The sequence below is a fragment of the Apium graveolens genome, chromosome 6 (assembly GCF_009905375.1).
Source record: "Apium graveolens cultivar Ventura chromosome 6, ASM990537v1, whole genome shotgun sequence".
NCBI classification, from domain to species: Eukaryota; Viridiplantae; Streptophyta; class Magnoliopsida; order Apiales; family Apiaceae; genus Apium; species Apium graveolens.
In genome coordinates this window covers 69025534-69097622 of record NC_133652.1, presented here as the reverse complement: position 1 = coordinate 69097622, position 72089 = coordinate 69025534, and the positions used below count along the sequence as shown (strand labels likewise).

The following is a 72089-nucleotide window of genomic DNA, read 5'->3' as shown; positions in this document are numbered from 1 at the left end:
ACATCCTTTTGGGAGGATACAGAGGTGGTTTGAGTGGTCAACTCAGTTTTCTTAGCCTTCTTTATTTTTCTGACTAAAGGTGACTCTGTTGGTGTTTGTTCCTCACCACTCTCATTCATGACAATAAGGGTTATCTCATTTCTCTTCTTGTTAATCACTTCATCCTTTTGAGAGGATGAAATGGTTGGTTTCCTAGCTACTATTTATTTTGAAAAAGTGGTTTCAGCTTGGGAAGGCCCCTGTTGATTTTCCTGTATTTGAACTTCCACAGGTTCAGGGACCATAGCTGTACTAGATTGGGCATTTGATCTCATAGCAGGCATAGGGTAAGGGTAAGTCTTAAACCTCTCCATCATAAATGGAGTGATTTTCAGACTCACATTTACCTTATTCTTTGTAGTAAGTGAACCAAGTATAATTTTAGACACTTGCTTACAATTGCCTATTTTAATGTTGTCTATACCATTCAACAAATATATGTCTGATACTTTATGATTTAAAGTAGACATAATAAATATAGGAAAGAAAATTTCCTCACCTTTAGCAGATTGGGGCATGGTCAGCCTGGTTGCAAGTTCTTCCAGGATCAATAGACCAACATTCAAGTGTCTGTTGTGGGCTATTGAGAACACCAACTTCTGCACCACACTTGAGATGTTGTCATATCCTGTCTTTCTGCATGTGAAAGCCCTTACTATAGAATCAAACACAGAGGACCATTCCTTCCTTAGGTTTGTTCTGTTCAAGCTTGACAGTTAATTCTTCTACCATAGTTGATGAGATCCATGAACTCATTTAGTTCATCATGTGTTGGCACCTCCATTAGATTTGAAGTTGGAAGACCCAAAGTTGCATTCACATCTTGCTCATTGAATTCTATCTGTTGGCCTCCAATTGAGCATGTCACCACCAAGGACACAGAGTTGTAAAGCATAACAGTTCTCACTACTGTTGTTATCCATAATTCATGTAGAACATCCAATTATAGGAATGGGTTAGCAGTCAAAGCACCTGCAAGATAGGATTCAGACAATAATTTCATAAAACCCTAGAAACTGTCAGGGGCTTGGTTAACATCAGTAAAAGCGATGTAGTTGGTTCCTTTCTCTGGGATTACAGCTCTAACATTCTTGAGTGCCATTGTTGTTGAGTAAGAGAGAATCGGTAAGAAAATTTAGTGAGAAGGAGTTTGAAACGAGAGAGAAATCGGTTAGGAATTGAAAAATTTAAGTCACTTAGAGTTCTCGAAGGCGTAAGTATATGTGTATCGAGATGTCTGGTTATTTATAGTAAAAGCATATGACTTATCGAGAAGTAAAAAATAGACGTTTGGAGTATACTTATCGAGAAGTCATTTTGAAGGTGAATTACATATCGAGAAGTCATTTTAGTTTACTCTTTTAGAGAACTAAAAATTATCTTATCGAGATGTCAAATAAATACCCATTTTGTCCAAAATGGACCGAATTATTTCCAATTTTTATTTGAATAAATCAAAATAAAATCAGAATAATTTTGCCAAAAATATTTTACCAAAATAATTTATTGAATTAAATTACTTCAGTTCTGAGTTATTTATAAGTCCAAAATGATACTTGTAGAGAACTCTGTGAGTTAACACTTATAGAACTATTTCTGTCAATCCTGCATTCAGCAAAATCTGCATTTGTGTATCCAACAGCTTCAAAACCATTTTCCTTAGGATACCATAATCCCAAGTTTGGAGTTCCCTTCAAGTATCTGAAAATTCTCTTCACAACTATCAAATGTGATTCTTTTGGATTGGCTTGAAATCTTGCACACATACATGTAGTAAACAAGATGTCTGGTCTATTTGCAGTTAAGTAAAGCAAAGATCCAATCATTCCTCTATAGCTTGAAATATCCACACTCTTGCCCTTTTTATCTTCATCCAACTTTTTTGCTGTAGACATAGGTGTAGAAGCAGGTGAACATTCAACCATACCAAAATTTTTCAATAAATCCTTAACATACTTAGTTTGGTTGATGAAGATCCCATCACTTCTTTGACTAACTTGAAGTCCAAGAAAGTAACTTAATTCCCCCATCATACTCATTTCATATTCACTCTGCATAAGCTTAGAGAATCTTTGACAAAGCTTCTCATTAGTAGAACCAAAAATGATATCATCCATATAAATTTGAACTAGGATCATATCATCATCATGCTGCTTGTAGAAGAGTGTCTTGTCTATTGTTCCTCTAGTGAAATGATGTTTAAGTAGAAAATATGTTAGTGTGTCATACCAAGCTCTAGGTTCCTGCTTTAGTCCATATAGAGCCTTGAGTAGCTTGTATATAAAATCTGGAAATTTTGGATCTTCAAAGCCAAGTGGTTGTTGCACATAAACTTCTTCTTCTAATTCACCATTTAGGAAGGCACTTTTGACATCCATTTGATATACTTTAAAATTTGAATGTGCAGCAAATGCTAGAAAATTTGTTATTGCTTCAAGTCTTGCAAATGGAGCAATAGTTTCATCATAATCAATTCCTTCTTCTTGTGAGTAGCCTTTTATAACCAACCTTGCCTTGTTTCTGGTAACTATACCATTTTCATCCATCTTGTTTCTGAACAACCATTTTGTTCCAATTACACTTCTGTTCTTTGGTGCAGGACCTGACTCCCAAACTTTGTTTCTTTCAAACTAATTAAGCTCTTCTTGCATGGCAGATATCCAATCAGGATCCATTAGAGATTCTTCAGTTTTTTTGGGCTCTACTTATGACAGAAAGCATGCATATAGGCACTCATTAGCAGTAGCACTTCTAGTCCTTATACCAGCATTGGGGTCACCAATTATTGCATTTGAATTGTGACTCATATCCCATTTCCTGGTGTGAGTTTGTTGACTGGTGCCTTCATCATTTTCTTCATTATTAGTATGATTAGTAGATCCTTCTTCTCTTTCTCCCCCTGAGTTTGTGCTATCAAATTCAAGTATTTGAGATGAGCTTCCATTTCCATGATTTTCCTATTCAGTAGACTGTTCATTCATCATCTGTTGTGCATTGACTTCATCTTTTTTATCAGAATCACTGTTAATGTTGAGGTTTTCAAATGCAAGGGCTTCAGCTTCATTATCATCACGTCATTCCAGACCTGGACACTTGTCATCATAAAAAATTACATATGTGCTCTCTATGATTTTCTTTTGATCAATTACATAGACCTTGTAGGCAGTTCTCTCCAATGAATATCCCAGAAAAATTGCTTCAAAAACCTTTGAGTCAAATTTTCCCACATATTCAGAGTTGTCTTTTAAAATATAACACTTGCTACCAAACACATGAAGATGCTTTACAATAGGCTTTCTCTTAGACATGATTGAGTAAGGTGATTTTCCATGAATCTTGTTAATGAGATATCTGTTTTGAGTGTAGCATGCAGTATTTACACCTTATTCCGAAAAAATAGTTGGCAGATTAACATCTTGTAGCATTGTTCTTGCATCTTCTACTAATGTTCTGTTCTTTCTCTCAACTACCCCATTTTGTTGAGGTGTTCTAGAAGCAAAAAACTCTTGAACAAAGCCTTTATTTTTGCAGAATTCACTTAATGTTGCACTTCTGAATTCTGTTCCATTATCACTTTTCAATCTCTTCACACAGTTTTAATCTTCAGCCTATTTCTCTATCTTCTCTATGTGCTCAATTATGATGCATGGAGTCTCATCTTTAGAATGCCTAAATTCTACCCATGTGTATCTTGAGTAGTCATCCACCATCATAAGTGTATATTTGTTTCTTGAAATTGATAAGACATTTACTGGGCCCAAATAAGTCCATGTGAATAAGTTGTAATGGTGCACTTATGGAATTCACAGTTTTTGACTTGTGACTTGATCTTTTCATTTTTCCTTTCTGACAGGCTTCACATAATTCAATTTGAGCAAACTCTAATTTTGGCATGTCTCTCACCAACTCTTTCTTGACCAGAGTGTTAATTGCCTTGCAGTTTAGATGTGCGAGTTTCTTATGCCATAACTTGTTTTGCTCTGTATGCCTTGGTGTAAAAGCAACAAATTCCATCCTCATTTGTTGAGTCCAAGTCTGCAAGAAACAAGCTTCCTTTTCTTACTCCTTTCAGAGCAACTTCATTGGTTTTCTTGCTGATGAAGATACATTCTTCTTTGTCAAATAGAACTTTAAAACCTTTGCCTCCAAATTGACTGACACTAAGAAGATTTACTTCAAGACCAGCTACCAATGCTACATCATCAATGACAATATTTCCAGAAACAATCTTTCCATATCCCATTGTGAATCCTTTGTTGTTGTCTCCAAAGGTCATTAAAGGGACAACCTTCTCCTCAAACTGTGATATCAGGGATTTATCACCTGTCATATGCCTGGAGCATTCACTATCTATGATCCATATGACCTTCTTCATTTTGTCATGTACATAATGAGTTTAAGTGTGTTTAGTAACCCAAACAATGTTGGGTACTTTCTTCTTGTTAATTGATTTAGCAGAAGTAGAGTTAGAAGTCTCAGAAAGAATAGCATTCATAGATGTTTATGCATTTTCCCTTGCATCTGTAGATCCAATACTGACTTATTTGAGATCTACTCTCAGCTTGTGGCAACTTTTTATTACTTTTAAGTTACAGGGAATGCAGTCAAACTTATCACAACATGAATAGAGATCATTTGCCTTGGCTTCATTATACTTTCAGGCTCCTTCAGTTGGCTTACTAACAACCATTTTACAAAGGTGAGTTAGGTGATTCACAAAGCCACACTTTTTACATTTCTTCCTTGGAGCATCTGCAATATAAGCAAAAGTGTTGCTTTTGTTTATCCCAATCTTCCCATTTATATTCTTCTTCTTCTTCTTCTTTCTTACATCTTCAGTTTTTATTTCCTTGACAAGTGTCTTGGAATATTGGTTGACCATGGGCTTCTTTTCAGTTTTGGAAGTTGGAGTTGTTTCTTCATTCTTCTTCTCATTATCTTCATCAGCAATTTCTTGCTTTATGATCAACTCTTCTTCACTAAAATTTACTTCACATGCTTTGAACATAGGTGAACTAACCTTTTTAAGCATAGTTAAAAAATCTTCATTTTCATTTGCTTTTCCTTTTTCACCTAGAATTTTCTTCTTGTTGTTCAAAGCATCATAATCAAGACCAATAGCAATATTAGCACATGACTTGTTCTTCTCATGGTATTGTCCAACCAACTCAGATGCATTCTTGAAATATTTCAACTTGACTTCATTATTTTCTAGCTTCTCCCTTAACATTACTTCAATCTCATTTGCACACTTGAGCTTGTTCTTCAGATATGCATTTTCTTGTTTCACAGCTTCAAGCTCTACCAGCAACAACTCAGTTTCTTGTCTTTCATTTTCAAGTTTCTTATTTATCTTTGTCAGTCTACTAACCTCTTCATTAGCAGCAACCATACTTGTATGAATGTGAAACATTTATGTGTTCGTCTTTTCAACAGTTTCCTTATATTGACTCACATTTAAATCAATGGTGGTAAGAGTTGGTACCTGTATTTTTGATGAGGATGACTCTCCTTGCTCCAAGACCATAATTGCATAATTTCAAACTTCCTCATCTTCATCATTATCAGAATCATCCTAACTATTTCTCTCTGCAATATAGGCTTTACTTTGTTATTTCTTCAACTTTTCTTCCAGTTCAAGATAAGCTTTGTCTTTCTTTTCTTTATTGGGTTTCCTGAATTTTGTAGCAAAATGGCCAAGATCATCACAGTTATAGCACCTTATCTTTGATTTGTCAACATATCCAGTTTTGTAACCATTTTTGCTATCAGATGTGTACTTCCCTTTTCCTTTCCAGCTGATGTCTTTGTTGAATGATTGTCCTTTACCCTTGAAGAATCTTGGCTTCTTTACTCTAATGTTAGAGAACTTTCTTTCCAGATAGGCCATTTACTGATCTAGCTCATCAAGTTCATCCAGTGTGTAGAACTCATCTTCTTCTAATTCCAGTATGACTTGTTCCTGTGAATCATTGTTTCTTTGCTCACTTGTTGAGGCAACTAGAGTCTGGGATCTTGGCTCATCATTAGAGGTCTAGCTTTCATTGACAATTAGAGCACTTGAACCATCTACAACATGCCCTTGACCAGCTCTTAATGATTTCCTTTGAATCATTTCCAATTCATATGTTTTTAAGATTCCATATAGAAATTCCAGAGTTATTCTGCTCAAGTCTCTCCCTTCTCTGATTGCTGAAATTTTCTATTCCAAATGATCAGGGAAAGTGAGAAAAAACTTCAAGTTCACTTCTTCAGCTTCATAATATTTATCATACAGCTGCAAGTCATTAATCAGCTTGTTAAACCTTTCAAACAAATCAGTAATACTTTCCTTTGACTTAGCCATGAAACCCTCATACAGTGAAATCAGTATTCTTCTTTGATTTGACCTAACTTCCTCTGTTCCTTCACAAAGTATTTCAATCTTCTCCCAGATCTGTTTAGCAGTGTCACAGTTGACAATGTTATTGTACATTACATTATCAAGTGACTCTATCAAGATCAGCTGCAAGTCACTGTCTAGGGATACTTTTTCTTTCTCAGGCTCAATATACTGTGAAGGATCTTTAGGAGCATAATGAGATGGAATGACCATATCTCCATCTGTAGATTCCTCAACTCTTACCATAGGAGTGAAAGACCCATTCTTGAGAATATGAATATATAATGGATTGGCCATCCTGATAAACAATAACATTTTCTTATTCCAAAGAGTTTAGTTAGTCTAATCAAAAGTAGGGATTTTGATGCTACTGATTTTCTTTGTATTCATTCTTCCAAGATCTTGAATCTGTTTACTTTCAGATTTTGCTCTGATACCAATTTTAGATAATGAATCACACAGGGGGATGAATGTGTTTTTGTGTTTTTCTGCTTTTCTTGAAGTGTTTATGGTGATGAACAAAGTAAATTAAAATCTTGTATTTAAATGTGTTAGTACTGAATTTAGACAGATAAAACAGTGAACATAAATCTTTCAAAACTCACTTAATTTTATATTAAAATTAAGAATGTTTTGCTACAAAATTTGTAGGCTCTTTGTTGATAAAGAGCTTAGATTCTTCCTTGAGAGAATACAAGATCTCTTTTTATAAATTATTACTAATAACAAAGCATCCAGTGTTTACTTTATTGAACAGTAAATACTGGTTACTATATAACATGCATTAGCAAGTACTAAACCCTATTTTTCGATAATCAAATCTTTCTATTTATGGCTTAGTGTATCTTTGCTAATCTTGCACGCCTGTGACTTTTCTTTGCCAGTTAATCTTGGCCTTTGATCTTGTACTCTTCAAGCTGCTTTTGTAGACTTGTCAATCCAACTGATTAGATTATTTGTTGATTGATAATCTTGGATATTGAACTGGTCTGTACTTTGTACTTTGAGTTTTACCTCTAGATCTCCAGTTTGGTATATAGAGAACTTGACATCTCGATAAGTATAATGGCTTATCGAGATCTCTAATCACTCTATAGTAGTTTTGACTTATCGAACTCTTTGAGTTCTCTATAAGAGAATTTGGCTTGTCGAGATCTCTCATCTTCATGTCTTCACTTTTGCTTATCGATAACTCAGAGTTCTCTAGTGACAACTTGGCTTATCGATAACTCTGAGTTTTCTAGTGACAAATTGGCTTATCGATAACTCATAGTTCTCTAGTGAAGCAATGACTTGTCGATATCTCCATTCTTCATGTCTTCAAATTGGCTTGTCGATATCATGGAAATGATTATATTGCATAAGGCAAGAGTTGGGATGATACAGATGAAGAGGATGACAACGAAAAATTTGGAAATTATGCTTTCATTCCTCTAGATTAAGGAGAATCATATGCATCTAAATCAGAGGTACTAACTCTAACCAAAATTGATTTAAATGCAAGTCAATATAAAGAAACTGTTGAGAAAAAGAGTGTAGAGATGTTTCACATCCACACAAGCATGATGGCAGCTACTGAGGAAGTAAGTAGGTTGTCAAAGATCAATGAGAAGCTTGAGATAGAGAAACACGAATTGGAGCTGCGGCTTGTTGGTCTTGAGACAGTTAAGCAAGAAAATAAAATATCTCAAGAACAAGCTTAAGCGTGCTAGTGAAATGTGTAGGATTTTATACATCACATAAGCATGGTATAACATTTTCTTGATATAAAATCCATATTAATCGCATACAAACCATGGATAAAATATATGGATCGATTATTAACCTTTAAAAGCGATCCAAGAATGATGAACGGAGATCCCTAGCAGCTGATCCTCAAGTGTGAAGCACTCCACCGGTATCCACCAAGAGATCAAAGTAATGGAGGGAGGAAGAGGTTGAGAGAATTAGGGTTTCCTCCTTTTATTTTCTTCTTTAGAATTAGGGTTTTGTTTTTTTGGGTTGAGGTAAATAGGGTTTATAATAGTATATTTATAGGCAAAAATTTCAGCTGAAAATTTTCCCATAAAATATTATTATTATTAACCCTTTAATTGATTATTCTCATTAACCAATTAACTAATAATTAAAACACCTTTTAATCATTAATCCTTTTTCTAAACACTTTAGAAAATAATTCTCTCACTTGATTTAATTTCCAAAAGTTAAATTCTTAATTAATAATATTAAGAACTTTTTCTTAATTAATTTATAATTAATTAAATCTCATTTAATCAATTATTAAATTTTCTAATTAATTATTTATTTCATAAATAAATAATTACCAGCCATTATTAATTAATTCCTCCACCATTAAATCATTTTCTATTATGGTGTGACCCTGTAGGTTCAATATTAAGTCAGTAGTAGAAATAAATAATAATAAAACTATTTTATCATTATTTATATAAATTCTCTAATTCATTAAATATGATTAATTAATATATTTATTCTACATCGTGAGGGATACTTCTCAGCATATCGCGACTATCCGGATAATACGAATTCACTACTTAGAATACCAAGAACCTATTCAGTGAATAGTTACCGTACAATCAATTCCTTCTACCCTGCAATATCATGATTAAATACAAGGCATGGAACTTGTGTCAAGCCTATCTTATTTAATCATATGTTTTTCCATTCACTATGCTTAGTTCTAATTAATGTGAATTAGAAACTCCCTTCTAATTTCATTCACTCTGGCCAGAGATTCCTGAACTAGCATAAGTGGATCAGCATTGAACATTCTCTTCCTTCACTAGAAGGGGTAGATCCTTTATTGATCATACACTATCTTTGTGTACAAATTCCTACACCCAGTAGAGCCCTTATTATTGTCCCTGGAGACTAAGAACTAAACCAAAGTATAGTTCAGTGTACACAAGATGACTATGATGACCTCAAGTCTAAGGATACTTGTACAACTATCACTATGTGAACATCTGCTGACACGTGAGTGAACTCCATCAGTTGTTCAGCTGTGTGAGTCATGTTCACTGAACTTATTCTATAATAAGCACCTACATACTAGCTATAGTGTCATCACACAAATGTCTATGAGAACAGACACCCTTCATAATGAAGCAATCATAGTATGTACCGATCTTTGCGGATTACTAATTACCAGTTAGTAATCCTACGACCAGGAACTATTTAAGTTCAGAGTTATCATCTTTTAGGTCTCATTATTATGATCTCATCATAATCCATAAAAAGCTTTACTCTAAACTATGGTATATCTTATTTAAACACTTAAATAGATAAAGCCCACAATAAAAACAAAATAAGTCTTTTTTTTAATATCAATGAAATCAAAACAGATTACATAAAAGTTATTCCTAAATCATCATACATGATTGGACTTAGGACACATCTCTTTCAATCTCCCACTTGTACTAAAGCCAATCACTCTGGTATCTAATACCCATCTTGTCTTTATGACGATCAAAGTGACTTTGAGAAAGTGGCTTTGTTAAAGGGTCTGCTATGTTGTTATGTGTGTCAACTCTCTTGACGTTGACATCTCCTCTTTCAACAATCTCCCTAATCAGATGAAAGCGCCGCAGGACATGCTTGGAATTCTTATGAGATCTTGGTTCCTTAGCTTGTGCTATTGCTGCGTTGTTATCACAATACAACACAATAGGCTCCTCAATGCTAGGAATAACTCCCAACTCATAACAAATTTCCTCATCCAAACAGCTTCTTTTGCAGCCTCACTTGTAGCTATATATTCTGCTTCCGCTGTGGAGTCAGCCGTTGTAGACTGTTTGGAACTCTTCCAACTAATCGCACCACCATTCAGAGTAAACACATATCCTGACATGGATTTGCTATCATCACTTTCTGATTGAAAACTAGAGTCAGTATAACCCTCTATTTTCAACTCAGATTCACCACCAAACACAAGAAAAATATCCTTAGTCCTTCGCAAGTACTTAAGGATGTTCTTCACTGCTTTCCAGTGGTCTTCACCTGGATTGGACTGATATCTGCTCGTCACACTAATTGAATAAGCAACATCAGGCCTAGTACATAACATCGCGTACATGATAGATCCTATTGCTGAAGTATAAGGAATCTTACTCATATGCTCTCTTTCCTCAGGTGTCTTAGGAGACATCTTTTCGGAAAGGGACACTCCATGGCTCATCGGTATGAGACCTCTTTTGGAGTTTTCCATGCTAAACCTTTTAAGCACTTTCTGGATGTATGTACCCTGGGTAAGACCTATCATTCTTCTAGATCTATCTCTATAGATCTTTATACCGAGAATGTAGGATGCTTCTCCCAAGTCCTTCATAGTGAAGTTCTTCGATAACCACACTTTGACTGATTACAGCATCGGTATATCATTTCCTATAAGAAGTATGTCATCCATATATAATACAAGAAATGTTACCGCACTCCCACTAACCTTCTTGTAGACACATGGTTCAAAACAGATGTTCCATCTACGAGAAGCTTGCTTTAAACCATATATGGTTCGCAGCAGCTTACACACTAGGTGTTCATTTCCCTTGGAAAGAAAACCCTCTGGTTGTGTCATATACACTTCCTCTTCAAGTTTCCCGTTGAGGAAGGTCGTTTTCACGTCCATTTGCCAGATCTCATAGTCGTAGTAAGCAGCAATCGCAAGTAAAATCCGAATTGATTTTAACAGGGCTACAGGCGAAAAAGTTTCATCAAATTTAATCCCTTGCCTTTGTCTGAATCCTTTTTCCACGAGCCCGGCCTTATAGGTCTCCACCTGGCCATCTTATCCAATCTTTCTTTTGTATACCCATTTGCACTCAATAGGCTTCACACCCTCAGGTGCTTCAATCAAAGTCCATACTTGGTTGGTATACATAGATTCCATTTTGGATTTCATAGAAATAAACCATGTGTTAACCTAGATTTTGATTTGGACTACGAGGCATTGAATTCTCATAAGAAAGGTGAAGCTGACAAAGAAAAAGAAACAGTGAACCATGATGTTCCTGTGATGCTAAAGAAAGTAAATGCACCTATTTTTCCAGGATATTCATTGGAAAGAACTGCCTACAGGGTTTATGTGCTTGAGCAAAAGAAAATTATGAAAAGCACATATGTGAATTTTGATGATGACAAGTGTCCAGACTTGGAATGCCTTGATAAAAAAGAAGTTGAAGCCCTAATATGTAAAAATCTAAATATTGATAGTGATTCTGAAGATGATGTTAAGATCAACACAAACAATAGAATAGAGGGAGAAAAAAATGGACCAGTAAATTACGAAAATAAGGATTCATCTCAAAGTAGAAGCTCACCTGAATTTGATGGCACAAACTCAGGGGGAAAAAGAGATGACAATTCTGCAAGTCATGCCAATAATGAAGAAAATGCAAACAATTCTAGTCAACAAGATCACACCAGAAAATGGGATAGAATTCATACAAGAGATGCTATAATTGGTGATCAAAATGCTGGAGTGAGGACTAGGTGTGCAACTACAAATGAATGCTTGTACGCATGCTTTCTTTCATAAATTGAGCCTAAGAAAACTGAGGAAGCTCTACTTGATTCTGACCGGATATCTTTCATGCAAGAAGAGCTAAATCAATTTGAAAGAAATAAAGTTTTGGAATTAGTTCATGCACTAAAGAACATAAGCATTATTGGAACAAAATGGGTATACAGGAACAAAATGGATGAAAATGGAATTATGACAAGAAACAAAGCAAGACTGGTTGCCAAAGGCTACTCACAAGAAGAAGGAATTGATTTTGATAAAACTTTTACTCCATTTACAAGACTTGAAGCAATAAGAATTTTCCTTGCATTTGCTGCACACTCAAATTTCAAAGTGTATCAAATGGATGTGAAAAGTGCATTCCTTAATGGTGAATTGGAAGAAGAAATCTATGTGCAACAACCACCTGGCTTTGAAGATCCAGAATTTTCAGACTTTGTTTACAAATTATTGAAGGCCTTTATGGATGAAAGCAAGCACATGGAGCTTGGTATGACACACTATCAGAATTTCTACTAAAACATGGATTCACTAAAGGGACAATTGATAAGACTCTATTCTACAAGCAGTATAGTGGTGATATTATCCTAGTTCAAATCTATGTGGATGATATTATTTTTGGTTCTATAGAGGAAAAGCTATGTCAAAGATTTTCAAGATTCATGTATAGTGAGCATGAGAAAGCATGATGGGAAAATTAAGTTACTTCCTTGGCCTTCAAGTTAAACAAATGAGTGATGGAATTTTTATCAGTCAAACCAAGTATGTCAAAAATTTATTGAAGAAATTTGAAATGGTTGACTACTCACCTGCATCAACATCTATGTCTACAGCTACTAAGTTGGATGAAGACAAGAAATGAAAAAGTTTAGACATATCAGGTTATAGAGGAATGATTAGATCTTTGTTGTACCTAACTGCTAGTAGATCAGACATCATGTTTGCGACACGTCTGTGTGTTAGATTTCAAGCAAATCCTAAAGAATCACATTTAATGGTTGTCAAGAGGATTTTCAGATATTTGAATGGGACAACAAACTTGGGATTGTGGTATCCTAAAGGAACTAGTTTTGAAGCTGTTGGATGCACAGATGCAGATTTTGCTGTATGCAGGGTAGACAGGAAGAGTACAAGTGGAAGCTGTCAATTCCTTGGTCAAAGACTTGTATCTTGGTACATTAAGAAACAACAATCTGTGTCAACTTCCACAGCTGAGGCTTAATACATAGCTGCTGAAAGTTGTTGTGCTTAAGTGCTTTGGATTAGAAATTAATTAATGGACCATGGCCTAGTGTTATATAAAATTCCAATCACGTGTGACAATACTAGTGCCATATCTATTGTTGTTAATCCAGTTAATCACTCTAGAACTAAGCACATTGATATAAGGTACCATTTTATTAGAGAACATGCTGTAAATGGTACCATTGAGCTTATTTTTGTTCCAACAGAAAAACAATTAGTTGATATTTTTACTAAACCTTTAGATGAAACAACTTTCACTAGACTTGTAGGTAAAACTGGTATGCTAAATTCGTCATCCTAAAGGCAAGAACTCAGTAGTTGCAGCAGATTAATTTCTGATAAATCAAAATTAATTTGATTTAATTGGAAATTAACTGAAATAAGATCTATAAATATTTCAGAATTCTCTATATATTTATTTTTCAATATTTAAAATTCAACTTAGAATTTTTCAAATTCTGAGAAAAACTGTCAAATTGTTAATTCATATTTTCAATATGTGAAATTAATATTAGATAGAAATGAAAAGAACAGAAGTATGTAGAGAACCGAGTTCTCGATAAGTCTAAATGACTTCTCAACAAGGCAATTTGAGACTTCTCGACAGAGTTCTTGATAAGTCTTTTTTCATGACTTCTCGATGGACTTCTCGACAAGCCTCTTTATAACTTCTCGATAAGTCATTTTAAAACTTCTCGACAAAGTTCTCGATAAGTATTTTTCATGACCTCTCGATGGACTTCTCGACAAGCCTCTTTATGACTTCCCGATAAGTATTGTAGAGATATTGACATATATATATATATATGGAGCTCTCTACGAGTATAAATTTCAGACTTATCAATAACTCAGAACTGGAATTATTAATCTCAATAAATTATTTAAGTAAAAATACTTTTGATGTAACACCCCCAGATCCGGGGTCGGGGATCCGGGTCGTCACGGTCTTTCTTTCCACAATATCACTTCACTTAATTAATAAATAACCTTATGCTGTGACCCCACACTAACACACACCACAACCCGTTATAGTCTCAGAGATGAAATTTAAATAAGTACAAGTCTTTGAATCCATAATTTAAAAGTTATTACAACCCAAAATGATTACTTGATAAATTTACAGTTAATTGCCATTATCTGCCACAAGTTATAATTATACATAATTGATTCTCAAAAATAGAATGCCTGATCTACCAATAGATCTACCTCTGCAGCTATAGCAGCCACAACATCATCGGGAAGACGCGGGATGCTTCCCACGCGCTTGCGCTGGGTCTGCTGGAGTCTGGCCATCTTTCCTAACTGTTGTTGTGTGATGAAAGAAGAAAGCAAGGGTGAGCAGCAAGCCCACCAAAATAATATGTATAACGATTTACAATATATGAGCCTACTCATAATACTCATGAAAGTCTTGGTCAAAAGAAATAAACCAAGTTTGATATCTTAATGCGATGAAGTCGCAAAATATTCAGTATATATACATATATACTTTTCAAAAATATTGGAAGTCCTCTTCCATGCATAATATACACAAAGTCCCAGTGTATAACTGTATAAAAATATCATTGCAAGGTGATCTCATATATCTAACCTTGTCTCAACGTTTTTCTGGAAATCTTTGTCATTCATAAGACAATTATTAATTAGATATAAGTTTAAAAGATGAAGTTACAAGATACCCCAATATACTTATATCTTTCCCAAATACTACTTGAACTACCACCGTTCAAGTTATAAATTAGCTTCAAAAGTTCATCATATAGATGAGACTATAAGACAAGATTTGAATAGATTAAATCTTTAAAATATTATCAAAATAAAATGAAGTTACGAGATACTTCATTTGATGTAAACATCATTTTGAAAACTTGACCCTGCCAACACTCAACAATCGCCCAACCGTAGCCTTTCTATCGAAGTGCTTTGGGTAGTGTTGCAGAAATATCCAATTGGATGATGAACTCATTACGGGAGTTTACCGCGCCAGGAAGACCACTTACGATGATCAGTCGTAGTAGTACAACCCCACCATTTTCTACATGTAGAGGAGAACCTGTCGGATTTACTTGTCAACCGAACACTGAACTCCTAAGGAATGGACCGCCTTAGCGGAACTTCCAGGCCATTTGGGCCAATATAATAAGGCTGGGCCGGCGCTACTCGGCCACTTACGCCACTCCTAGTTCAGATGAAATCCATGACTCTGAAACGTAAAGCTCGTTTCCCCCTTTCCCCAAGTAGAAACTTGTTGATACGGCTCCACCAAGAAGTCGTACCTAGTTGGAAAGGAAAACTCACCGATATTTCCCAGGCGATGCCTGTTAATGGATTAACTTGTTCCAAGAATTTTACTTCCCGAATATTGGGTAAGTAATCAAAAGCTCTTTTACCAAGACAGCAACCTTGTTGCGAATATAAAACACACCACCGAGCCGGATCCCCCATGTTTTGAGCGAGTATTTAAATCTCCTTTTTAAAAGGAAGATTTTAAATATAAAAATAGTTTTGGGATCCGCTCTAACTTTTGAAAATCATTTTAAAGACTCGAAAACACTTTAAAGAGTGTTTGGAGTAAAACTGATTTAATGAAGTAAATCAGTCCCCCGAATATTTAGAAAATGTCTGAATATTATTATTTAAATAATATTCCCACAAAAAAAATAATCTTTATAAAATAATTGAAGTAGAAGTATTAAAACTTATACTTGAAATGAATAGCAAATAATCAAAGATATACTTATACGAAAGTAATATCTTTATTTGAATAATCAAAAATAAGTTTGATTATCGACACCTTATTCTTTAATAAAATAAAGAATATATTTCAGCAATTAATCGGAGTCATAGATCCTCAAATGAATATTCAAATAATATTCAATAAATAAAATAAGCTGAGTCATAATACCTCGAATGAATGTTATAAATAATATTCATTAAATAAAATAAAGGAGTCATACATCCTCAAATGAATATTCAAATAATATTCAATAATAAAATGAAGTTTAAAGCTATCGAATAAACCTTATTCGATTTATAGTTTGGAAAACTATAACCATATATATATATAAATATATATATATATATATATCCATATCCATATTAAATCTACTCGGGATCCTCGACTCCCGGTTTTAGAAAATATTTTCACCCTTGGGTCCCTATACTAAGGGTATATGCAAGATACAACTATCCTCTAGCATAGGTATTATCAAATAAACCAACAGATATACATCTCAAGAATATAAAACAGGCATGCATATATACCATATCACATGCTACAATATATCGCAACATTTGCTAAATAACAATCATGCAATATCACAAGATAATGCATATACATACATTTACATCACAACAACAGTGTATCGGATAGAATACTTGCCTGAGCGACTGGGGTTACGAATGGCTCGGGACGAGTCTGGTAACCTATAAACAACAAGTAAGTTGGAATTAAACCAAAATCACTTGTAAATCTATACTTTAACTAACTTAGACTCTAACGCTTGTTTTGCGCTCACTGATTTGCTTAAGTCGCTCGGGTACCCTCGGCTCCACCATTTTTAATAATTTAACCTTTACGGGTTTTAAAGCGATTCCTTCGCGAGTGTCTTACCAACTGCCTAACACACTTACCATAAATGTTTCATACATTAATTAACCCTTTTTGGTCTTTAACCTATGTTTTAAAGTAAGGCGAGGGAGAAAGTTTCGTTCGCGAAACGCCGTTACTTGAAACGGTCGTTTCTCCTAAACCGTAAATCGGAATCGAACGAACTACATATCAAAACGAAGCTCGTAACATGAGCTATCTAATCATGGCAGTGGTCACAATCTAGCAGGGGGTTCTCGGGTCCTAATGCTATGCACAAAAACAGTCCAAAGAAAATCGGACGTTACGACGGCTATGTTTACGTGATTTCCAAATTTTAACCCATTCACAAACAACCCAAATCAACCTCAAATCCAACATACAACCATCCTCCATCCTTATCACATCATAACAACCCCAACCAATTCAATTTAATCATTCATACTTATGCCTAAACTTAACTTTAATCATACTTAAGTTCTTTTATTCAAAACCACAACATTTACCATTTATACTTATTCCTCACATGAACTAAAAGCTTTACTTAGGTTCTTTAACTAATTACCAAGATTTACAACTCCAACAATGCAACAAAACCAACTAATCTCTACAAACTCAACCAAACTTCAACCAATCAAGCATCATGCCTCACATATGCTATATCAAACACATTCAATCCTAATTACTCAAAACTAAAGCTAGGGTTTGTAGTTTATACCTTCCTTGGAGAGTGGAGAATCAAGAGGATGGCTTGGAATCACCTTTAAAGTCTTTATCCAAGCTTAATCTAAACACAACTTCAAGAACACAAATTTTAGTTCTTGAAAACACTATTCACCATCTTCTTTGATGATTTATAGAAAAAGATTGGCTTGGAATTAGAAGCTTAAACTTATAGGAAGTATGTAACTTAACTAGGAGAAGCTAGGATAATTACCTTGGAAAATAACAAGTGGAGGAGCTTGGACTTTCAAAAATTAAGAAACTCACCTGAGAGCTTCATGAAGAAGAAGAAGAATTTTGTGTTTTGCCTTGTCTTGATCTTTTGGTTGGTTGATTTGGTTTTGTTTTTGATTTAGTAAAGTACCTTCTTGCCCTTGGATTTGTGTGGTTACAAAGCCACCACACCTCCTCCTTCCCATGTCATGCTTATCTCATCCACATGATGTCATCCTTCCTTCCTTGTCTTCTTTCTATTGGTTGGATGACATCATTCCCATTAATCCCTTTGATTAACTTCCTAATCGTTTGCCTAATGACCGCTGATCTGCTATACGGTTCGCTTAACTTTCGTTCTCGTTTTATCGTTTGAAGGATCATACCCGGGATCTTATTACTTAGGTTCCCTTAACCTTTCTCAATATATTATATCCCTTTTATGATCCTCTCCTATAATCCTTTTATTTAAATCCTTTTTATCCTGTTACCTTATACTCAATTCTCTCCGTATCTTGTGGATTTCCGGGAAAAACCAAAGTGTTCGGAATTGGATTCTGACGATCTTTACATACACTTATATACTTCATAGAGTACTAATAATATCCCATAAGATCAATATCAGATGCCCTACATAGCGTGGCATGAAAAGTTTTCTCGTTCAGCAAAAACACTATTCATAAGGGTTTCAAAATTTCTCAAAAAATTGGGGTTATTACAGTCTCCCCTCCTTAAAAGGATTCCGTCCCGGAATCGGATAGAAATAAATAGGGATACTTTCTTAGTATTGCACTTTCTAACTCTCAAGTCAATTTTCCCACATTGTGGTTCTACCATCAAACTCTTACTAGTTTGATAACCCTTCTCCTAAGCACTCGTTCCTTTTCACTCTATAACCCCTCCTGGTTGCTCCATATAGGTTACGTCGGGTTGCATATCTATGCGCTCATATGCCCCTATTTATCTGGCATCTGAATTACACTTCCTTAACATTGATACGTGAAATGCGTTATGACTAGCTACATGTTCTGGGTTAGGGCTAGCTCATATGCTAACTTCCCAAACGTCTTAATATATCCAAGGGTCCAACAAATTGTAGACTTAGCTTTCCTTTCTTTCCGAACCTCATCAATCCTTTCCAAGGGATACCTATAACATTACTAGGTCCCCTATTTCATACTCTTTATCCTTTCGTGTCAAATCAACATACTTATCATGACCATCTTGGGCTACTACCAGCCGTCCTCTGATTAGATCTATCATATCCTTGGTCCTTTGGACTACTGCGGGTCCGAGCATCTTGCGCTCTACAACTTCATCCTAACATAAGGGAGATCGACATTGTCTTCCCTCAATGATCTCATAAGGCGACATCTCGATAATGACATATGATCTATTGTCGTAAGATAACTCAATCCGAATTAAGTGATCATTCCAAATTCTTTCAAGTCTATTACACAGACTTTCATTATTGCTTTTAACATTAGAGCTTCTGCTTCTCAATACCCATTCTTTTCCAGTTCGTAATCGCTACTACCTTCCGTTCCTAATATTATACTGGTTATACTTTTGCTCGTTAGCATTCTATAACCTTTTAATAACCACGTCAACCTTAGTATCACGAATGTGCTCCCATTCCGCATACTACCACCACTTTATTACTCCTTTTTCAGTTGCTTCTATTTTCCAAAATTTGATCAATCAAATAGAAGTAAAGGAATTTGTTGAGAGATCACTAAGATCATGAACACTTGTTCTATTGCATAGTTAGTACAGAAGGTGGCCAGCCTTTAGTACTTGACAAGCAATTAAACAACATGTGGTATCCTACTAGGCTTCTATCACAAAGATAGATAGTCATTCGGCAATACCTCCCCTTTCTGGAAGGGTTGTTCTTCTCAGCTTACATGAAATGAAAAGAAGAGAAAAGAACGAACTGAAGAGAATTGTATATATGAAAAAAAAATATACTGCCACAAAATATCTGGCTTGGAATCTACCTCTGAACTATAGAGGTTTGTCATAGGAGAACAAAACACATATGTATTTATATCAACATCAAGTATTATAGCATCGCATTTCACGTGCCTAAATATTTTCGCTAACCCGTCCATCATTCTATGGACCCATGCCCTTCCTCGAGCTTATACACAATTACCTTTGAAACTCCCTCGACATCGAAAATCGAATCTGGGATCTCATTCTAGACATCATCGTTACTCGAATTCTATGCTTGCACCGCAACCTTCCTCGTATAATAATACGACTCTCTATTGATAAGAAAGAATAATAATTCACTATGTAGATACTCTACTTAATTAGTCTATTAATGATGACTTATACACTACCACGACCCGATTAGTGGTACTCAATCTCAACACCCATTCCAATACAACTCTCACGGTTGTAATCAGCTCAATACTCGCAGAATCATTGCTGCCTCACTATGGTCCACCACTGACCTACTGTCGTTCTTCATTTTCCATGAAGTCTTAATAGCTAACCATACGGAGTCCATACATGTCGTATCAAATCCTTCTAAGGAGATAACATAATCACCATTCATGATTCATGGAGTACACTCCTGATTCTGACATACATACATGACATGAAGCAGATAAAATTTGCAGAAGAGTTTTGCTCAAAGCAACGATAGCAGGTTAATACCATTCTTAATCATATACCTTCAATAGAAGACTTAACTCAAAGGTTTGTTTAGTCCTTTTTGAAATATAGTCCTGGCTCATTCTCAAGATGGTACCTTCTAAGATAGATAGCCCGCTCCTGGCGATTACACGAATTAAACCTTTACCGAACTACTATTACGGTTGGGTATTGCACAGTCATCAGAAGGAATGTCAATCTTCCAAACCATAATACAACCTTCACCGTTTTAACCATCATCATTGTATTCTTTTGGCACAAGCGCCTATAATTATCCTCTTACCTTTAAAGTGTCGGCCACCTCTTTGGCCTTTCCTGATAGTAAAATTTCCTTACAGTCAATGTCACTTTAACCATCTCCAAATAAATTTTTCTACCTTATTTCAATCACAGCTTATGTGAAAATGCTTTCCTTAAAATCTGATGAGTAAAAAAAAAATATCACCATTTTTCCATAAGTTATTGCCTCAATCTTTAGAGGTTAATCACTGTCACGACTGACTCTCAATCATACTTAGAACATCTTTTATCCTAGGCCCTAATTGCCCTGACAATTTCAACCTTTACTGGTTCGATCCATACTTTCTCGTGGTTTAACATGTGCCCCACTTGGCAACATCATAATTACGTCATATTTCCTTTATCAACATTTCTATTCTTGAGAATTTTGAATATTACCTTTCTCCTTGTAAAACCTCTAAGGTTATCCTTGAATCGTTCCTCCTGTATTCCCTAGATACAGGGCATATCAAAATACCATTTACTATTACTAGAACCATTGTCTATATACTTCTGAAAATTTCTCCACGAATTCTTAAAGGTTATTGTTACCTTAACCCTTTCCAAATCATACTGTCAAAACTCATACCGTCCCTATTAAGGGTGAAATGCAAACCTTTATGCATTCCCCTAGGATTCATTTTAAGTTACCGATGTTCTAGCCTTAATTCCACCTTTAAAAGGTACCTGCATCCATCCATGGATAAATCAAGTCATATATCCTCGACAGATTATCTTATTCATCATTCCCACCTCGATAGTCGATACCTAATTTCATAATAGCATCCTTATTCAAATTGAGGTCAATCCATATGGCCTCCAAAAGATAACAACGGTTATCCGCTTGTCTTGCCTAATTTGGTAACGATAACAAGGATGTTCTGGAAGATATTGGTCGTGTTCAACGTGAACTTCTTTTTAATAATTCCTTATTTACTTTTGTTGTTTATCTCAACAGTCACCTCAATGTTGGGATACCTCCCATACCTGGCGTCTCCCTTTTCTGGGTGACAAGCCACCGGTCTTACACTTCACATTCTTGAAGGTCACTTCCTTCATCCAATTTTCTTGATTTCTTACTTTCTTGTCTCCTCAGTCTATCCGCGTCTCATTATTTATCCTTCGAACTATCTCAAGGTTTCTTCGAATCCTCCCAACTTACAGGGGATAATATATATGTATCTCTTATGCCCTCAACCATCAATTTTAACTCATGGTGAATCACCCTCATCCTGACGATTACTTACTTTTCTATTTCTATTACTACGAGTCTTTAGGGTTTCCTCATACCCAACTTCCTTATCATTATTTCATGAACTAACACAACATAAGCATTGATTTCAAACATCCCGTCATTCTGGATTCGTGTCCTCAGAACGAATCTTGATAACTTTTACAACTTAGATTCATAATTTATCATACTCGTCTGCCTTTGTTCTGGCTCTAAAGCTTTTACACTATCTCCTTATCTTTGGGAATTACTTTCCCGAAAACAATTGACTGAACTTAAATCAGTTTATTATGATCTCTTGTTCCGTGCCTTCCTTGGCCTTTTACCAGCGGGTGGCCTCTCTCTTAGGAGGGTAAGTGATAAAAACAGTCTTTTGTGATTCGTCAATCATTTAGAATCTCAAATGATTCCTATATTTCCTTTAGCCAGGCTCTTGCCTCGACTGGGTCAGCTTGTTCCTTGGAACTCTGAGAGCTTAGCAATTTAAAGGTCCTGAAAGAATTTCCCACCGCACTGTCTCCTCAGGGTGGTGGTTGGGGATAATAGTCTAAGTTCTCTTTAGACAGGTCCATGAATTTCCGTATAGGAGTACCGTCTCGGGTCTCCTTGTCTCGCTCGACTTTCTGTTTCCTTAGTATGAAATGTTTCATCCTACTCCCCATAATTGGGGTCATCTTTTAATTTAAAATCCTCATTTTTCACTCCATTATGTCATGGGTTCCTTCTATCTTGATGGCGACCTCCCTGACTATCACGTTCAGGGTTTGCTCTAAATCTTATTCCTCAAACTAGCTTTCATCTAAGATCTCATCTTTAGGCTCTTGAACATTTGGAACCCAATTTCTATAGGAATGCCTCATTATTCCTTTATCATCTTTCTCGGTATTAATCTCATATCTATTTGTTGGCTCTCTGCCTTCATTCATCACTTTTACTGGCACAATATTTTCTTTTCCAATAATTCGGGCTGTATTGCAATCTCAAACAGCTTTTCGGTACCGGCTCCGGTTACCTTCACTACTATTTCCATTTTCTCAAAATCTCTTATAAACTCTCCAAAAGACATTATCATCTTGAGTCTCTCCTTTTTACTAAGGGCATCAGCCACCATATTGGCTTTCCCCGAATGATGAAGAATCTCCCAATCATAATTCTTGATTAGCTCTAACCGCCTCCTCTGGCGTATGTTGAGCTCTTTCTACGTAAGAATGTACTAGAGCACTTATGGCTTAGGTAATTCTCGCACTTCTCTCCATACAAGTAGTGCCTCCAATCTTTAGGGTAAAACTATTGCCACGAGCCCAAGCTCATGGGTGGGGATATCGAATTTTAAATTCCCTTAATTATCTTGACGCAGACGCGATTATCTTGCTGTGCTATATAAGAAGCACCCTAATTCCTTGTGCGAAGCGTCACTACACTTCACAAAATCACCTTTTCCATCCGGCAATGCCAGCATAGGGGCCATCACCAACCTCTGCTTCAGTTCTTGAAAGCTGTTCTCGCATTTCTCTGTCCATTCGAACTTCTCAGTCTTACGAGTAAGCCGCGTTAAAGGGGCTACTATCTTTACAACTTGAACGAACCTCCGGTAGTGACCGGCCAATCCTACCTCTGGGAGTTGCCCTAACCATGGTCATCAATTCATCAGTGGTCCTTTATCCAATCTTGCCAGGATCCTCCTTGGGATCCTCCTCAACAACTATCCCTTCTAGGACAACCTCCCCAACCGCTACCTCCTCAATATCAACATCATCCGGTCCTGCGTTAGGACGCTCTATTGGATCCATAATTTGATCTCCAATGAGTAATAAAACATCATCGCGATGTTGCTCCTCAACCTCAGGGTTCGGAGTCCCGCTACCATATACGATAACGAACTACGCTCCTATCACGATATTTATAAGGGTTCCCATAAGGGTTTTAACTGTCAGTGCTACGTTAGGTAGCCCGACTATGAACTTGGCAAGAGTTCTTATTATCTTAGTTAACTTATTATCTTAACGTCCCATCATCTCTGAGGTTTATAACGCTTAGCTCTGATACCATTTCTGTAACACCCCCAGATCCGGGGTCGGGGATCCGGGTCGTCACGGTCTTTCTTTCCACAATATCACTTCACTTAATTAATAAATAACCTTATGCTGTGACCCCACACTAACACACACCACAACCCGTTATAGTCTCAGAGATGAAATTTAAATAAGTACAAGTCTTTGAATCCATAATTTAAAAGTTATTACAACCCAAAATGATTACTTGATAAATTTACAGTTAATTGCCATTATCTGCCACAAGTTATAATTATACATAATTGATTCTCAAAAATAGAATGCCTGATCTACCAATAGATCTACCTCTGCAGCTATAGCAGCCACAACATCATCGGGAAGACGCGGGATGCTTCCCACGCGCTTGCGCTGGGTCTGCTGGAGTCTGGCCATCTTTCCTAACTGTTGTTGTGTGATGAAAGAAGAAAGCAAGGGTGAGCAGCAAGCCCACCAAAATAATATGTATAACGATTTACAATATATGAGCCTACTCATAATACTCATGAAAGTCTTGGTCAAAAGAAATAAACCAAGTTTGATATCTTAATGCGATGAAGTCGCAAAATATTCAGTATATATACATATATACTTTTCAAAAATATTGGAAGTCCTCTTCCATGCATAATATACACAAAGTCCCAGTGTATAACTGTATAAAAATATCATTGCAAGGTGATCTCATATATCTAACCTTGTCTCAACGTTTTTCTGGAAATCTTTGTCATTCATAAGACAATTATTAATTAGATATAAGTTTAAAAGATGAAGTTACAAGATACCCCAATATACTTATATCTTTCCCAAATACTACTTGAACTACCACCGTTCAAGTTATAAATTAGCTTCAAAAGTTCATCATATAGATGAGACTATAAGACAAGATTTGAATAGATTAAATCTTTAAAATATTATCAAAATAAAATGAAGTTACGAGATACTTCATTTGATGTAAACATCATTTTGAAAACTTGACCCTGCCAACACTCAACAATCGCCCAACCATAGCCTTTCTATCGAAGTGCTTTGGGTAGTGTTGCAGAAATATCCAATTGGATGATGAACTCATTACGGGAGTTTACCGCGCCAGGAAGACCACTTACGATGATCAGTCGTAGTAGTACAACCCCACCATTTTCTACATGTAGAGGAGAACCTGTCGGATTTACTTGTCAACCGAACACTGAACTCCTAAGGAATGGACCGCCTTAGCGGAACTTCCAGGCCATTTGGGCCAATATAATAAGGCTGGGCCGGCGCTACTCGGCCACTTACGCCACTCCTAGTTCAGATGAAATCCATGACTCTGAAACGTAAAGCTCGTTTCCCCCTTTCCCCAAGTAGAAACTTGTTGATACGGCTCCACCAAGAAGTCGTACCTAGTTGGAAAGGAAAACTCACCGATATTTCCCAGGCGATGCCTGTTAATGGATTAACTTGTTCCAAGAATTTTACTTCCCGAATATTGGGTAAGTAATCAAAAGCTCTTTTACCAAGACAGCAACCTTGTTGCGAATATAAAACACACCACCGAGCCGGATCCCCCATGTTTTGAGCGAGTATTTAAATCTCCTTTTTAAAAGGAAGATTTTAAATATAAAAATAGTTTTGGGATCCGCTCTAACTTTTGAAAATCATTTTAAAGACTCGAAAACACTTTAAAGAGTGTTTGGAGTAAAACTGATTTAATGAAGTAAATCAGTCCCCCGAATATTTAGAAAATGTCTGAATATTATTATTTAAATAATATTCCCACAAAAAAAATAATCTTTATAAAATAATTGAAGTAGAAGTATTAAAACTTATACTTGAAATGAATAGCAAATAATCAAAGATATACTTATACGAAAGTAATATCTTTATTTGAATAATCAAAAATAAGTTTGATTATCGACACCTTATTCTTTAATAAAATAAAGAATATATTTCAGCAATTAATCGGAGTCATAGATCCTCAAATGAATATTCAAATAATATTCAATAAATAAAATAAGCTGAGTCATAATACCTCGAATGAATGTTATAAATAATATTCATTAAATAAAATAAAGGAGTCATACATCCTCAAATGAATATTCAAATAATATTCAATAATAAAATGAAGTTTAAAGCTATCGAATAAACCTTATTCGATTTATAGTTTGGAAAACTATAACCATATATATATATAAATATATATATATATATATATATCCATATCCATATTAAATCTACTCGGGATCCTCGACTCCCGGTTTTAGAAAATATTTTCACCCTTGGGTCCCTATACTAAGGGTATATGCAAGATACAACTATCCTCTAGCATAGGTATTATCAAATAAACCAACAGATATACATCTCAAGAATATAAAACAGGCATGCATATATACCATATCACATGCTACAATATATCGCAACATTTGCTAAATAACAATCATGCAATATCACAAGATAATGCATATACATACATTTACATCACAACAACAGTGTATCGGATAGAATACTTGCCTGAGCGACTGGGGTTACGAATGGCTCGGGACGAGTCTGGTAACCTATAAACAACAAGTAAGTTGGAATTAAACCAAAATCACTTGTAAATCTATACTTTAACTAACTTAGACTCTAACGCTTGTTTTGCGCTCACTGATTTGCTTAAGTCGCTCGGGTACCCTCGGCTCCACCATTTTTAATAATTTAACCTTTACGGGTTTTAAAGCGATTCCTTCGCGAGTGTCTTACCAACTGCCTAACACACTTACCATAAATGTTTCATACATTAATTAACCCTTTTTGGTCTTTAACCTATGTTTTAAAGTAAGGCGAGGGAGAAAGTTTCGTTCGCGAAACGCCGTTACTTGAAACGGTCGTTTCTCCTAAACCGTAAATCGGAATCGAACGAACTACATATCAAAACGAAGCTCGTAACATGAGCTATCTAATCATGGCAGTGGTCACAATCTAGCAGGGGGTTCTCGGGTCCTAATGCTATGCACAAAAACAGTCCAAAGAAAATCGGACGTTACGACGGCTATGTTTACGTGATTTCCAAATTTTAACCCATTCACAAACAACCCAAATCAACCTCAAATCCAACATACAACCATCCTCCATCCTTATCACATCATAACAACCCCAACCAATTCAATTTAATCATTCATACTTATGCCTAAACTTAACTTTAATCATACTTAAGTTCTTTTATTCAAAACCACAACATTTACCATTTATACTTATTCCTCACATGAACTAAAAGCTTTACTTAGGTTCTTTAACTAATTACCAAGATTTACAACTCCAACAATGCAACAAAACCAACTAATCTCTACAAACTCAACCAAACTTCAACCAATCAAGCATCATGCCTCACATATGCTATATCAAACACATTCAATCCTAATTACTCAAAACTAAAGCTAGGGTTTGTAGTTTATACCTTCCTTGGAGAGTGGAGAATCAAGAGGATGGCTTGGAATCACCTTTAAAGTCTTTATCCAAGCTTAATCTAAACACAACTTCAAGAACACAAATTTTAGTTCTTGAAAACACTATTCACCATCTTCTTTGATGATTTATAGAAAAAGATTGGCTTGGAATTAGAAGCTTAAACTTATAGGAAGTATGTAACTTAACTAGGAGAAGCTAGGATAATTACCTTGGAAAATAACAAGTGGAGGAGCTTGGACTTTCAAAAATTAAGAAACTCACCCGAGAGCTTCATGAAGAAGAAGAAGAATTTTGTGTTTTGCCTTGTCTTGATCTTTTGGTTGGTTGATTTGGTTTTGTTTTTGATTTAGTAAAGTACCTTCTTGCCCTTGGATTTGTGTGGTTACAAAGCCACCACACCTCCTCCTTCCCATGTCATGCTTATCTCATCCACATGATGTCATCCTTCCTTCCTTGTCTTCTTTCTATTGGTTGGATGACATCATTCCCATTAATCCCTTTGATTAACTTCCTAATCGTTTGCCTAATGACCGCTGATCTGCTATACGGTTCGCTTAACTTTCGTTCTCGTTTTATCGTTTGAAGGATCATACCCGGGATCTTATTACTTAGGTTCCCTTAACCTTTCTCAATATATTATATCCCTTTTATGATCCTCTCCTATAATCCTTTTATTTAAATCCTTTTTATCCTGTTACCTTATACTCAATTCTCTCCGTATCTTGTGGATTTCCGGGAAAAACCAAAGTGTTCGGAATTGGATTCTGACGATCTTTACATACACTTATATACTTCATAGAGTACTAATAATATCCCATAAGATCAATATCAGATGCCCTACATAGCGTGGCATGAAAAGTTTTCTCGTTCAGCAAAAACACTATTCATAAGGGTTTCAAAATTTCTCAAAAAATTGGGGTTATTACATTTGATATAAAATCAATTATGATATTATGTTTATCTATTCAATATCAATTAGAATAATTCAGTCCAATTAGGATAAACTGGGTATTTATTCTATATCTCGATAAGTCACTATGTAGTTATCGATAAGAGTCAGGATAGTGACATCTCGACATAAGTCTTTCAATTCACGTGACTTCTCGATAAGCAAATATCAACCGTTTATTTCTACTTCTCGACAGGTCATATCTCTAGTCTATAAATACCCAAACATTTCGACATAACCCATCGTTACGCTTTGGAGATCTTAATTGACCTAGCTTTTTCAAATCTTCATCGTTCTCTCTCGTTTCAAACTCTTTCTTTCTCAAATTTCTTGCCCATACAACTCAAACACTTACAATGGCTTCCAACAATGTTAGAGATGTTATCCCAAAGGATGGTACCAATTACTTGGCATTTACATATGCAAACCAAGCTCCTGATAGTTTCAAGTGTTTTGTCAAGTTTCTATCTGAATCTTATCTTACAGGAGCCTTGACTGTTAATCATGTTCTATACATGGACGTCCTCAACGAGTTTTGAAACTCAGTTGTGGTGAATATTGTTGTACATAAGAACCATGTAGTTTCTTTGGTGATGAATTGCTCAATTCAAGGTAGGACTGTGGAATTTGATGTCAATGATGTTAACAAAACTTTGAGAATCCCTACGGATGGCATGGTGGAGGTACCAACAGCACAGGAGCTGGATGAGTTTATGGATTTCATAAACTACAGTGAGAAGATCAACCTGGCCAGCTTGAACAAGAAGCATCTAAGGAGAGAATGGTCTTTTCTCTTTGACTCCATTGTGAGAGCTTTTACATGCAGAAAGACGGAGTATGACAACATATCCAATGTTGTTCAAAAGCTGGTGTTCTCCATGGCATACAACAGAAACATCAATGTTGGACTATTGATCCTGGAAGAACTTAGCACTAGGCTCACAATGCCATTGGTAAGTAGAGGTAAGGAAATTTTTTTCCCTAGATTCGTAATGTCTACTTTAAATTATAAAGTTGCAGACATTCACTTAATTGAAGGAATTGATAGAAATAAAATATGCAACTGTAAACAGGTGTCCAAAATTTTATTTGGGTCACTTATTACAAAGAATCAGGTAAAGGTAGCTCTAAATGTCACTAACTTCATGTTGGAGAGATTTAGGACCTACCCTTATCCTATGCCTGCCATTAGATATAGTGCAGTATCTAATACAGTTATGGTTCATCCACCTGTAGAAATACAAAAACAAGATAACCATCAGGAGCCTTCCACAACTGAAACCACTTCTTCAAAACCATTAGCAACTCAAAACCATTAGCAGCTAGGGAACCAACAACTTCACCCTCCCAATAGGGCGGAGTTAATAAAAAGAAGAAAAAACAAACAACATTGACTGTTGTTACTAAGAGTGGTGAGGACCAAACAAATATTGAGTCAAACCTGGTCATAAAGCCAAAGAAGTCTAGGAAGGTTGAGTTTACCACTCAAATAACCACCTCTGCATCTTCTTAAAAGGATGTAGTTGTAACAAAGGGGCATGAACAAACTCTAGAGGCAACTTCTCAATAAGATGTCACTATTGAACAAATCAGTCTCCCCACTGTACCCTGTACAGAGTCTATACTACCTCTTGAGCACTCTTAGGAGGTTGAAAGAAGTAATTTGGATGGCACACACAATAAGAGCACATCTGTTGAAACTCTCTCATCCATTTAGGGGGAGTTGCCAAAAATAAATTCTGAAATCTCTACTCTTATTTCCCAAATTTCGTCTTCTTTTAATGAAAAGCTTGAAACTACTTCTCAAGCCTTTCCAAAATCAAGTGACATAGTTCAAAAAACTGTGATCACCACTCAGACACAATATTTTGATGGTGAGAGGCTACATGCTGAGGTGGACCTTGATGACACCATCACAAACACATGAGTTTCACTAGTTTTTAATGAAGATCCTGTGCATGTTACCTTAGCACCTTCATATACACCACAATCTTCACAGACTGCTAGGTTTGATGGTAGTCCTCTTGAGGGGGAGCTACTCAAATCCTCTCCAATTCAATTGGAGATTTATCAAGTAGGAACAACTCCCCTCACAACCTTGACTGAAATTGTTTTGTCAATTGAAGCTAAGAGTCCAATTGCCAATGATCCAGTCATTGAGGAGGAAAGTATAGCACATTCAGGTGCCAGTTCCTTGCAAGATGAACAAGGGTTTGAGGCCATGGTAAATGATAGTAACCTAGTCAACTCCCCTTCAATTCAAATTGAGGTTCCCACTAATGGTGAACAACACACTATCATAACCACAACTCAAGCTGTAAGTTCAACTATGACTCATGTCACAGGTACAGTTACTACCTCCATCCCATAACCTCAAACACAACAGACCAACCTTCAACCTCAAACCCTACTTATCAACCCTCACACCTCATATCTCAATGGCTGCAAGATGTTCACGCGCAACCTACAACTGTAAATGATCTTTTGGTTGACCAGCTTGCAGGCCTAGCCAACATTACCCAAAAAATCCTTACCACTGATATATCAAACCAAGACTATCAAGCCATTCTACTTTCAGACAAGGAGAATGTTGAGGAGCAACAAGAGAAGATTGCATATGAAGAAGATGGTAATATGGATGCATGGATTTCTAAAGACTTCACAACAACAATAGAGGAGGCCTTAGAAAAAATTAGAGTGGAATATGTGACCATTCAACCCCCCTTATGTAATTCTGTTGTTATATTGTTAAGGACTAACAACCCTACATGAAATGATCCAGAAACAGATAATTCAAAACAATGACTCAAAAGTCAAGTTGGATCAACTATACAAGGCTAAGTTTGAACCTCCAGCTTTGGTCATGGAGGAGATCAAAAATGCTGTGCAGAAATCTTTTGGCACTTTAGCTGCATCCAGTTCACAACTTATATCCACCTCAATAAATCTTCAAATCCAAAATCTCCAATCTAAGGTCATAGATCTTCAAGCATCCAACATCTATCTTGCAGCTCAAATATCTCATTTGACCTCACTAGTTCAAATCCAGCAACAAGACATCAAGCCCCTAGTAGACTCCCACAAACATTTATATATACAGAATTCAGTATCTTTGGTAGCTATTATGGGAGCTTTGAAGATACCTCTTCTGGAATCACCACAATTAGTAAGGACCCAACTTCCTCTACCTTCAATCATTATGCCTGCTACCAAGACTAATGGGGAGATGGAGTCTCAACTACAACTAAAATCATCAAACCAAGTCACAACTCAAACTCAAAAGAAGGATGGTGTTAGAATGGATAGACTTTTGAAAGCAGCTGAGGGGCCTTGTCTTGACAAGGAGTTTGATGAAGTCTTCAGGGCTCTCAGAATCTCTCTTAACAACAATCACTTCACCTACAAGAAGGCTTTGAAAAAAAAATATAAATTTTCTAAGGGTGGTGATGGTGATCAGTGGCAACTTCAGGAAAAAGAGGATTTTTGCAAATATCAATGACTCAGGTGTGGACAGGTACATGTAGGTGTCTCTTTCTAATCTCCAATCTAGGAGAGCATCTGAGCTAGACATCCTAATCAACAAAGTCAACAGGGTGATTCTAGAGGATACTCTCTTGCTAAATGAACTCAAAAAGGGTCAAGTAGCTGCATTTCCGAAAGCTTACCTTCAACCTAGCAATGTAGTGGTCTATATCTGTTCAAATATCAAAAGGTGCAAACACTTCATGATTCCTCAGCACTGTGCATGGGAAATTGAGATTGATTATGACTTTAGAAACTGATTTGAAGACCAAGAAGAACAAGAGCTTTGAAGATGAAGAGATGATCAAGATTTTGAGCAAATATCTGAAGAATACTGAAACCATGTGGACTAAAACTCAAATTAATACAAAGGATGACTTGGATGATGATGATCAGAATAAAGATGAGCAAAAATCTTCTGGCTCAAATCCAAGTCAATCTAGTAAAGCAACCGGTAGCAAGGTGGATAACAAGAAAAAGGAGAAGGAAGAAAGGAAGGGAAGGGATGATGAAAAGTGGAGAAGGAAGGATGGAGAAGGGATAAAAAAACAACAAAATGTCCAAGGAACTCAAATATCACAAACTCACCAAACTCAAACTCCTAAACCTAGCCAAACAGACACTCAATCAATCCAACCTCAAAAACCCAAGTATCTATACAAGCCAACTGCAAATTTCATACTCAAGATACCTATCATAACCATTTAAGTCTTATTAAAGAAAATATCAAAACCACTTTCATTCAAACCTCCAACAAAACTCACTTCAAGACTGCATGATGAAAAACAAGAAAAATTCAAGCTGATGTTGGTGCCTTCGAGAACTGTTTCAATCGGGATGAATTTCTACCAATTTTAAGAAGCATAGCAGATGATGATTATCATCAACAACTAGTTGAGGAGATAATCAAAGTTTGGGTTATTTCCTTGAGAGAAGTCAGGATCTACTACAAGGATGGCTCCTTCATTTTGCTGAGTAAAGAAGTTATGGATACATTTTCCACTGTAGAATTGAAGAGGGTGAACAGTTTGATGAAGGCTAAGGATTCCAGTACAAGAATGTGGAAGGATCTATTGGATGAAAGGTTGAGAGAAAGGGATATTAGGTTGGCAAGGGAAAAACTTGATAGGGAGGAAAGAGAGAAAAAATATTCTGAAAAAATTAAGATATTTGAAAGGAGATCAAATGAATTGAAGGTAAAGGGGTTGAACAGAGTTTCTAAGGATGGACATTTTCTAAACATCAAAGTTGGCAGATTCTCAAAATTCAGAATTCATCTTCTCAACAATTACTCATTGAAGGAATGACTCAAACTAGTGGAAGCTCTAAGAGGGACTGAAATCATTGAAGATCTTGAAGTGCTAGTCAAAATCAAGAACCCCATTAGAAAAGAGTCTGGTTATGAAAAATTCACCTAATATTTGTAATTGTGAACTGAGGCAAATTATCAATGTATAAAAGTGTATTTGTTAACATGTCAATTTTATTGTATTTATTTCTGTCTTGGGGTTAGTCTTGTTATCATGCATGAATTTATGATAAGCAATCTTCTCACAAATTGGGGGAGATTGTTGTGCAAGACATGCCTGTATAATAACAAGACTAAGTCATATTGACATCCCTAAGATTAAATTGTATGACAATCAATATTTGTATTATGTAATTATATTCCTTGGGTCTGTAAAAATATTTTGTAGATTAGATTGGGGGATTTTTCTGTAAACACTTTCAAGCTAAGGATTAAACCCTGGAAGAAGATCAAGTCCTGATCACGCCTCATAGAAAAGTGTAGAAGCTTGGAGTTGAATAATGTTGTTCTAGAAAAAATATTCTAAGTCAAGATATCGACAAGTCACATATCAAGGGTTATCGAGAAGTCAATAGAGAACTCCAAAATGACTTGTAGAGAAGTCCTATGAGATATCGACAAGTCAAATGAAGATCTAGAGAACTGGAGATATTGACAAGTCAATACCTCATGTTGAGATCTTAAAGATATTGACAAGTCAAAATGTGTATGTAGAGATCTTAGAGATATCGACAAGTCATTTCTGCATGTAGAGAACTCAAACATATCGACAAGTCAAATTCTTTATGTAGAGAACTCAAGATGTCGAAAAGTCAAAAGCCTATATCGAGAACTAGAGATGTCGACAAGTTATTCTACATGTCGAGAACTAGAGACCTCGATAAGTCATTTATATATCTCGAGAACTCGAGATATCGATAAGTCATTTTACTTATCGATATGTCACTTCTCTACAAAACAAAAAGAGATCTCGACATACTATCTCAAATTCAGAATACATACAAGTTCAAGATTAAAGATTATCAGTCAACAAATAATTCATTCACTGAATTGGAAAGACTACAAAAACACCTTGAAGAATACAAGATCAAGGGCCAAGATTGACTGGATAAAGGATGGCCACAGACCTGCAAGATTCTGCACATATATGCTAACACCAGAAAAGGAAATAGACAAGGTTGCTCTAGAAATTAGTTTAGTACATTTTAGTGCAAGTGTTGTAAACCCGTGTTGCTAGTCTATAAAGCATGTACGGGTCCTTAGTTTAGAAGTAAGAAAATATATCTAGAAAAATCTTGTATTCTCTCAAGATATAAATTAGGTTCTTATTTTCAAGAACACGGATTTGTAGCAAGACAAACTTAATTAATATAATAAAGTGAGTTTTTGAAATATTATGTTTGTTTGATTTCTGTTAAACATAATATCTCTACATTTCTTAACTACTTTGTTCAACCATAATCTAAATAATTTTAATAACCAAGTAAAATCCAAAAAACACATTCACTCTCCTCTATGTAACATTTCTTTGCATTCAATATCTAACTATCAGTACGCAAATTACTTTTGTTTATAATAATATGATTACTTTTACATTTATTTAATTATATTATTATTTTAAAATGAAACTAACGATAATTCGTTCGACGGCATAATGAACCCCAAATAAAATAAAATAAAATATATATAGTATTCGTGTGATCTTAAATAAAACTATACCATTGGTACGGGTTAAAATAAAATTAAGAACAAATTAAGTATAATTAGTTGCATATGCTCGGTATAATGAATTTTATGATAAATTAAAATAATAAATAATATTTATTTAGCTAAAAAAATTATACTAATTGAACCGTGGTAAAACAAAATTAAATTGAATGGTAGTCATTGGTATGTCTAATGGTTTCAGGCTGATATAAAATAATATATACTACTTATCCACCGTAAAAAAATTAGAGGTGATCAGTGGTAACAAAATTAAAATCAAAATAAAATTCAACCACTTAAACAAAATAATATATACTATTTATCTAAGATAAAAAAAATTATACTATCAATCCAGTTTTAAATAAAATTAAAAGCAAATTAAATATAATTAGTTAAATTTAGTCGGTATAATGAGTCTCGAGATAAAACATAATTAAAATCAAACAAAAGGTAATTTGAATAGTATTAATTCGGGCTAAAACCTTACTTTTAATTAAAAAATAATTATCTTTTATAAAACAAGACTAATATTGTATTTTTTAAACCAAAATATCTTTAAATAATAATATCGAGATTATATATATATATAGAGAGAGAGAGAGAGTTGGGTTCTATGAAGACCAACTTTATATGGAGTCTTTGGAGACCTATAATCTAACCATTCATTCTTTTTAGATCGTGCCATTTATAAGTAAAGTAACTAACAAAAATAGTTTAATGTAAAGTTTAAATCCATTAATCATTATGCACCATTTCTATTTGAAAAAGAATCATGTTTAAAAAAATAGTTATGGTGTTCTGCACTCCTCTCCAAATTATAAATATTAATTATTTTTTCAAACTAAAGGACAATTTGAGTTTTTGAAATGCAGGACGTAGTATCATTCGTATAACTTTTAAGCCTAATAATGATATTGTAAAGTTTAAATTAATTAATCATTACGTACCATTTCTATTTAAAAAAGAATCATGTTTAAAGAAATATTTATGGTGTTCTGCACTCATCTCCCAATTATAAATATTAATTATTTTTTCAAACTAAAGTGGAGGACAATTTAAGTTCTTGAAATGTAGAACATCGGGCAGGGTTCAGTATCATTCATATTACTTTTAGACCTATCAACGATAACATACTGCAGCATGATATTATGCAATTATGTTGGATATTTTTTACATTAGAATGCAGCCTAGAATATAAAAAAAATATTAATATTATATATATTTTTAAAATTTTAAATACAGTAGAAAAACGTACTAATTGTTGGGTATAAAAAAATAAATAGTAATATTGCAAAGTGCTTAACTGATAAAACATAGAATTCATAGAGTGCAGTACACATCGAATTTTCATCATAATTTTTAATTTTTTTTTTACAACTTATATCATATTTTAATTTTTTTGTGCATTTAAATTGAGTAAAACTACATAAAACGTGAGTTAATAATATTTTGGAGATTTCATTTTATTTCTTATAATTTTTAGAATGAGATTGTTTAATTCAGTTTACAATAACAAGCCAACTTTCTAGTTTTTAATTTTTGATAAAATTAAAGTGTAAATTAAATAACATAAAAACAAAATTTATATTAAAAAATTTAAAAGGTGTTATCCTAAAATATAATATAAAGTTGGTCTTAATAGAACCCAACTCTCCATATATATATATTTATTTCAAGATATGAAATGTGTTCATATCTTTTATTTATTTTAGCTCGGATAAAAGTATACATTAATTTATATGAGTTTGTTTAATTTTGTTTCATCTTCGATTAATTTTATAATTTTTTTAGCCAGGATAAATATTTTATATTATTTTATTTTAGTACGACGCTATTATACATATTAACGAATAATTTCTAGTTTCATTTTAATAAAATATTATGGATAAAGTAATTATGTAAACTAGTTATATTAATCAAATTCAAGTAATTATATTAAGTTTGTTTTTGATTTTATTTTAATCTGATTTGAATATTCTTTGCTGAGTAATATATATTATTTCTTATTTTGTCCAATGTTATTATATTAACCAATATATTATCTTTCAATTTTAAATTAATTGAAAAGATAATGTATATTAATTTAATAAGGGAATTAATTTGTATATTAATTAGAATTAAAATTGGTTTAAAATAAAAAATTCTAAAAAAATTAAATAAAAGTTAAGTAAAGGCATCGATAGGTTCTAGAAACCAGTCGATTCTTATTTGTCAAGAGCAAGAAGTCTAACTTCAATAGTCTTCGTAAGTGAAAATAGAAAAGGTGATCGATGTAAATTCGGCTTTATTAGATCCGAAGCTACACGGTAATGTAAGAAACATAAAAACGTTCCATATATATTAAGGATATCCCCTTTTTAATTTTCAGATTTAGTGAATCTTTTTATTGATGTACTTAAAACTTTAGTTATAATATAATTTAATATCAATTTAGGAGGGTAATTATGTAATTTCAACAAGTATTGACCACTACCAAATAAATTTTCAGTATTTCGTCTTTAGTATGAAAACCCATCACACAAATATTTTTTAATATTATATTATGTTTAAAAAATTATTTTGAATTGAATTTTTAAATTTGTTTATTTAAAGTTTTAAAAGAAATGACTTCATAATAATTACATTAATATATGTATATGTTTATAGTTTTTAGAACATTTCTCATAAATAGATAAATATTCACAACATAATTATAATATGTCTAATGGTTATCGTTAAAAATTTATATATAAAATTTACCAGTCGGGTTAAACAAAATTATACTATTGATCTAATTTTAAATAAAAAATTAAAAAACCTACATATAGTTAGTGGGATTTGGAAAATCGGGCTAAAATAAAATAATATATATTATTGATCCTGCAAAAAAATTATACTCCCTCCGTCCCTCCCAAATGTTTACATTTGGGTGGGGCGCGGAGTTTAAGAAAAATGATAAAATAGTGGAGGAAAGTTAAAAAAATGAGTAAAGTAGTGGGACCGATTAATATTATATATATAAAGTGGGTATAGTGGAGAGAAGTAGTGGATGTAGTTATTTTAAAAATTATAAAAACCTTACTATTTTTGGAAAGTTTTGAAATGTAAACAATTGGAAGGGACATCCAAAAAAGGAAAGTGTAAATAAATGGGAGGGACAAAGGGAGTATTATTGGAGCGGACTATAACAAAATAAAAATTTGAAAGAAAATTCGCGAGATCGATATAATGTGATCAAAATAAAACAAAATAATGCATATTATTCATTTGGTCTAAAATAAAATAATAATCACCCCGGTTAAAATAAAATTAAACACGTAATTAGCTAGATTTGGTTGATATGAAGGGTCTCAAACTAACATAAATTTTTTGGCATTGATTTGAGTTTAAACTTTAAACATATTAAATAAACATAAATCTGAATATAATTAGTTGGATTTGGTCGGTTAAACAATTCGTATACTATTGATATCACCTAAAATTTAGCTTTTAATTAAATATAATAATCATTTGTTAACACACCTATAAATTTCAATAAAAATATAAATTGCGATCATTACATTATTTTTTAAAACCACAATATCACTAACTTATACATCTATATGTATATTAATAAATATTATCAAATAATATTATTAAAATTTTAAATAAATAAGTATCATAAATTTTAAATTAAATTCAAAAAAAATATGTAATATTAAAAATAATCGGTGTAATCGTTTTAGGCCCCAGTAATTATAATTTAAAAAAGGGTTATTTTTATCCTATTTTGAATTTTCCTTTCAAATTTTCAATTGGAAAAAGGAGCCCCATGAAATCAGTTCGTTTCCTTCCCTGCAAGCAAAGGAGCTGAAGAAAACATAAGAACATAAAAGCCTCCCAATATTTGAAGGCTTCTACATCTTTACACATTCATACCTGTAATCTATAACTATGCCGACAGGTTAGTGTTTACCCGTTTCTTTGTAGAGTTTCCATCTTTTAATTGTTGTTGTCATGTTTCTTTCTTGAATCTCATCAACTCAGATTAAAATTTTATATCTTTTTGAATCAAGACTGTACCTTTAATCTACTGTTGCACTTGCCACTTATTTATCTCCATTACTTATTAAAACATATATCGAATTGGAGATAATAAGGTCTGTTTGTCAGGTTATTAGGATAATTTGTACTTTTATTAGACTTTCAGGCTCTATTTTTATAATTATATGTGTGCTTTTTTTATGGTAATCTATATTTTAATATAGGCTGGGGTTAAATTTTGTACTTTACTTGGAAGCTGATTATCTCGATTTTTTTTGAAAAGTTTGTTTCATTTGGCATTCTTAGCTCTCTGTATTAACGAGGTATATTAGATAATTAGACTGCCTGGAAAATTGTAGGTATATGTATGTGTTTAAGTGTATATTTGTTTTGTTGATGGTTATTACGTTATTGTTTTATGTGTTTTTGGAGCTATTTTTTATTATGATTTAGAGCTATTTTTAAGTATATTTTGGGGGGGGGGTATAAACTAATCATAGGTAAGCGTAAGCAGTCCTTGGTTTGATTGCGTTGTGAGTACAAAAATTGTGCAAACGTCATTTATTGAAAATTTAATATAAACCTTATAAGAATTTAGAGATTACAAAGTAGACTCAAGTTCAATAATCTAAATCTCCAAGTATTATAAGATGCTCATGTATGCTGCCCTGTTTCTCCAACGCGTGTCGATAGTATTTTAATAAACAAGTACTTGCTAAGCACTGGGTTTTTCCGTTAGGAAACGCAGACGAGCATAGGAAGTTTAACTTAAAATTATGGCTCAACAATCTCGTCTTCATTTTTAGACATGACTTTATGTCTATCCGTTATGAGACGATCCCTTTAAGGACAGGATTCTTTTGCAATGTTAGAACTTATATTTGCTCAATTGTAATTCCATAAGTGGAATTTTTGCTGGGTTGTAGCCTACTTATACTAATATTGTTTTATTGATAGCTTTATGACATTCTATAATCGTCGGCAGTCTAGACTATTCTATGTTCTCTATTAGGCGTGGTTGACATTACTATTTGGTGATATCTTTGCAGTGAGTGTAAAATGGCAAAAAGAGCTTCTTTCAGGTGTGGAAATTGATACTAGCCAGCCACCATATGTTTTCAAATGTCAATTGTTTGACCTAACTGGAGTACCTCCCGAAAGACAGAAGATTATGGTGAAAGGTGGTTTATTAAAGGTGATTTAGTTTAAAACCAAAATGGCTCAATAATTCGTCACACTTTGTTATGCTCTACATAGCTCAGATAGCTTTTATGACTAACTTTATATGCTGTTAAGATTTTTTTTATATTATTGACGATGTAGGATGATGCAGATTGGTCAAAATTAGGAGTGAAAGAGGTAGGTGATTTAACTGTCACATAAATGCTTCATTCAATTTACACTTGGAGGAAACCGGAACTTTTTAGCTGTGCATAACGCAAATTATGTTGATTCTAGCTACTTATTTAGTAAAATAATGCATCTCTCTTGTATAGGGTCAAAAATTAATGATGATGGGAACAGCAGATGAGGTTGTGAAGGCACCTGAGAAGGGCCCTGTTTTTATGGAGGACCTTCCAGAAGAGGAGCAAGTGGTTGTTGCGGTAATGTCCTTTTTAACATATTACAAGCGTTTTTATAGTTTTACTCCTTCGGCCATAGTTTGTGGAATTTGACACATTTTCTCTTTTGTCTTTTGGTGGTATTTTAAAATCTTCGCTACACAAACATTTCTTAATTACTACCTTTATTTGGTTATCCTTTTTCTCATCTTTTCCGTTACCAATATAAATTTATTAATTGGTGTGCTGCGTATATTTTTATTCCATTTGGTATGTTCCCCTCGTACAATTATGATAGCCACTATCTTAAAAATTAACTTTAAAGCATTCATTTTGAATCTCACTGTAATAAAAATATTGGATGCAGAAAAAAGTAATTTAAATTAGATTGGTCATTATTATTTCCTTTCATTCTCCGACTGAGACTACAGTGCTGAACAATTTTAAGTTTCGAGAAAATTCCGTCAGTAAGTACTGCAAATGGTCAGCCTTCCTTTTTAGTTTTTATTCACATTCTATGAAATAACAATTTACCTTTTTTCCGGTGAATAACTTTCGCTCTGATGTTCCATGTGTGAATGGATGGACGGGTTCGTGATATCTGAGCTACCTTGAATATACCGCATTCACTTAATTTGAGTGTTATATTCTACTTCAAAGCGTTGGCTATGTTTATCTTTCCCGCCAATTATAATTTCATTCTAATTATAGCCACTTTTCAACTTAAATATGCATTGGAATTGTATTCTTTTTAATAAACAAGATGTTTGCTTGCAGGGTCATTCTGCTGGTTTGTTTAATCTTGGTAATACCTGTTACATGAATTCCACTTTGCAATGCTTGCACTCGGTTCCAGAGCTGAAGTCTGCTTTGATAAAGTAAATCCCTGCTTTTGCGCACAAACACACACTTCTTGTTCAGATTTTGTTACTCTTAGAAGTAATTATCATATGTTGGTAAGTTATATCTCCAATTTATTAAACTTCAATCTTCAATTAATTTGCAATCAGGTATCCGCATTCTGGTAGAAGCAACGATTTAGATCAGCCATCTCATCTCTTGACCGTTGCAACACGGGATTTGTTTAGTGAACTTGATAAAAGTGTCAAGGCAGTTGCACCAATGCAGTTTTGGACGGTATGTTCAAAAAGCTTACAAACTCTTACATAAGAATACGAATTGTCTGTAATTTAGCTGACAAATCAATGTCACGTGCACAAAATTACCGAACGCTTTTAAATGCTGCTAAGTGCTAACTAGTAAAGTTGGATTAGCAAAGGCATTATGCTTCCTTCAGTTACTTTATAGGATATTTCTTTTTCCCAGAATTTCAAGTTCGATACTCACGCAAATGAATTTGTGCTCTGTAGATTGGTCATATCTTCTTGATTGTCACTGGTGTTTAATATCCATTGGAGGGTTGTCTTGTCTATGAGTCACCTATGGAGTAACAAACTATTCATTATCACAATGCAATAACTGCTAGGGCCATAGAATTTGAACTTTGTTTATTAGAATGGTCTTCTTATAAGTAAAATATTTTTCTTACAGATTCTAATAACTTGTTCCATCCTTGAATTCTATCGTATGCATTTATATGTGCAGGTTTTAAGAAAAAAATACCCCCAATTTGGCCAACTAAATAACGGCGCCTTTATGCAACAGGTTGGTTAGATATTTTTGGTGTATTATACAACTAAGATTTTAAGTACATAACCAAATGTATCGGGATTGCACTTTTGCTTTTCTCTTACATCTTGATAACCGTCAGGATGCTGAAGAATGTTGGACGCAAATCTTGTATACACTTTCTCAATCTCTTAAAACACCAATTCCAAGGTAATTTTGCTCCAATAAAATACTTCTGGGATCGGTAGGATCACCGGTTAATGGGAATGGGAGTGAGAGCGCACCACAAAAATGTGTTAAGATCTCATTTCCATTCTGGTCTTGTTGAAATTTCATGACCCGAATGGCCAATTAGTATTTGTTATATAGTACTAATACACGCACACACACCATTACTTTCTTGAAAATCTCTGACACATTATATATAATTTTGTATTTCCTTGCCCTTTCCGATCAGTATGTACTAGTTGGAAAACTGTGAAACTAAAATCATGACCTCAGTTCCGCCCAGATATAGATACTTTCTTTTTAAAATTTACTGATCTGTTATTCTGGATAACTTTGAGCGTATATGATTCCAAGTTTTTTTAAGAAAAATAGTTGCACATGCTACTTTTGTGCAAATCAGAACTACTAATTCTTTTGAAAAACTGGGTGCCAAACATAATCTTTATCCAAACTCACTTTTAGTAGTGGATCACATATTACCGTATAGTTGTGTTCTTGATGTAGCTTAGTAAATATTAACTAAACTGTAGCCAATATTCCATTATGATACTCTGCAGCGAAAAACTTGATGCGATCAAGGGACTTTTTGGCATCGAACTTGTAAGCAGGTATTGACGAGAGTTTTTTTTAAACAATTACAGTGTTAGTTATCGTGAATTCTTATATCATCAAATAGAAGACTTTCCCAATACATGCTGGCATCTGTTTGATATAATGAAAGCGCCTCTTGAGTACAAGAATGAGGCGCAGCTAGTGTTAGGTGTTGGATTTAATGTATGGCCAAAGTAGTTGAAATCAGGACATGGTATTAAGAATCCAAATATCGCACATGTGCTAATTTAATCCAATAAAAAACTACCATATTTTCACATATGTTCGAGTGCACCAATGCTATGTTTGTTTTATTAAATAAGCATGGAATATGATTGATTGTTTTAGTTGAAGTGATTATCCAATTCCATGCACGATCCTTAAAAATAGAGTTTACATACTATTTTCTTAAACAATTTTTAATTCGTGCAAGGTTAATTATTTAGTCCGATACCTTGCTTGGGATTGGTAGGCTCCCAAAAGGCTTAAAAGAACATGTAGTCCATTGTAAACATAAAACCTAAAAGGGATGTAGTTTGGGATTAGTCCTGTATAGCCTAAAATTAAAAGAAATAATTATATTAAAAGCAGCATTTGCAAGCGAAGAAATTGTTGGCGTAGGTCGAGTATACCCTCACATTTTTTGAATGAGCACTTGAAAATTTAAATAGTTACCCTGTAATATTGTGAAGTATGCACAGTGAGGAAATCTTTATTATTATATTGTTACATGTTTGAGGTGCTGATTCGGGTATCAAGGATTAAAAAAGGTGATGGCACACTTATGTTATTTTTTTAAGGCATGAAATTGTGATTGCTATGATGCAATAAGCATGGTGGCAATACTTGATGATGCAGTATGTACTGTGCACTCTATTGTGTTATTAGAATAAAATGTGTTCTCTTTCAACTGTTGAGTATTTAAAGAAGTTTTGGTATTGCATAGCTAAGTTTAGTTGTTGCCTGCATGAATATTGACTTAAGTCGGGATAAAAAACTTATGTAGTAGGAAAAATGTTATACTCATATTCCTCATAAACATTTTCTTTAAGAAATTTGCTGTAGTTGACTTATCGTTTCATGATACATAACCTGAGAGTAAGAATTGACTTGTTCTTATTGACAATAGATGCAAGACTTTGTGTACTACAAATTTTTCATCCGTATGTGGTTTTTTTAGGGTGGAAAAGAATTAAAATATTTTATTACTATAAAAGCAGTAAATTAGTTTGGTTTACCATCATATCATTTTCAATATACAAGTCTTGTTTTTATATATTCTTTTCAAGCTTTATACTGCCATTTACCATTGTGCCATGTATCAGAAATACTAATGGCTGGATCATTTATTTACCTATATTTTGGTTATAACAGGGTGCACTGTGCAGAAAGTGGTGAAGAAAGCTCAGAAACAGAGTCAGTTCACTCTTTGAAATGCCATATATCACATGAGGTCAACCATTTGCATGAAGGTTTAAAGCATGTAAGTTCAGTTTTTCTTTTAATTAACGTACATTTTTCGTTGAAGTTGTCATAAATATTGTCTTAAATTAAATATTTAGATAAACCATCTATAATATTTCATCCATGACATGTTGGACCCAGTTTACAATTCTGCAATCACGCAAACCAATTTATTTTACACAGGGTCTGAAATCAGAACTGGAGAAGTCTTCTCCTTCACTGGGACGGAGTGCGATTTACGTGAAAGATTCACGTATCAACGCATTGCCAAGGTATCAAATTACTATTACTGTTAAATTGAACCATCTGACTTCTAGTATATGGTCTTACCGGCTCTAAGGTCATTGGCTTCTTTCATAAAATGGCCGTACTCATAGGGAGTTTAGTCTGCTACTCTCGTTGGTCCTCTTATCCTCTATATGCAATGAAGTATGTGGTGCATGCAGATCATGAGCTTTTATAACATACTTTATTGTGATGACACGAACACTTCAGACTTATCCTCATATGGAATAGACCCTAAAATATAGAAGTGGATAATGCCATTTAATATTCCCCAACCTCTTGAATTGTTTTTTTACTAAAAACTTTAGTGTACTTCACCAATTCCTTCCAAAATGATTTTATTACATTTATGGATATTGAATGTTGATTAAAATTAGGAGCCTCATGTCATATGGCGCACATGTTTTTTGGTGTGCTTTTCTGCTTTACTTAACTTCCTATGAAGGAGATACAATAGGCCACACATACTGACCTTTTTACTTTATTTAAACAGGTACTTAACAGTTCAGTTTGTGCGGTTTTTCTGGAAGAGGGAATCAAACCAGAAAGCTAAAATTTTGCGGGTAATTCTAGTTTTCTCCACGAATCACAAACGATTTAGAAAGTTATAGTAGGTGATGGGAAGCAAGTAGGACACAGTTAAGAGTTTTCGCTATTTGGGTTGGGACATGCTTATTATTTGATGACTTCATCTTGGCTTCTGTGTAACCTATTTGTGCAGAAAGTAGATTATCCCTTGGAGTTGGACATATATGATCTGTGTTCAGATGATCTGAAGAAAAGTTTAGAAGCCCCTCGTCAGGTGTTTGTAAATTCCTTTGTTTAGATGCTGAAGGTCGTGTCTAAAATTTTGAAGTGTAATTTTAATGGCTTATATTTTCATATCCATGTTTAGATTCTAAGAGACGAGGAAGGTAAAAAGCTTGGTTTAAAATCCAAACAAAAGAGCCCTATTTTAACGGAGAACGATGTCAAGATGTCTGACGCTGAGGTAGATAATTGATCAAGTTACCTTACATACAGATAGACATGCTGAACCTTTTCTGGATTTTCTATATGTCTGCATGTTTCTCATGTAGGGATCATCAAAGGAAAGTGGTGAATCATCAAAAGATGCTTCTCAAGAAGGTTTGATTCTGTCCTTGTTTTTGATAGATATTATGAACATTATGTAGTTTTAAGGTATAATTGGTTGACCTGTACAAAAAATTATGAACATCAAGAACATGAGTTTTAATTATAAACTGATTTCACCTCTGGTTCAATATAATCAGAATGTTTGGCGCAGTTTAAGCTCTAACATATCATCATTAGGTATTTATATCCTTTTGGTGAAGTGACATCAGAGTATAGTGCTCCGTCAGTGATGAGTGGAATGTATTATTGACTGAGTAGATACATACATCCAAATGAATTTTTTGAGCTGTAGTACTGTATATTTATATAGAGGGTTCAACACTTTGAATAAATCTGTTGAAGAAATTCATTTAAATTTGTCATGCTAACCTCAAAAGTGTTTGTTACCATAAAAAATTGGACCTGGAATAAATCATCTGTAACTTTAGTAATTGACATAATGACGATTTCAATAGCAATCAAGAATTTATATGTTCACTTCGCTCTTAATTCAGGTGCTGTTCCTGACAAAGAAATGCAACTGACTGGAGTATATGATTTGGTCGCTGTACTGACCCACAAGGGTAGAAGTGCTGATTCTGGGCATTATGTTGCTTGGGTCAAGCAAGAAAGTGGTAAGTTATTTCCAAATCAACTAGCTAATATTAGAACGTGAAAAGAATAGTTATTTCTGTACAAAATGATGCTGTGCTATACAGTCCGTGATGGAGTGTCATTGAAACAATTACCTTGATTTGATTATTGTTTTTGGTTGCAGGTAAATGGATTCAGTATGACGATGATAATCCTATCCCACAACGGGAGGAAGATATTGTAAAACTTTCAGGAGGAGGTAAAGGATCTGAGTTGGTACTGGTGCTTTTATTATATAGAAATATTCTGTCATGGGTTTCCTGTTTGCAGTTTGTCTTTGGTTGTGTGTGTCTTTCTTTGTGTGTGTGTCAGTTTGGGGGAGGGGGGGGGGTATGCTCACATGTGAGGAAAGAAATCCTTTCTTTTATGCATACTCTTTGGTATAGTTTCAAATTGTGATTTTGATCTATATGCAGGTGATTGGCATATGGCTTACATCTGCATGTACAAAGCTCGTGTTTTTCCCAAGTAATATCTTTTTTTTTTGCTGCATGTTAAATGTAATTTAGATAATCATGTGTTTTAGGTCAAAACCTGACCTGATGTTATAGAACTAGTAATGGCTTTTTAGATTTTAATTTGACTTTGTTTTCATGATAAGGTTGGATGAGATTGAGACTAGGATAAACAATTATAAACTTAATGAATCCTTTTGCAATTATAAATCTTTATGTGTATTTCATATCATGAAAGAATCTGAAAACCTCTTTATTTATTGTTATGCACCAAAACATAAATTTATAGCCCTACCTTCACTGAGATCTTTGAGCACCTCTTGTTGAGAGACATGCACTATGGTACGAGGTTAGGAATGAGAGCTTGCTCTGCATAGCTATGTTATTAAGCTCTTGGGTTAAAATTAATAACCAGAATTTTCAAATTTTTCAATGGGGGTTATTCGTATGTTGACACATATCAAGCAATTATTATTTTAAATAAACGATACGAATGCAGTACTTCAAAAAATAGATCAAATCTTAAAATTAGAATCCCACTGTAGTATTTGGACGTTTGCAGTCGTGCCTTTAATTTATGATCATCTCATCTTTACTACAAAATAATAAGCGTTTATGGTACATAAATATTAGTGGTTACAAGAGCTAGCTAGAAAATGATGCAATATATAAAAATAAATGAATATCAATTCTAGAATTTAAATATACCTATTTTTTGGTGTGTAGTCTGAGTGAGAATTCGTTAATAAATCAATAGAGTATAGCTTGTTTATGAATATGCTGAACTCATTTCAGTTTACATTCAGATAAATTTAATTGTGTTGAATGAACTCAGCTCTAGGGGTTTGCATTTTTTTAAGAAAACAAAATGCCGAGCCTAAGGTAACGAAACCTGCAGTACCAAGATAACAATTTTACCAAAAATAAGAAGATTAAATATAACAATTTTTTAATAAATCACAAACTGTATTAATTTCATTAAGAAAAAGGGATGACAATCACAAACACTTCACTTAGTCACTACTTCCAGCTTTACAGACTGTATATTAAGTAATAAAAGTATACAGAAACTATGCAATAACGTGAACCGTCAAGCACAAATTAAGGTGATAATAATCACACAGCAAACCAGATAAAAGTATATATAGTACCTTGACACTGCAAAAGACTTCTACTTGATACTTGAAGAAACAAACACACACACACACACACAAACACATGTAGTAAACCACTTATCTCACCATCAGCACTTCACTTTAAAACCTGTGTCATTCTATGTGCATATATATCACCATGCTAGAAGTTTGGACTTGGTGTATAAATAGCAAGATTAGGCCACCCATTCGAAGTAGAGCCAGTCCAGCTCAAATCTACACCATTTTGAGCCTCAGTAAATCCCTCGGAGTCGATCTTCCCATTCCCAAACTCATCGACAACAGCAGCTGGATTAAGTCCGAAACCAATCCCAGAATTAATCTGACTCTCAACATACTGATCTCCCAACTGCAGAGTTCCATTTGGATTCAGACCCTCCAACATGTTCCCAAATTGCCCATTAGCATCCAAAAGTGACCCGAATTGATGCTGATCATTTATGTACCTTGTGACATTAGGATTATATAGTAACGAAGAAGCTGAAGAAGTAACTTCTTGTTTAGGATGATCAGAAGTTGATGATAATGATGATGCACGTTTTGATGACATGCGTTTCGTGTTCTTGCGACTACCACCACCCACTGGAATGTTGCGAAGAGTGCCGCCTTTAGTCCAATACCTTCTGCAATTCTTGCAATAATGGCGCGGCTGGGAAAGATTATAGTTATTGTAGTAACAAAATTTAGTGTTTGATGAGTCACATCTTGGGCATTTCAGGTGTTCATGATCAGGGATCTGAGGTTTCATTTGTGAATAATTTGATGGATCTTGCATGGCTAGTTGTATCTTTGAGAACTGCAAATCAATATCTTGCTTGCAGTTACAGATATTTAAGCCTGCAAATGGAGGAAGTAAGAAACTGAAACGTCAAAGATAATATGCGGATTTAGTGAACACTAGATAGCAAGAATTCATATGTTTCTGTGTATACACATTATACAAAGAGTACTTGTCTGTTATATATGACTTTTGATACTTAACAGTATAGTTTGAGTTCTTGATTGCTGAAAGAAGCATGCGTAGGCATGCTACTATAATTGGTCAATGCCTTTAAGCTAATTTGTTACCTGAAAAAGAGACAACATATGTCAACTGTCAGGGCAACCTTAAACTTTTTATTAATCTTAAACATGTGATTATGTCTTAGTGGGTAAGATAACAAGAAGTATAATTAATTTCTAAAATAAGTTTAGGGGTAAATCCAAAATATTAGCTAAAAGTGCTACTTAAACTTTGAGCAACATGATAGAATCTATTGGACTTACTCCAAAGAGGGAACTATAGTTTAACAAAATAAATACTCTCCCTTAGAATAAGAACTGTTTTGACTTTTATCACACATTTTAATGTGTTTAAAAAAGTATTTTGGCATAATATTTTTTAAAAAACTATAAACAAAAATATAAGTGTTAAATTTTAAATAAAAAATAATTAACAATACATATGTAAAAAAAAATTTGGACAACTAAATTATGTGTGAAAAAAATCAAAATGGCTCTGTGGGATAGAGGGACGTAACCTAAAATATATAATAAAAAAATAATAAGGGTACATAATTGGTTAAGAAAATAGTTATAAAATATCACAGTGTCAGAAATTTATTTACTAAATGAAAACGGATACTCGTGTATTGATACCAATATCATCAATTAAATTATTTCATACCGTCATATTAAAACATCCACGACATCATGTACCGTTTTTTTGAACCTCACGTAAGGCAAAACAAGCTTGAAAGAATAAGTGGTCAAACTAGTCCAACCGGCAAATCATTTCGCGCTTTTTAAAAAGAATTATACTTTGCATGTTTTTTATATAGATTAGTTAAACTTAGTTCGGATAGAATTTAGTAACATAATTTAATGTTATTTATTCAATTTATTAATAAAATAATTTTTCTTTTAAACTCTAAAATAAACTTTAAATACTAATAATAAAATTAAAGTAATTAAAATTTTAAAATATTATTAAAATAAAGAATCCCGTACTAAAATGCACCATATTATTCAAAAACATTAAATAAATTGAGATTTTGAATTTTGAGAATTAGTAAAATTTTGCGGATTTGAAAAATAGGGACTTGGATATGGATATGAAAATTGAGGTTTTGGATTTTGAGAATTTGAATTTTGTTGATTTGAAGGTGGAAGATTATTTGGATTTATCTTTTTTTTTGTAATTTTTTTTTGATGGAAATAAAAAGTGTGAATAAGAAGAGAGAATTGAGTATGTATATAGAAAAAATGTTACCGTTTTAAAATGTTTATGTTAAGATTATAATGTATATAAAAGCACACTGGCGTAGTGACAGAGTAGCAGCATTCATGTGGTTTACTAATTTACCAATTTTTTCATATTTTAAAACATAAAAATATTAAAGTGGGATGAGACCAAGACGCCTGCCCATTTTCTCCCTTATACTCCAACGACAAGTGACCCTCTCCACTTTGCATGTTAATACCACTTCACGTGGCTCGACACAGAAAACGAGTCTCCGTTATGGCTGCTCTTAGTCCTATCACGCTTATTTGTCTTCCTATTTTTTTGCGGAAAAAAATATATATTTCTTACCTGGTATACTGAGGCATGCAATTTACACAGGTAAAATGTGGGTGAAATAATCTATGCTATATCCAAATCTTATTTTTTTTGAGTGGGGGCGAAAATAGAGGAAAAGGTGTAGCCCAGTCCAGGGAATTGTAATCAAGTCATCCGGTGAGATGTGATGTATTAGTATGATTGGGAGTGACAAGTCCTGTCCAACGTAATCGACCTGTCTCATTTACCATCATTGTGTTTTTTACTCTCATAATTACTACTACTACTACATACAGGAATTCACTTTCCCATATTAATCGGCTTATGCCGCCTAAATTTCATATCATCGAATGCTCATCTTCTCTCTCTTTTCTTTTTCTCAAGAAATGCACATCTTTAGGCACACCGGTAAAATGTAAAACTCTCGTACATGCAACACAAAACTACTGTAATAAGGTGACTTGGATCTAGATTAACCAATTCCGATTGTGGTTGATAAACTCGCTTAACATGAATTGATTCTTCATGTGCTAATATCTACCGTTTTGATTAGTAATTTGCTTTCATTCCTCTCAACTGAATTAATGAAGATTTAAATCATTTTCATTCACATTTGCCCCACTTCTCATTTTCTTTTCTGGTCAACAATTCAAAATTCCCCGCCAAAAAATGTGAAAGCCCAAATGACCCTTTGGTGTCTTTGTTGAATCACATTTTTTTTGACATAGTTGAATCACCATATTGATTATCAAGGCTTTAAGTTTAGTCATTACTAGCTTAATTTTAGGATTATTGAGTAGAGGTCTTGTACATCCTCTAGCCTGCCACCTGCCAAGAGCCTACCAAGAGAGTTTTTTATGCATCTAAGATTTAAAGCATATATAATTATCTACACATAATAGGCTTTTTATATATTTCAACCGTATCCATAAATCTAGTAAAGGACATCGAAATTTAAAAATGACATTTACAGTGTAAAATTACAAAATTAAAATGTAAACCAAACATCTAATTTTCTTTTACAAAATATAAATATAAAATAATGATAATGAAAGGAAAAGAAAAATAACGACAAATCTATAACAAAAATGGGAAAAAAATCTATGAGATTTAACCGTATCAGAGTAACATGATAAACTAGATGCCCTGCAAGTTAGCAGCCAGATCTTCCCACAAGACTGCAATTATGTTCACCCCAAAAGTTACCAGTTACATCCTTAGTTTATGGATGTAGGAGAGCTACATGTCATTCTATTTCCTCAGTTCAACCCAAAATGATAAGGCGACTGCAAGGTATACATAAAATAACTATATAGGTACTGGAACTGGTGGCTGGAGGTAGACTGGAAGGATCGAGATGACTTTCAACACAGTTCCAAGGCCAGTCTAGTCTCTGGTCATTGACATTACAGGCACTTTCTATATATAATTTTAGGGTAGTTAATGCGCAAGGAGAATACTCAAAATGTGGGAAATAAGCTCTCCGTCAAAAAACCCAATAGTATTTACCCAAGGAATATAACTTTCTATCTGGACCCATATCTATGCATAATACATGTACAAACTGTTTGCAGCAGCACATGCAATTGAGTTTTCGCTTGGGTGCCATGCCAGATGAAGCAACTTGGTTGTGAAATCAAATGAATTTCCATTGGCATCAACTCCTGGGCTTTCAGCCCCTGTCATTAGAATATAAGGTTTTCGTAAAAACTGAGCCCGATAACATGGGGGAAACGAGAAAGAAGAAAAATTGAGAAATGCATTGACCTCGTCTAACAACACGAGTTATACTGCTTAAGGATCTAGAAGGCCTAGAGGGTGTCTGAACTTGTCGCCTGTGGAAATAAAAATCAAACATTTAGCATCAGTACTTAGACGAGCCCAAGTTTAATAAGATAAAACCATTGTAATTAAATATAAAGTATATGCAAACACATATATCAAATGCATAGTACAACTTTAATAGAACACCCTAAACAAGAGAAAAATAACGACTTCTTGTTTGGCTCTCCACAGTCCAAAAAGGAAACTGGTAAAGGACACAAATTGGTTCCCAAAATAGATCGAGTCTTAATTTGTCATAGCACAGCCAAATTAATAAGATGCACCCTCCTAGATTGAAATAATGACATAAATATAACCAATCCAAATCAGCCAATATAACGCCATGTCATTAATTTCACATCATTCGTGAACAAATTTTGGTACCCCCGGAACTACTAGTCCAAATAATAGTGTGACGCAAAGTCTAATTTGACCATTAAACATTTTCTTGTAAAAAGTGTAGGGAGAAAAGTCACATCCAGTTAAAGGAACCATTGGTATTTGGTGTTGTATTTGTCACATTACCTCATGGGATTTTTGCTTGCTTCCAAAGTTGTCGCTTCAGTACTACCATCAACAGCTCCAAACACCCGGAACAAATTACTGAAATAACATTAAATTATATCAGATAATATTATGATCGCAGCAATAAAATAACTAGAAATTAAGAGACGGACCTATAAGAACCAGTTGCTACCCGCTGACCATCTCCGCTTAAGCAACACTCGAATTTATCAAATATGGAATCATTTTCATAAAGATCACATAGCTGCACTTGATAAATGTAAGATATTATTGATTTAATCATAAAACAGAGCAGCAAGGTTTTTCTAATAGTGGTCCAGAAGAATTCACCTTTGGTCTCAAATACTCATGAACATGGAAGGTTGAAACTGGACCCGAATCCATATTGATATCCCACAACTACACCATGAAAAGACATTATGCCGTGAGAAACTAAAAAAGATTTTTTCTTTTGGGGGGGGGGGGTGGAGCAGGGGGAAAATGATGAGCATCTACCAGAAGCAACGGAATATACATTTAGACACATGCATCACATAGAAAAATGTTATCAGAAGTTTTTATGCTTATTAATAAAGTAGTTACCAAAATTTCAACCTCCTAAAAACCCCAAGAATACTACCAAAAGACAGCCTGTGCAACTTTGCCACCTGTTGTCCAATTATTGTTACATACCAAGCTGTAACTATTAATTATATACGCTTAAAAAGCTTGATGATGCTAATTTAAAATGGTTGAGCCGCTATTGTAACACTACTGGATGAGGTTCATCCAGTAGCACTGTAATGCAAAATGAACCTGAGGGGGGGGGGGAGCTTTTGACTAATAGACCTACATGATTCCTTCAATTTAGTGCTTGATTTTCTGAGGTTACTCCCTCCGTCCCAAATTTGTTGTCCATTATTACCATTTTCCTGTCCCAAAATTATTGTCCAATTTAACAAAATATGGTAAATAAAAGGTAAATAAGAGTTAAATAAAAAGGTAAAAACTGTTATCCTAGTTTTATATTATGGTAATTATCATTCTTTTTCATTTGATTGAATAAAAGGTGGATTTATATTGATGGACTACAAAAACGGGACAGAGGGAGTATATTTTACAATTTTCCGTTGGTTACTTTCTACTTCTCATGCATATCAAATATTCGAACTCTATAATAGATGCATGCATAACTGACTGAACCAGACATACTGCATATGGGTACTAAATACATCTTAATGTCCGACCATGTAAATAAACAGCATTCTTAAGCTCCACAAATAAATATATTACTAAAATAGGATAAATTCATCAAAACTCTTTCAACAAAGTCGATAACACACAATGTTTCAAACCTTGAGGGTCATATAATCACGACTTAATATATATCTGCCTTCTTTTCCAAATTTAATATCAGAAATAGAGGCAATTATCTCAGTGAAAAAAGATCTTGAACCAGGTGCTTCCTGTTCCTCAAATCTGTAAAAATTAAATCCCAAGAACATAAATAATGTAAATAAAAATATGTTGAAGACGGAGCACAAGTGAGGACTAAGACTTACAGTTTACAATGTGTGTCGCATAAAGCTGATTGTCGCAAATCAATAAGACGAATTGATCCTTTCGAGCTACTATATGCCAATGTGTTACAATGTGTAGGGTGAAACTCTGCCGAGGTAATTACCTCTGCGACCAGAAATATATACACATAATCACTTGACAGAATATGTGAGAAATCACAGAGCACAAAGGCCACATCATCCAACATTACAAGACAATGGGCATAGAGACTGTTATAACAGCTCTACCAAAACCTTGAGGTACTCGGAGTATATTTAGGCATAATACAACAAAATACAGATTGACAAAACAATTTGCCTTTATCAAGTGTTTGATGGGAACCTTGATGAATTTCATAGTTGGAGAACTGCTTGTCTGATGAGAGAAGCTAGGAACTTTATTTATTTAAAAAAAAAAATCATAGTATTACAAGCCATTGGGTTTTTGACAATCATACCGGTTAGATCCTCCATGTTAGCGGGTTTCACATCAACAATATTGAAACTCTGATTACTTATTTCCAAGTTCCATAAATTTATCCGCAAATCATCTGCCGAGACAAATGTTTCCCCATCACTGAAACGAAAGTAGCAGGAAAGTTAAGTCATACAAAAACCGAGTTACTATTAACATACATACTATATTATGATCTAAGAAAAATGAAGCGAAGTATATAACAATATATTTTCTATATGAATAAAACATGATTATACGAGGAAAATCATCAACCAGCATAACAAAATTCAGAGAGGAAGCCTGTATTCTGATTTAGGCTAATTTTTTCAATTGTGACTTGGTAATAACAATGCATACAATACATATCGTAAAATTTATCAAGTAAATAGTCAATAAATAATATAAGACAGAAATCTAGCAGGTAACTGAATTCCTTATTATGAAGGCAGGCAATACATTTTGGGAAGGGTATTTAAAAAAAACAGATCTCTCAGTAATCTTAATGATTGACTTTGCCTTCAATATAGATTAGTAATAAACCGCTTCTATTGAGCCTATTATAATAATAAGAGAATAGACAGCATCAACAGCAAATAAATAATATTAGCAGAACTAATTATAAACATCAGTGATACTTGAGAAATGAAATATTACTATCTATTCCCCTACGGACTTCAAATTTACTTTCTTTAATTTGGGAAGAGGGGATGTACTAAAATCTAAACCCTCAAATTCCTTCACTACACACAATTTAAGCCATAATCAAATTTAAACAAACTTATAGGCTCCCCACATGCTAATTTTCAGTGTCTGGGAGAAAATCACATAGCACAGATGGATATGCTTTACAAATTCAATCAAATGCAATAAAACAGAACCTAAAATGGGCAGTTAACTTTAAATACATATTAGATAGGGACTAATCTTGTGTTCTATATATTTCAGACTATCTGTTCATGCAAACAGGTATTTTCCCTTGAACAAATATTATTAACTCTTCACACTTAATTCTATCATCAAGTATGGAAGGGAATAACTTAACACTAGATTCCTCATGGAAGAAGGGAGGAGTAATTAGGAAATGCATGATAGCTCATCAAGCCACTGAAACTCAAAATCAGCATGGCAGCAAAGATTATATCACACAAGTTACTACACCTGTTATTTGAAATTGAGTTTATATGATAGTCATGTGCATGGGCATATACTCTTCTACAACGTGCCGTAAGGCTGGTCTCATTGCTGGTCACCTACAAAATGTAGTTGAAATGTGTTAGACAAGTAAATCCAGGTAGATGTATATATTGAATTCCAAACAAAAAATAGCATCCATTTTTATGGGGAAAATGAAGACAATCACCAACACACGTCCACATATATTTATCATAGAAAGTGCCAGGGCCCAATCACTTTGATGTACCCAACCCCCCCCCCCCTCCAGGGGAAAAACTATTTCAAAAAAGTATTTTTTTAAAATAACCTCTGAACAGACTACCCCGTTAACATTTACGTTTTTCCCCACTCCATCTGCTGCTAGAAACATGTACGTAGTGAAAAATATAACTAGGAGCAAAAGAGGGAAAAATTGGATCTGCTTATATGCATAAATCTAATTGCAGGACGACACAGCAAGACAAAGCTAACTAGGTACAAGAGTGCATCCACCAAAAAATTCATCTAGATAATCTAGATCTCCTACACAATGATAGATGCCAGTCCTCCTACATAACATTAATTATACTTAGTACTACTAATGTACTATCATTACTTTCGTCAACATATATTACTGCATAAATATTAGATACATAAGTTGAGTACAGCTACCACGGGTAAACGTAGTGATGAAATTCCCCCAGGCGGGAATAAGAAGTCATTGCTCGGTTTAGAGAAAGATGTATCCGTACATCCACCATTTGTAAGATACGAGCTTTGGCTGGAAGAAATACTCAAATTAGCAATATTGTCGTTCCCAGTACCTTTAGCAAGGTCCATGTTCATCTGTGAAATCTTTTTGACCTTTTTCTCTTGAACCTGTTAGACGAAAATGGAACACAAGTATGACTGTTACAGCACATCACTATTAAAAAAAAATCTGAGCCACAAATATTATAATAATTAGATGTAACCTATAATAAGCATCAAAGTGTGTCTATCCTTGCAAAGATATACTTCCTAGTAGGTTTCTTGGTCCATGTTCTTAGTCCTTAATAGAACACTCTACATGCAAAAGGTACAAATCAAATCTGCATTCACTCCAAGGTACAAAAGGGCCTTTGTACTCATTCATGCGTTCCAACAGATTTCTACAGCTGTAAAGACTATAACCATGGTTATCACGGCGCCGAGTCGAGCCTCGGCGTCCGAGTACCTTCGAGAAGACTAGTCGACGAGTCGCCCGACTAGTCGTAAAAAGTCGACAAAGTGTTCATTATACATGTACAAGATTTAATATATAATATAACAAAACATGTCAGTTTCATAATTTAAATCAAAAGTACTAGAATAATAAGTTCAAAATAAGTGTAGATACCACATAATAACATCAATATTCAAAATATCAAACACATCCAAGCAAATAAAAACATAAATATGATGAATATCAAGCAAAGTCATCTATCCTAATATTAGTTACATCCATATTTTCTTGTGTACTGTCATTTGGTTTATGGTACACCACAATTATGGCTATGAAGTCTCTAAGTCGGGCCTCGAGACTCTCAAGTGACCTTCGCTTCGACTAGTCAACAACAAGTCGGGCTTCGAGACTATCGGCGCCCGAGTACCTTCGCGTCGACTAGTCAGCGACTACTCGTCTTCATGATAACAATGACTACAACCACTGTGACCTATCAGACCATTATATCCGATCTGAATACGTCAAGGGGATAATTTTCTACGTCCAATTAGACTCTAAACTGTATTTTATTTTTGAAGATCGGGACAATGAGAATGAATTATTAAATTAAATATAAGAAAACATATTGTTCTAATAGATTACATGAGGTTATACTTCTGTCTGAAATTTCAGGTCTTTTGCAATCCTTAACAGATTATCATGACTTTCATCAAGATAGATGTTTCTAACAACTTTTTCTAGTCTGATACTCGTTTTTTATAAGTACAGTTTGTTCCGTAGACATTTCAATGAGGTAGATATACTATGACTACTATCGTTTGTCAACAGTTAACACCGTGTTAATGAACAAATTTATAGAATGATTACCATAAATGTTTATTTTAAAACTTCTAGTTGGTATATAAAACTTGTGTGAACAAGTAAACAGATAGCGAACTTATACTGACTCACCTAGTGCCTTTAAAGCAAAAAAAAGATATCTAAGAAGCATATTGATACGTCTGATTGCACCAACTACCTTCCAATGATTTTCAAATGTAGAAATGTATATTAATTTGACACTTATAATTACAAAAATGAGGATTAAAAGTAACACATGAACTGATGGCTTCTAGTTCCGCCTAAACCACTATCCTCTGCTTAGGTAAAGGGTGACGGATCAATTCATGCCCAAAATTTTCTGTGGCTTTTATTGAAGGCTCCGCTCAGTTGGGTCAAGCAACTAGGGTAACCCCTTCCCACTAAACACAAAAAATGGAATTGATCCAGTAATCTAAAATTGGCACAAAAATATTTTGCAAGACGTGCATATAGAAAGCATATTCTCCCACACAGTTTAAGTACCACTCTAAATTCTCAATTGCATATAGAAAGCATATTCTCCCACACAGTTTAAGTACCACGCTTAATTCTCAACTCTACTTATAGTAGTTTCTGAAGGGGTTGCATTGAGTTGAAAAATTGATGCATAAACAACTAGGTTTGACTGAGAGATATCACTATAAAGCTCGCTATATCAAAGTGGAGTCTTATGAGATTACAAAAAGAACAAAAATTACAATTTGCACACAGGAGTATTACTATTAATAAGGGGCCAAGGGCTGTAGTCAAAATATTTATAGCTCTAACGATGCGTGTTGCTTAAAAGAAATATGAAATTGTCTGTATGTTTGAATGCTGAAAGATATTAGATCATCTACCTTCCAGAATTTAATAGTCTTGTCATTCGTAGACAAAAGAAATAAAGCACCATTGGCTGTTTGGCACCATCTGATTTTGTTGATTTTCTCCTCAATCTCTAAACTCTTGAGATAGTCAAACTGAAAGAAAGACACAAAACGGTGAATTAAAAAAAAATCGGTTTAAATTATTAATCGTTGACTAACCTGAAGTTACTATAAGAAAGCAAGATTAAAACATCAACTAAGTTTACTTCTTTAACTCTTCAGATAGTTAAACTGGAATTAGTCCAGATTATTGATCGTTGACTAAATAGAAGTTACTATAGAAAAGCAAGATTAAAACATTAAAAAGATTTACTTTTGTTTTGGGTTTAAGAATATGAACTTGGGTAATTATATGGTACGGTACCGTACAGTTGACTTCATATTAGTTTGCCTTCTAAAGAATAAGTGACATACCTCAGGTTCATGGCTCTGAAACTCAGTCTTGTAGCGGAACTCTGGATGCCTACTGACGGGATAATCTATTCTCTCCAAATCCTTTCTGCTACCACCCTGCTACACACATTCAAAAAAAAGTTCACAACTTAAAATACAAATTAAGAAAGGCAAAGAATATAAGGTTTTGCATATATTTTCAGAATCAATGATCAAATATACAGCAAATAACCTCTTTTGCGTCGGTCCTTTCAAATAACACTACTCTACCCCCACGATCACCAGTAGCAAGATGATCACCAGATTTATCGAACTCAATAGCTGATATTATATCAACTGCAAAGTTGATACAATCAAAGTAGTTAACCTTATTTTTCAAGTAGCACTTGGAAAAACAGCTGGATCAAGTAAATGTCCAATAGTGCATTTAACATTATCCAAGAAATACATTTAGAATCTACCACACATTTCATCATTTTAGCACATAAATAGTTGTAAACGCAGTCTGAAGAAGGCAAAGTATGAGGTTGATTTACAACACTACGACCTCTTCGCTTTCAAGAAAGGGAAATAAAAAATACTTTTAAATTCTAAATTTAACAAAGACCATATAAAAATATTAACAAGGTAAGAGGAGAAATATAAAAGAATTGCAACTTGCAAGAGCTACTTTCAAAAGGATATAAATGTATTTAGAGAATGACTATAATACTTGAGAGGTCATAAGATTCCCTACAATGATGACTACAGAGCAGTCTTCTAAAAAGCGGGAATCGGAATTGTTCGGTGCAGGGATCTTTCAGTGATTAATCGGATAATCGGTGATTAATCGGATTGATTAATCGGGGCATTAATCGGAAGAAATTTATTTAATAAATAATAAAAAATAATTCTATTTAAATGTCATTAACCTTCCATAAGATTTACAAAAATAAAACCACATATTATTAATTCAGTATTGATGATTTAATAGTAAGATTTATAAAAAAACTACTATCACGAGTCCATAATTTATTTAAGTAATTTATACTAATTAATTACTACCGACTACTCACTAATATTACTTGATAATTAGAAATTACTACGTACAAATTCAAATCGTATAAGAATATACAATTGTTTCTGTGTGTAAAAGAGTCAATATGTTAATATATTATTATTAATATTAATTATTAAATGTTAAATGTTAATATTTATTTAAAAAAAAACTTTATTTAAAAAAAATTATTAATTTCAAACTTTGACCGATTCGGCCGATTTTTTACCCGATTCGGCCGATTTTTTCCGAACTGCCCGACTTTTGACCGATTTTTCAAAAAACCGTACTTTGACCCGATTAACGATTAATCGAGACGGGACCCGTCCGAACTCCGATTAATCGGTTAATCGGCCGATTTTTAGAACACTGCTACAGAGTACAGACTGACCAAAATTCAGCAGTAAAGTTTAGCAAGCCTGTATCCAAGTCTTTGACATCTCGTATCAAAAATCAATAATACTCAAACAAAGCACATGAGGAAATATAACCAAGTCAAGCACACCATCTTTTCACCAGACTTTATAACTCTGATCTAGGTGAAATATAAAACGCCAGTTTCTTTTTTCTTTCTTTTTTGCGAACTTATGTCAGTCTTTCTTCCATCTAATGGAACCATTCTCAAGGGACACAATATTTGAGCATAAGAACAAAGAAAGAGTTCTAAATCTAAAAAATACTCAACAGATGTGAACTGAAGGGCATCTGACAATAATTAATCAAAACAAGCAAAAGCTGGTTGATAAAAGATTGACGAAACTCCAAGCAAACCACCATGACATCATCAGAAACTTGACATACTAACATAACAGAGTTATGTGAACTCGTGCCTCTGGCTGTCATTTATGTTGTCCCCAATCACCATAAAATGTAATGTCAACTCCAGGCAATGGCAATCCTAATGCTATGAGAATATCCTACCCATCATATTGTCTACATCATCTACATTACTTGGGCAGATATTACTCATGGGTATAGTAGTAGACCAAGTAGGAAGCAAAATTGAACTTTTTTATATGTACTCCCCCTCCCCCCTCTTAAATTTGACCATTGACATTATTTACATGAAAACTTGACCTACTCCAAGTTTGATGTAAGAGTAATAACAAGGTTCACTGTTCAGGGGCATTACACTCTTTTGGTGTAAAAGTCACACCAAACTAGTATAAAATTAAGAATATTTTCAAAATCTCACCCTACCATTTTACACCAAAAGGAATTTTAATACATATTAAATGGAATATAGATTTGGGATAAAGTAACAAACCTGTTTTAAAAAATATATATTTATTTATATAATGAGAACAAGTGTATAACTAGAATTTTGAGATCTACAAGTTAAGCCAAATTATAGTGTTACTTATAATTTTGCACTAAAATTGTGCAACTTTTAAGTTGGGTTGGAGCTCACTTTAACACCAAAATAGCGTAGAAACACAAATTTGAAGTTAGAGCAACTCCAACCCAACACTACAACACCAAAATAGTGTAAGTTTTAGTGTAAAATCAACTCCAACCCGATACTATAACGATTTTAAAATTGAACAAAATGAAAAGTACATTTGCTGTAAATTTTACACCAAATTGGCGTTTTTCATAATTCCTACTATCACATTATTAAATACAAGGAAGACCAACTTACGAATGTCATCAACATTAGTATTTAAAGCCCTCATGGTATAATATTGAAGATGTCAATTAACCATACCAAGTTTAACACACATAAGCGACTAGAACTTTTCTAATATGCTTGGTATAACTCTTCAAGGAAAAACAACAAAAATGGAAACCACATCAAGACAACAACGAACCTTGTACAAGAGAGTGATACAAAGTAGCTTTGCAAATCTGGCTTAGCGTTCAAAATGACACAGAATAACACAAAGTGGTAACTTTGATAAGTAACTTATCTTCATGGTTTTCACGTCGCTAAGTCGTGTTAAGTCGACGGAGGTTCTGCTTGTTAACTAGTCAAAATTATTAATTAATACTCCGCTGTTTCAAAATGGTAGTCCCCTTTAGGAAAAAATATTGTTTCACATTAGTTGTCCATGTTCAACTTTTGACAGAATCTTTTAAATATGTTTCCAAGAATACCCTTTAATTTGTATTTCCAAGATTACCTCTACTAGATTTACAACCCGTGCGATACATGGGTCTTCATTAATATTTTTACATTATTTTAAATTATAATAAATTTCATTTTGGATCATTACCTTATTTGTATATTTATAAATAATAATATAAATATTTGTTGTTGGCGGGATTCGAACCTGAATCTTGGGGGTAGTGTATAAATAATAATATAAATATTTGCTATTGGTGGGATTCGAACTTGGCAGCTTTAGTATTGTATAAATAATAATATAAATATTTGATGTTGGCAAGGTTCGAACCTGGGAGCTTGAGTAGTTTATATTCTTTTAGTATTTGAATCTAACGATTCAAATTACTTGATTAAAAAGATCTGGCGGTCATAAATGGGAATAACCAAACCAACCAAAAAAAGGGCATACCAAATTATACCCCATTCCGGTTATTATAGTATAAAATAAAATATAGATTCCATTTACTATTATTCAATCAATTCAAATGGATCTACCCTGTCAATCGTATTACTTCCTCCGTATCAAGTTAGTTATCCACTTTCATGCTCACTACTTTCTCGCAGAAATCCGGCATTCCTGGATGTATATAAATTACAAAATAGATACACTAATTACAAATCTCTTTTTTTCCTTTTTATACATGCATATATATATCGATTATACACTCACATACAACAGTTTTTATCAATCCTTACATAAATAAATATATACACACGTATACCAGCATCAATTCAACAGAGAATAGAAGTGAGAACTGAAAAGGAAAAACATGAGATTCTATATATACATAATATTTTTATTCAATTTGAACAGGATTTTAGCACCAGCTCGTTGATGAATTCTCAACAATGCTCAAGTCGACCCTTCGTGATGCAGGACAATAATTGAAAACATAGTTTAAAGCAATAATAATCAATGAATTATACGCCAAAAATAAAATCAATATTATTCCCAAGAAAGTGTATAATCAAAGCTTAGTAATAATGTAGGGATTACAATGCTTATATAGGGAATAGAAACCCTAATATAATCTAATGGACTAAGACCCACAAACAATTAGGCTTTATTATAAATAAACTACTTAATTAATAAACTTCTAACCCCCACATATAAAAACGTATAGATAAATATATTATTTATCTCTACACTAAAAGACATATGAACTAATTAATAAAAAATAGATTATTTCTTTATTTTCATTCCTCATCACTTTGAAAACGACAAGTCAACTAGTCGAGAGCCATGAAAATAATGCTCGCCTCTTACCGGTGATGGTCTGTAATAAAGTGTTTTTTCACATCACCTTATCACTCGAAAATCGAGACATATAAATGTTCAAAGAAACATATATTAGTACAGGAACCCTAAAAACATGACACGGAAGGATTCACAGTGCTCAGACACAAAGATAAATAATTAGATTTGCATCTTGCTATTATTTTCGTTTCATCCTTTTCAGGAGGAACATGGAAACTTGGAAGGTAAAGGTATAATGAGTAAACCCATGTGACATGTCCCGATGCCCTAAATGACGCAGCACAACATAAAATACTTCAACAAATATCAAGCAACATGACTTGTATGGTTCACCATCCTGTTACTAGGGAACGCCATAGAAGATTTACACCTGTATATTAAACAGTCTACCTATTCAGCCACAAGTAATCAAACTGACGCGCCATTATAAGCTGTAAAGAACTTCATGTAGGACACACTAGGCACAGAAATGTGTAGCCCCGAGATCAGAAATGAAATGAAAAAACACACAAATGTTACTAAAACTACTACTAATACACATAAGGAAACAATAACGAAACAATTCTACGAACAGCATAAATTACAATTTGCCTTCAATTACTACTAAAAAGCATACATGTCCAACAATCAAACCATATAACACTTAATTACACAAATCGATAACAACTTCTCGATCAACAATCGGAAAACAAATCATTAATACTTAACCAAACCCTAACTACACAAAACAATTAAGGATCCAATACGAGTAAGCAGCGTTTCATACCTTCCTGAACTTCTTCACCGGCGGTACGTTCTCCGAACACCTGAGAAAATTTCCACTCTAGCGGTGGTAGTGAACCCGCCGGAGCTGCCGTGACCTCTCCAACACCACCGTTCATTTCTATCCTATAAACACTGTGTGTTGTGTGTGTGTTGTAATCAAACAGCGATTCAATGGATAGATACAAATCAAGATAGAGATGAATTTAGCGATCGGATATGATCGCAGCTTATAGAATTAAATGATTAAGTAATGCATCAAGAGTAATTGTATATTGTTGGTTCAAGATTCAATCAATTTACAAGACTCCAATACCAACAAGAGGACAACAAAGATGAACAGAGATTGTGATTTTCTACGGTATTCGAGGGTACTTTTGTCATTTTACCGAGTGAACCGTTCTGGAAGATGGAATACACTGTCTCGGCTTTATCAAATCATGCATTAGTCATTTTTTCTCTTATAAGTTCACCTTCAATATTTTTAGATTAATTTGCACTTTACATCCATGATTTTGGCTGAATCTCATTTTGATAAGAGAATATTGGGGCATTTCAGTTTGCACCCTAAATTTAGGAAACGCTTACATTTGACATCCTTTTGACAGATTAAGCATTAAATCAAACGTTAACGTTATCTGGCCGGGACGTTATAGGTAATTCACCCATATACATCAAAAGGGCGCTAAAATAACATATGCGTCGTCGCCCCCAATTTTACAGACCCTAAAAACACAAAAACCCTAATTGTTTTAAGTTCTTGATTAAATACTAAAATCTGTGATCGAAGATGAGGGGTCATTTAAGGGATGTTGTTACAGCAGGTGAAAGGGACCAAATACCGCCATATCCAGGTTCTATATTATACATATCTATTAGTATGTGTTTGATACATGTGTTTTATTTATTTGATACTACCGCCGGTGATGAGTTTAATAGATGAGGAATATGTTTAAGGTTATTGTTGCATGCATGTTACTTGGTTTATTTGTTTATGTGATTTTGATACATGTATATGAATAATACTATAGTAAAATATGGTTGTGGTCCCCTGATTGTCACCTTCTAAAATTGTTTATTGGTATTATAGCAAGTATATTGATTGCTATCTCAAATTTGTCTATTATACAGATGATTCTCCATATTTCAGTCTTAAAATCTATCATGGTGGTTCTCTAAATGAAACCAGTACAGAGTATGTAGGAGGTGTGGTGAGTTATTTTGATATGTGTAGTCAGAGTGAGCTTAATATGTTTGAGTTGGAAGCAATATAATCAGAAATATGGATACAAAAAGGGACATTTGATTTGTATATGCATATACCATATTCTGAATTGCCTGATGCTTTACTTCCAATTAGAGTAGATGGTGATGTTGATATGATGCTAGAGCTTGTTGCATATAGTAGATTGCAAGTTATTTACTGTTACCCTGGTGGTTATGGTGGTGATATTGACTACAATGATTTGTCCTTCACTCAAATGTTATTGGATGAGAAAGAAGTTAGGATTGATGACATAAGGGAAGAAATTGGGGAGAGGACGATTCTTGGTAATGATAGTGAGGGGGAAAAGGAGGATGATGTGGATGAAGCTAGCTTCCATGGAGATAGCTCTAATTTAGACTCAAGTGAGAATGGGGTGACTGCACCACCTAGAAGAGTTAAAAGAATTCTACCTCCCAACCCTCCCTACAGAACTAGGAGAAGAGGGAGATATTCTATGCTAAGAGTAAGAATGTCAATGAGCTTAATTTCATATTATTCTGAACTTTCTATATTGTGTGGTTAATATTTTGTATTTGCAGGGTTTGTTCAAAAACACTGAAGAAACTCCTGTTATCTTGGACGGAGATGACAATGAAGCTCCTCTTCCCTCTCAAACTGATATATCAGTAGGAAATGATTATGCAGATGATGAAATAGAGGGTGAAGATGTTGATCATGATGACATAAATGATGATAATGAAGTGCCTTATATGCTTAAATGTTAGATATATTTGATAATGTCATGGCTAATATGTTTTATGTTTAGCTTTCAGATCTTACGTGAACAGGATAAATCAGTACTTAACTGTTGATCAGTACTTATACTGGAAGTCAGGACTTAAGGATATCAGTACTTATATTATCAGGAGATAATCATCAGAAGATAGATATCAGAACTTAAGTGCTGAAGGACAATCAGATAAGGACAGTAGCTGATTAAAGGAAAGAAGATCGAGATAAACATAAGAAGAGATATGCATGAAGAAGGAATTCCGTGAAGAATGGAATACTTGGAAGAAAAGATATCTGATTGATATATTTTAGGAAGCAGAATTATATTCCATATCAATTAGCGATTGTCTTGTAACTGTGTAGTATATAAACATAGACATAGGGTTTACACTATAAGTGTTATCATTATTAGAAAAGATTATTCATTGTAACCCTAGCAGCTCTCGTGATATTTGTTCATCACTGAGAGGTAACATTTCCATATTGTAACAGAGTTTATTGTTTCAATAAAGTTTGTTTTCTGTTACTTAAGATCTTAAAGTTCGATTTGAGTGTACTATACACTGTATTCACCCCCTCTACAGTGTGTGTGTGACCTAACAATTGGTATCAGAGCTTATCTGTTAACTTACATACAGTTAAAGATCCAAACACAATCATGTCGGACACAGAAACTCCAACTAAGCCTACCACAACTGAGGAACCACCAAAGGCACAAATTCAGAGTCGGTATGAGACCATCAGAGTCCCCATACTGAGACCATCTGAATATCCCATATGGAAGGTAAGGATGACCATGTTCCTGGAAGCAACAGATCCAGAATACCTGGATAGAATCAAGGAAGGTCCTCACAAACCAACCAAACTCGCTGTTGCAGTTGCAGGTGAAGCAGCAATGACCGTACCAAAGGAGAAGAGTGATTATACTACTGAGGACATAGCATCAATTGCTAAGGATGCTAAGGTACGACACTTACTGCATAGTGCCATTGATAATGTAATGTCAAATAGGGTAATCAACTGCAAGACTGCTAAGGAGATATGGGATGCTCTGGAAACAAGGTGTCAGGGAACTGACACAATTAAGAAGAACAGGAAGACAATACTCACTCAAGAGTATAAACACTTTGACTCAAAGACTAATGAGTCATTGAATGATTTATATGATAGATTTGTCAAACTTTTGAATGATTTGTCATTGGTTGATAAAGAGTATGACCTTGAAGATTCAAACCTTAAGTTCCTGTTAGCTCTTCCTGAATGCTGGGATTTGAAGGCAACGATAATAAGAGACAACTACAATCTTGATGAAACAACTCTTGACGAAATCTATGGAATGCTCAAGACTCATGAGCTGGAGATGGAACAAAGAAGTAAGAGGAAAGGAGGAAAGTCAAGGACAGTTGCTCTTAAGGCTGAAGAAGAATTCCCCAAAGCAGCTTCCTCAAAGAAAGACAAGGGTAAAGCTCTTTTCATAAAGTCTGATACTGAGTCATCAAGTTCTGAGAGTGATGATGACTCAGATTCTGAAAGCTTGCCTGAGACTGATGTTGATGAGGAGATGATGAAGCTGTGTGCTCTTATGGTGAAAGGAATCACCAAGATTGCATACAGGAAGTTCAGGAAGGGAAATAAGTTTTCCAGGAAAAGCATAAGTTCTGATAAGAAGAATTTCAGAAGATCTGAAGGCAGAGGAGGAAAGTCTGACAGAGGAGATTACACCAATGTTAAATGCTATAACTGTGGTGAGAAAGGCCACATATCTCCTGACTGCAAGAAGGTAAAGGGTGACAGAGGCAAGGCTCTTGTCACAAAGCAGAAAAGCTGGACAGACACTTCAGACTCTGAAAGTGAGGAGAACTATGCATTGATGGCAAATGCTGATAAAGAAAGTGCTGAGAGCAGTTCTGAAGCTGCTGAAACAAAGGTACCTCAGACTACTTATGCTTTTCATACTGATGATATTAATGAGTTGAGAAGATATCTTAAAACCATGTTTGTTAGTTATAGAGATCAAACCTTAACATGTGAAAGATTAACTTCTGAAAATCTTGCTTTTAAGAAAAGAAATGATTTCTTAGAAAAAGAGTTAGTTATATTCCATCAAACTCAGAAGGATAGAGATGATGCTTTTTATGTTAGGGATGAAGTGCTAAAAATGAATGAATCTCTAAAAACTGAGTTAGAAAAAGAAAGAGAGATAATCAGGACGTGGACTAACTCTGGCAGAACAACTCAAAATTTGCTAAGTAGTGAAAATTGGAAAGAGGGCTTAGGTTATGGAGAGAATAAGAATGATAAAGGAACTGAAGAAATTAAGCCTGTTGTTAAGCAAAAGCCAAAGTTAAAACATGTTAAGTTTGTAACTGTAAAGTCTGATAATGAGAAATCAGAAGTTAAAGAGGAATTAACTTCTGACAAACTAAAACAGGAAAAGACAGCTGAAGTAAACATAGGCTTAATGACAAAGAAGCAGCTTAAGCATAAGCTGAAAGATATCAAGAATGCAAACAAGGTAAAATCACCTAGGAAAAATAGGAATGGAAAGGAAGGTGTGAATAAAAGCAATGATTATAAACCTGTTCCTGATGCTCCTAGGAAAACATGTCATAACTGTGGAAGTTCTAACCATCTGGCTTCTTTTTGCAGGAAGAATAAGAATATTAACTCCTTACCTTCAAAATCAGGAGTTAAGAGTCAGTCTGTTAGATACAAACCACAAAATCCTTGTTTTCATTGTGGTAGTTTATGGCATTCCATTTATACTTGTAAGAAATATCATAGTTTGTACTATGATTATTATCAAATAAAACCTTCTTTAAAGAAAGTTTCCATTGTTCCTTCTAGTATAAATTCTGATTCAAAGTCTGATAGTGTAAATTCTGTTAAGAAAAATGTTAACATAAACTCTGATGCTAAATCCGCTGCAAATGTTAACAAACTTAATAAGGCCAAAGGATCCAAGCAAGTCTAGGTCCTTAAAACTAATAATTAGTGGTCTTTGTGATTGCAGGGCAACAGGAAAAATATTCTAGTTCTGGACAGTGGATGTTCAGGACATATGACTGGAAATAAGGCCCTGCTATCAGACTTTATGGAGAAAGCTGGCCCAAGTGTTTCTTATGGAGATGGCAACATTGGAAAAACATTGGGATATGGCAATATCAATCTTGGAAATGTCATAATTAAACAAGTAGCTCTGGTCTCAGGACTTAAACACAACCTACTGAGTATAAGTCAAATCTGTGACAGAGGTTATCATGTTGATTTCTTTGAAGAACACTGTGAAATTGTGAGTAAATCTAAAGGCAAAGTTGTTCTGAAAGGATACAGACGTGGTAACATTTATGAAGCTAAGCTTTCAACAAGTACTGATGGCTCTGCAATCTGTCTGTTAAGTAGAGCATCAATTGAAGAAAGCTGGAATTGGCATAAGAAACTCTCTCATTTAAATTTCAACAATATAAATGAACTGGTCAAGAAAGATCTTGTGAGAGGATTGCCAAACACAGTATTTGCTCCTGATGGTCTTTGTGATTCATATCAGAAAGCCAAACAAAGAAAATCTTCATTCAAGAGCAAGACTGATTCATCAATTCTTGAGCCTTATCATCTTATACATGTTGATCTATTTGGTCCAGTAAATGTCATGTCTATTGCAAAGAAGAAGTATGCGTTGGTCATAGTGGATGAGTTCACCAGATACACATGGGTGTATTTCTTGCACACAAAAAGTGAAACTGCATCTATCTTGATTGATCATGTCAAACAGCTGGATACAATGGTCAAAGATTCTGTGAAAATTTTAAGGAGTGATAATGGCACTGAGTTCAAGAATTTGATAATGGAAGAGTTCTGCAAAAGCCATGGAATAAAGCAGGAATTTTCTGCTTCTGGAACTCCACAGCAAAATGGAGTTTTTGAAAGGAAGAATAGAACTCTCGTTGAAGCTGCACGTACAATGCTTGAAGAAGCAAAGCTTCCAACCTATTTCTGGGCTGAAGCTGTGCAGACTGCTTGTTTTACTCAAAATGAAACACTCATTAACAAGCATGGAAAAACACCATATGAGATGGTGAAGAAAAAGAAGCCAAATCTGAAATATTTTCATGTATTTGGATGCAAGTGTTTTGTTCTCAAGACTCATCCTGAACAGCTATCAAAGTTTGATCTAAAAGCTGATGAAGGAATCTTTGTTGGATATCCACTTTCCACAAAAGCCTTCAGAGTCTATAATTTGAGAACAAAAGTGGTCATGGAATCTATCAATGTCTCTTTTGATGACAAGAAGATCACTGGCCTTAAAGATTTCATTGACCATGATCTTGACCATGATCAGCTGAGATTTGAAAATGAAGACTCATATTCTGATACTGAAAATCCTGACAGTCTAAGTCCTGATACTGCAAACTCTGATGGATTAAACTCTGATGTTATTGAAACTGTGGTGACTACGTTAAAGGAAGATGCACCTATGCAGGGGGAACATACTCAAGATCCTACCACATCTCAAGAAACATCCGAACATGCATCTGGCTCTTCAAGTTCTGATTCGTCAAGTTCTGATAAGCCAAGTTCTGATAGTGCTGAAAATCTAAATACTGAAGAATCCAACTCAGAGAGCATAGTTTCAGGGGGAGCATCAGAAAATGAAAATGAAGATAGCATGGATCATGGGGGAGCATCCAGTTCTAGAGAAAACCTTCCATCTGCAAGGAAGTGGACAAAATCACATACACCTAATTTGATAATTGGAAATCCTGATGCAGGTGTCAGAACTAGAACAGGTACTTCAAATGAGTGTCTTTACAATTCTTTTCTCTCTCAGACTGAGCCAAAGAAAGTGGAAGAAGCTCTTCAAGATGCTGATTGGGTGCAAGTAATGCAGGAAGAGTTGAATGAATTTGAAAGAAACAAAGTCTGGACCCTAGTACCAAGACCAAAGAATAGATCTGTTGTTGGTACAAAGTGGGTATTCAGAAACAAAACTGACAGTGATGGCATAATTACAAGGAATAAGGCAAGGCTGGTTGCAAAAGGATATTCTCAACAGGAGGGAATTGATTATGATGAAACATTTGCACCAGTTGCTAGGTTAGAAGCCATAAGGATATTTTTGGCTTATGCTGCTCACAAAAAGTTTACTGTCTTTCAAATGGATGTGAAAAGTGCTTTTCTCAATGGAGAATTGGAGGAAGAGGTATATGTTGAACAACCTCCAGGTTTTGTAGATACCAAACATCCAGACTATGTCTACAGACTTGACAAAGCACTTTATGGACTTAAGCAAGCTCCTAGAGCATGGTATGAGACTTTAGCTCAGTTTCTTCTGGAAAGTGGATTCCACAGAGGGACAATAGACAAAACACTGTTCTACCTCAACCATGGAAAGGACTTACTTCTGGTCCAGATTTATGTTGATGATATCATTTTTGGATCTACAAATGACAAACTTTGCAAGAAGTTTGCCAAACTTATGCAGTCAAGATATCAGATGAGTATGATGGGGGAACTTAGCTATTTTCTGGGCCTTCAAGTCAAGCAGAATGAGGAAGGCACTTTTATTTGT

At 34.3% G+C, this 72089-nt stretch overlaps 3 protein-coding genes across 5 annotated transcripts; 1 reads left to right on the top strand and 2 right to left on the bottom strand.

Moving 5' to 3' along the window:
- The first annotated feature begins 38625 nt into the window (after window positions 1-38625).
- LOC141667242 (ubiquitin carboxyl-terminal hydrolase 6-like) lies at window positions 38626-47103 on the top strand. Of its 2 annotated transcripts, XM_074473651.1 has the most exons (18): window positions 38626-38781; window positions 39911-40056; window positions 40185-40220; window positions 40358-40465; window positions 41201-41301; window positions 41434-41560; window positions 42029-42088; window positions 42195-42262; window positions 42838-42888; window positions 44246-44354; window positions 44519-44607; window positions 45114-45183; window positions 45342-45422; window positions 45516-45611; window positions 45700-45748; window positions 46252-46371; window positions 46515-46589; window positions 46807-47103. In XM_074473651.1, exons 1-18 carry the CDS (start codon window positions 38772-38774, stop codon window positions 46860-46862), a joined length of 1452 nt encoding a protein of 483 aa, XP_074329752.1. In that variant the 5' UTR covers window positions 38626-38771; the 3' UTR covers window positions 46863-47103. The 2 variants fall into 2 exon arrangements, with proteins under 2 accessions (XP_074329752.1, XP_074329753.1); XM_074473652.1 differs by lacking the exon at window positions 40185-40220.
- Window positions 47104-48141: 1038 nt separating this feature from the next.
- Window positions 48142-48774, bottom strand: LOC141665215 (dof zinc finger protein DOF1.7-like). Its single transcript, XM_074471195.1, has one exon. The coding sequence runs from the start codon at window positions 48772-48774 to the stop codon at window positions 48142-48144; it is 633 nt and encodes a 210-aa protein (XP_074327296.1).
- A 2697-nt stretch (window positions 48775-51471) lies between these two features.
- On the bottom strand, window positions 51472-64910 carry LOC141666107 (serine/threonine protein phosphatase 2A 55 kDa regulatory subunit B beta isoform-like). Of its 2 annotated transcripts, none has more exons than XM_074472106.1 (14): window positions 64526-64910; window positions 59591-59694; window positions 59380-59478; window positions 58939-59058; window positions 56707-56913; window positions 56041-56132; window positions 54884-55002; window positions 54429-54552; window positions 54222-54345; window positions 53218-53286; window positions 53040-53131; window positions 52888-52965; window positions 52306-52373; window positions 51472-52217 (listed from the first exon to the last, which is right to left on the bottom strand). In XM_074472106.1, exons 1-14 carry the CDS (start codon window positions 64638-64640, stop codon window positions 52081-52083), a joined length of 1548 nt encoding a protein of 515 aa, XP_074328207.1. In that variant the 5' UTR covers window positions 64641-64910; the 3' UTR covers window positions 51472-52080. The 2 variants fall into 2 exon arrangements, with proteins under 2 accessions (XP_074328207.1, XP_074328208.1); XM_074472107.1 differs by having other exon boundaries at window positions 59380-59475; window positions 64526-64906.
- Window positions 64911-72089: the final 7179 nt, after the last annotated feature.

Excerpts from the sequence above, each read along its gene's own strand:
- LOC141667242 (XM_074473651.1), top strand. Across the intron at positions 44,608-45,113 it reads CGTATCAACGCATTGCCAAG|GTACTTAACAGTTCAGTTTG; the intron begins GTATCAAATTAC and ends TTATTTAAACAG. Across the intron at positions 46,372-46,514 it reads TTGGGTCAAGCAAGAAAGTG|GTAAATGGATTCAGTATGAC; the intron begins GTAAGTTATTTC and ends TTTTGGTTGCAG.
- LOC141665215 (XM_074471195.1), bottom strand. The coding sequence starts at position 48,774 with ATGCAAGATCCATCAAATTATTCACAAATGAAACCTCAGATCCCTGAT.
- LOC141666107 (XM_074472106.1), bottom strand. The coding sequence starts at position 64,640 with ATGAACGGTGGTGTTGGAGAGGTCACGGCAGCTCCGGCGGGTTCACTA. Across the intron at positions 55,003-56,040 it reads AACTCAATTTCAAATAACAG|TGATGGGGAAACATTTGTCT; the intron begins GTGTAGTAACTT and ends CTTTCGTTTCAG. Across the intron at positions 54,553-54,883 it reads TAACATGGAGGATCTAACCG|AGGTAATTACCTCGGCAGAG; the intron begins GTATGATTGTCA and ends TTCTGGTCGCAG.